The 72089-nt window shown below is 45.9% G+C and overlaps 3 long non-coding RNA genes across 3 annotated transcripts; 1 reads left to right on the top strand and 2 right to left on the bottom strand.

Moving 5' to 3' along the window:
* Window positions 1–13870: 13870 nt before the first annotated feature.
* On the bottom strand, window positions 13871–17621 carry LOC119954570. The gene is made up of 2 exons (XR_005458262.1): window positions 17491–17621; window positions 13871–15003 (listed from the first exon to the last, which is right to left on the bottom strand). It is a non-coding gene; the product is annotated as an uncharacterized LOC119954570 (long non-coding RNA).
* Window positions 17622–17674: 53 nt separating this feature from the next.
* On the top strand, window positions 17675–18378 carry LOC119954255. Its single transcript, XR_005458199.1, has 2 exons — window positions 17675–17765; window positions 18012–18378. It is a non-coding gene; the product is annotated as an uncharacterized LOC119954255 (long non-coding RNA).
* Window positions 18379–41813: 23435 nt separating this feature from the next.
* Window positions 41814–49676, bottom strand: LOC119954258. Its single transcript, XR_005458201.1, has 3 exons — window positions 49512–49676; window positions 47772–47888; window positions 41814–43902 (listed from the first exon to the last, which is right to left on the bottom strand). It is a non-coding gene; the product is annotated as an uncharacterized LOC119954258 (long non-coding RNA).
* Between the last annotated feature and the right edge of the window lie 22413 nt (window positions 49677–72089).

Raw genomic sequence — 72089 nt, 5'->3', positions numbered from 1 at the left:
CATTCCCACTCCTCTCTTTGTTTTGTGGTCTGTTCTGGTGCCCCCCCCCCCCCCTCACCCATCTTAACCTATTGGTTACAAACAAGTCTTGGAACATGTTGCTGAACAGCCTCAATGTGTTGCAGAAGTTTTCCTCTGATCCTCTAATAATGTATTTTATTTTCTCTAGTTTGAGAAATTCTGCCAGGTCAGACAGCCAGTCTGCAACTTTGCGTGTGCTGCTGACCGCCAGCCGAACAGGAGTCTCCGGCGGGCAATCAGGGAGGCAAAGCCTAGGGCGTTTGCCCCTCTCCTCATGAAGCTGACTGTTCTGATATCTCGAAGACCGCCACGAATGGGCACGTCTCCACCTCACCCCACAACCCTGGACATGGCCTCAAGGAAGGACATCCAGCACCTGACAAGTTTGGGGCAAGACAAGAACATGTGGGCGTGGTTGGTTGAATCCCTGCCACCATTCACATTTGTCCTCCACCTCCAGGAAGAACCTGCTCATTCATGGCCTGGTTAGGCTCTCCCTGTGCACTATCTTTAACTGTGCTATGTTTAACCCTGCACATGTGGAGAAGACGTTTGCCCTGTGCAGAGCTTCAATCCAAAGTCCTCCCCCATCTCCATGTCTAGCTCCTCCTCCCATTTCTCCATTGTCTCATCCAAGGGATAATTATACCTCCTCCAGTTGTCATCCATGCATGTCGCACATTTCCCGTCTCCTAGTTTCTGTCTGTCTGTCCCTTAGTGATTTTCCTGGTATCTGGAAAATGTCGTTGTCCCCTTGTGGAGGAAGTTTTTCATTTGGTTTTATCTTGGCTCCTTCCCTCTCGGGTGGGCATCCCTGTCAGGACAAAGTGATGTCGCATTTGGTTACGTTCTCAGCATGACTACTACCACTGAGCAACCCCGTGATCTCCAGCGCCCATTCCTCATAAGAGGTGAGGACTCAGACCTCTGACATCCCGCCCTCCCCATCTTCGCCCTTTCCCTCTTATTGTGGGGTATCTTCTCCTGCGGGGGAAAAGAGCGGGCACTGTGAGCCGCACGCTCGATGGTTCAGGGGGTCTTTAGCAGGTGTGGACACCACACCTAGATATGAAGGGGTGGATGCCAAGGAGTTCTGAAGACAAGCTTGAAGACCGGACATTGGGGAAGTGCGAGGTATCAGCAGTGTATTTCAGGGGAGGGGGGGAGAGGTTTGGGAAATTGACGGGTGGAAGGCGGGATTGATACCACGGGAGAGGTGGTAACTTATCCTTGCAGCTCATTGGAGGTCATTCGTCTTCTTCCGACATTGGATGACGGTCCTCCTGGTCATGCTGCCCACACTGATAGCAGCTGCCAGTGCCTCCTGGGCGGCATTGCTGACCCTGCTGCTGGTTCTCCGACCCCCTCAATGGAACAGGGTTTCTGCACTGCGTCGAGAAGCCTGGCCAATTTGGCATCCCTAGTGTGAGGAGCAGGTCTCCGCGCTGCCATCCTCATTTCTTGACTGGGAGTGAGTGGTGATGGAGCATTTAAAAGCTGCTCCCCCTTGTTAGCGGCGAGACGTTGAGGCATAAATCAGGCGAATCAGGCGACGAGGGAGTCAGGCATGGCGAGATTCACATTGGGTGTGGTGGTATGAATGGGAGCACTGGCATTGGTCCAGATCATTGGTTTCCCATTGGCTCTGGCTGGTCATGTGCCTCTCATCTGATTGGCTGGGACTAGTCATGTGGCTGCTCACCAATTGGTCGAGAGGCAAGTAGACCCCGCCTCCGAGGTGGGGTAGAAGTACCCAGAGTTCCCGGCGGTCGGCCTTTCTCTGTAGTTGACCACCGGGCTAACAACTAGCTGATTAAAGCCTAAGTTTGGACCTTCATCGTGCCTCGCGTCCAATTGATGGTACATCATTTGGGGAGGCTCATTTTTGGTCCTGAGTGCGAGTGAATGCAGGCCACAATCTCACCGATGTGACTCACACAAAACACTCTGCCAAAAGTTCCCAAAAAGACACTTTGAAATCTTTGAGTGAATCGTGCCACAGATCAGTGGAGTAGTCGGCAAGTGTTGGATTGGGGAAAGGAATAATTCCACAAAATAATTACTATCCTGGAAATCAGTTATGACCTGCTAAATCTCCCTGTTGGCTTTGGATTGCACCGAATCAAAATTTTTAGATGCTAGTGTCATGATAAATTTATTCATGAGAGTGCAGATCAACACAAGGCTACGACACAGGTCCCCAGCTAAAGTCACGTTTTGGGTTATTGCTATCATTGCTTCTTGGTAGCTGCAGGGCCTGATCTCAGGACATGGATTTTATATTGGAACATTGGTAAAGGAGCAGGTCAGTCAGGCTCCTTGTGCTCTGTTCCATTTTCTTTTCCATCATGGCTGATGTGAGCCACAGTTCTAATTATTCTCCATTGCTCCGTTGCACTTAGTAACTTTATCAACAAAAAAAGCGATCTCGGTTTTAGCTGTTTCAATTCATCCAGTGTCTACAGCCTTTTGAGGGGTAAAGTTCAAAATTTCTATGAGCATTTGCTTTAAAAAGGCTGCCTGGTAACCCTCCTAAATGATCCAGCTCTGATTTTCACGTTCTTGATTCTGTGTTTCTGTATGTCACCCCTTTCGAATCCCTTTTTACTGTCAAACACTTCAATCAGATCATGTCCCAAACTTCTAAACTAAAGAGAATACAAACTATATTCTTGTTCAGTATAGGGTTAGCATCACCCAATACTGATGTAACAACAGGCGGGATTTTCCACCATGTTTTGTGAGAGCAGAGGTGACCTGCCAATGGCAGGCGGTTGGATCTCCCGGTCCTGCTGCTGCCAATGGGGTTGCCTGTTGTTCGCACCCTTTGTCGCCAGGGAATCAGCGGCTGGGTCTCACCTTTGGTGGAATCGGAAATCCTCGCCATCGGTGGGATCAAACGATTGCATCGGTGGGAACGGCCGGAATATCCTGCCCGACGGTAAAATGTCCAAGAGACTGAGACCTGGTGGGAAGCAGAAGTCCAACCTTGTGCAGAGTGCTGAGATGTATATGGATATTTATGTATGTACATAGAACGCAGCATGGTTTTTATCCATAATATTTTGTGGTAGCATTCTCAGAGTGACCGGCAAACCTGAAAGAAACTCTGGGTGCAATTCAACCACTGCAGTGCGACTGCTGCTGATTGCAGCTGGGAGCCAGGTGCATTGTGGGCGAGGCACAAATCAGGCTTCATGTCGGGCACAAAACCTTGGGTGAGTCACCTGATCCGCAGGGCCAGGCACAATCTGGATGCTGGGTGTCATCCAGATAATCATATTTAAATAAGCCACTATGCTGCATTTTCCTGGCGCCTGCAAGTCACCGACCAGGCCTCATCCGGGCACCGATTAGTCGTGGTATCCATCTGTACAAGCGGAGACTAGGTATGATGGCCACTCCACGGCCTGGTAGGCCATTAGAGCCCCCTGGGTGGTTGGGAACAAGGCAGGTAAGTACCCTAGTATTCCCCATGGCACATGGGCACCCCAACAGTGCCAACTGGGCACTCAACTGGCACTGCCACTGCCCAGCAGGGGGTGGCATTGCCCTTGGCTTAAGGGTGTGGGGACCCCCAGGCTCACTTCGAGATTGGGGCACCCTTTCAAAATTGCGGCCTAATCTCTGAGGTTCCAGTCTCGCCGGGAGATTCAGCTCCCCACTGCTGAAAACATCTCTTAGTGTGGGCTAGAGTGGGGAGTGTCTCCCCAAAAAATGATTAAGTGTGGGTGAATTTAGGTCTGGATCTCACCCAGAAATCCGGTGGGAGACACCCCACCAAACCCACCCAAAATGTCACCTGGAAGTTTTTTGGATGAATTGTGCCTGCCATATGGACCCTGAACCTAAGGTGAAATTATTCTTAAAACTTGTCCTTCTAATTTAACTCTTCAGGGTCTGGTTTCATTTGTGTGAATCTGCTCTGTGGCTTGTCCAAGGCCGACATCCAACTCCTGAGGCTGTGAAGAAAAGTCACATTCGACTCAAAATGTTGACATTGTTTCTCTCACCACGGCTGCTTCCAGACCTGCTGAGTTCTTTTCCAGCTTCTTCTGTTTTTATGCAATTCCCGAGGTGTGATGTGAACAGTCTAATGCGTGAAATGCATTATTCCATTAGACCTTTTGATTATTTTATGTAACGATGCACTGGGTTTTAGTGACCTGTGTACATCTGCACCCAAAACCCGTTACCTTCAACAGCTCCTAGCCTCTCCCAATCAAGAAAGTATTCCTAAATTGTCTTTCTCCAGTGCAAATTGAATGATGCCACACTTTCCCATAAGTAATTGCATTTGCCAAAAGGTGGGATTCACCCCCCCTCCCCCCCCCCCCCCCCACCCTCCCCGGCCCCCCACTACCCCCCTTCCCCGTGTTGTGTTTCGAGGCAGCACCAGGCTGGATCTTCTGGTTCCGCCATTGGGATTTTCCATTGTTTGCATCCGCGGCCATTGGGGAACCCATGCCGGGAGGCCTCCATCAGCCAGACCCGAAGATCCCACCCATTGTTTTGCTCATTAATTTAGAAGGACACCTTATAACATCCTGCTCTCATCTACAGAAATGGTTATGACTCCCAGGGTACTAAACAGCTCCTTATGTAGCTTGATATCATCTCCTGCTTGATAATGCTTATGAGAAGCAGCTGGGCCGTTTTATCACGTTAAAGACAATATAGCATTTGGAGTCGTTGTTGCAATCTGCAAAGTTGGATATGCAACTTTCCATTCCTTCAGTTCCGTTTGTGCCTTGATGAATGCCTTTTGAAGATCTAGTGACCTCTTCAAAAGTTTCAACTTGATTTATCTGACTTGACCTACCTTTCACAAATCCACATTGACTCTTGTGTATCAGCTCATAATTGTTCAAGTGCTCACCGCTCAGTCACTCTCTCGCTGATGATAAATTCCGGGAGCTTCCTCACAACTGATGTTAAACTGACTGATGTGCTGTTGCCCTCACTTTATCCCTTTGTTCTTAAATAATGGAAGAACATTTGCAATTTTCCACTCTGTGGGCAAGTTCTTAAATCAAGAGAACTTTGGAAAATTATGACTAATTCATCTGTGATTTCTTCTCCTCTTGTGTACAGTTTTGATCTACTCCCAGAAGGGAAAATTAGCAAATCTTGGAAATTGACTGATTCTGGTTTGAACTGGTCTTGTATATACCTGTCCTGCTAGTGCTTGATGGGGACAGTGTGGAGGGAGTTTTATTCTGTATCTAGCCCCTTGCTGTACCTGTGCTGGGAGTGTTTGATGGGGACAGTGTTGGGGAAGCTTTACTCTGTATCTAACCCCGTGCTGTACCTGTGCTGGGAGTGTTTGATGGGGACAGTGTTGAGGAAGCTTTACTCTGTATCTAACCCCGTGCTGCACCTGTCCTGTTGATGTTGGATGGGGACAATGTAGGGAAGCTTTATTCTGTATCTAACCAGGGCCGGCTCAAGGCACCGGCAACTCGGGCTGTCGCCCGGGGCGCTATGTGCTCGGGGGCGCCAGAGACTCGGGTCCCGCGCATGCGCAGTTGGGCCGGTGCCAACCAGCGCATGCGCGGTGGCCGCCCGCCCCAGGGCGGCCCCCCGGCTCGGTCCACCCCCCCCCCTCAGTCCCCCCCGCCCCGCCCTCGGGTCTGCCCCCCGCCCCGCCCTCGGGTCCGCCCCCCCGCCCCGCCCTGGGGTCCGCCCCCCCTTCGGGTCCGCGGGGTTGGAGCCGGTGAGATCAGACAGTGTGTAACCCGGGGAGGATGGAGCCAGTGAGATCAGACAGTGTGTAACCCGGGGAGGATGGAGCCAGTGAGATCAGACAGTGTGTAACCCGGGGAGGATGGAGCCAGTGAGGTCAGATAATGTGTAACCCACATTAAATGTGCCGAAAGCATGCAGTAATAATAACATTTTGATGTGTACTGTGGATATTTCCTGGAGTCAGGCAGTTGCAGGCATGAAGTAAAAGAAAGTAACCTAATTTATCCTGTCAATATTTGTCTCCTTTTCACTGCTACGATGATCAGATCAGTGAATGATGGAGTGCGGAGGAATCACATGGTGGTTCGTAAACAGGAATGATAGACCGTAGAACAACAGGATTGTGAGAATGTGACGACATGGAGAATGCAACAGGGAACAATTAACTGCAATGGTTTTGTGCTAATTCAAACCACATTGGTTGTCTCTTGGATTTGTGCACGACCCAGTTCACTGAGGAAAGAAGTCCTGTTTATTCTCTCTTTCACATCTCTCTTCCCACCCCCCTCCCATCTGAAGGTATTTGCTCTTACCCTTGACTGCGTGCTTCTCCACCCTGTGCTTACTTTGCCTTGAGCCTTTTCAATTCCGTCCCATTATAAACTGTGTTCACCATTTGCAATTTAACCTTGAGATCTAGTGGGAGTGGAATTCCCGTGAATGGTGGGAGTTGACTATTTCCATTTGCAGTTATTTACTCTCAGTAATTTCCTTCATTGCCAGGGGAACAACCTGTGAGATCTTAGTCCAAGAGTTGGTTGTTATAATTATACGTGAAAGACAGTGAAACATTCAGTGTCAACTCCTGTCTATGTATTCTCTGGTCTGGGAGTGGGACCATCATCTGGAATCCTGGAATTTCCATACCTGTGAAACAGGGTTAGAACTAGATGGTTCAAAGAAGGGTAGTTTGCTGTTTTCCTCCCCCCACAATAGCAGATTATTTGGATGACCCCCCTCGGGTCCGCCACCCCCGCCCCTCCTCGGCCTCGCCCCCCCGCCCCTCCTCGGCCTCGCCCCCCCGCCCCTCCTCGGCCTCGCCCCCCCCGCCCCTCCTCGGCCTCGCCCCCCCGCCCCTCCTCGGCCTCGCCCCCCCCCGCCCCTCCTCGGCCTCGCCCCCCCCCCTCCCCCCCCCCCCCCCGCGCCCCCCCCGGCCCCGGCCCCGGCCCCCTCGGCCCCGCCCCCGCCCCGCCCCCCCCCGCCCCCCCCCCCCCCCCCCCCCGCCCCCCCGCTCGCCCCCCCCCCCCCCCTCGGCCCCAGCCCCGCCCCCCCCCTCGGCCCCGGCCCCCCCCCCCCCCCCCCCCCCCCCGGCCCCGCCCCCCCCCCCCGGCCCCGCCCCCCCCAAGGGCGCCGAAGTTCAGCTTGCCCGGGGCGCCAGCAACCCTAGAGCCGGCGCTGTATCTAACCCTGTGCTGTACCTGTCCAGGGAGTGTTGGATAGGGACAGTGTCGAGGGAACTTTACTCTGCATCTAACCCTGTGCTGTACCTGTCATGGGAGTGTTTGTTAGGTACAGTGTAAAAGGAGCTTTACTCTGTATCTAATCAAAAAACAAAGAACAAAGTGAGGCCTTACCAAGGTTCTATACAACTGTAGCATGACTTGCAGTTTTTATACTCGATGCCCCGTCAAATGAAGGCAAGCATTCCATATGCTTTCTTGACTACTTTGTCCACTTGTGTTGCCACCTTCAAAGATCTGTGAACCTGCACGCCCAGATCTCTCTGACTTTCTATATTCCTAAGAGTTTTACCATTTATGGTATATTTCCTCTCTGTGTTAGACCTACCAAAATGCTTTACCTCACATTTGTCCGGATTAAACTCCATTTTCCATTTCTCTGCCCAAGTCTCCAACCTATCTATGTCCTGCTGTATCTTCTAACAATCCTCAACACTGTCTGCCACTCCACCAACCTTCATGTCATCCGCGAATTTACTAATCAGTGGTGTCACCAGCGATCTTGTTAATCAGTGGTGTCATCCGCGAATTGCTAATCAGTGGTATCATCCGCGAACTTGCTAATCAGTGGTGTCATTCGCGATCTTACTAATCAGTGGTGTCACCCGCGAACTTGCTAATCAGTGGTGTCATCAGCGAACTTGTTAATCAGTGGTGTCATCCGCGATCTTATGAATCAGTGGTGTAATCCGCGAACTTACTAATCATGTGCTCTACCTGTACTGGGAGTGTTTGATCGGCACAGTGAAGAGAGAGCTTTACTCTGTATCTAACCCCATGCTGTACCAGTCCTGGGAGCGTTTGAAGAATGGGAAGGGTGATCAAAATCCTTACAGGGCTTGACAGGGGTAAATTCAGGAAGAATTGAGGGGCGGGGGAGATCTAGAACATGGGGAAAATGTCTCCGGATAAGGTAAAGATGAGTTAAGACTGAGATGAGGAGGACGTATTTCACTTGTAGGGTGGTGAATCATTGGAATTCTTTACCCTGGAGATCTGAGTGACTTAGTCATTGACTTAAATAATCCAGTCCTGCCTGTCACTGGAATCGGTGCAGCTGGATGGATAATTTGGCGGATCGGTAAAAGATCCGTTGACCCTAAAAAGAACAAAGAAAAGTACAGCACAGGAACAGGCCCTTCAGCCCTCCAAGCCTGCGCCGACCATGCTGCCCGTCTAAACTAAAATATTCGACACTTCCGGGGTCCGTATCTCGCTATTCCCAACCGATTCATGTATTTGTCAAGATGCCCCTTAAACGTCACTATTGTCCCTGCTTCCACCAACTCCTCCGGCAGCATGTTCTATGCACCCACTACCCTCTGTGTAAAAAACTAGCCTTGTACATCTCCTCTAAACCTTGCCTCTGTGGTAAACCACTATATTGTATTGTACTGTTGTATTGTTACATGCCTGCGTTTGCCCCTGCTGGCTCCGAACCACTGTAGTATATAATATGTGTATTGTGGTAAACTGCCACTGTATTATATGTAATGTGGTAAACCGCTGCCTGCTGGCTCCGCCTCCCCTCGGGCTCGGTATAAAGGTAGCTAGAGACCGCCGCTGCCTCAGTTCAGGATCCGAGGCTAGGAGGCTTTCTTTATAGTTTATTAAAGCCTCAGTTACGTTCACTACATGTTTTGTGTTCATTGATGTCACATCAACCCCTTGTACCTTAAACCTATGCCCCCTAGTAATTGACCCCTCTACCTTGGGAAAAAGTCTCTGACTATCCAACCTGTCTATGCCCCTCATAATTCTGTAGACTTCTATCAGGTCGCCCTTCAACCTCCGTCGTTCCTGTGAGAACAAACCAAATTTATTCAACCTCTCCTCATAGCTAATGCCCTCCATACCAGGCAACATCCTGGTAAATCTCTTCTGCACCCTCTCTAAAGCCTCCTCATCCTTCTGGTAGTGTGGCGGCCAGAATTCAAAACATGCTCCAAGTGTGGTCGAACTAAGGTTCTATACAGCTTCAACATGACTTGCCAATTCTTATACTCAATGCCCCAGCCAATGAAGGCAAGCATGCCGTATGCCTTCTTGATTACCTTCTCCACCTGTGTTGCCCCTTTCAGTGACCTGTGGACCTAGATCTCTCTGACTTGCAATACACTTGAGGGTTCTACCATTCACTGTATATTCCCTACTTGTTTTAGACCTTCCAAAATGCATTACCTCACATTTGTCTGGATTAAACTCCATCTGCCATCTCTCCGCCCAATCTCCAAATGATCTAAATCTTGCTGTATCCTCTGACAGTCCTCATCACTATCCACAATTCCACCAACCTTTCTGTCATCCGCAAACTTACTAATCAGACCAGTTACATTTTCCTCCAAATCATTTTTATATATTCTACGAACAGCAAAGGTCCCAGCACTGATCCCTGCGGAACACCACTAGTCACACCCTCCAATCAAAAAAGCACCCTTCTATTGCTACTCTCTGCCTTCTGTGACCTAGCCAGTTCTGCATCTATCTTGCCAGCTCACCTCTGATCCCATGTGACTTCACCTTTTGTTCCAGTCTGCCATGGTGGACCATGTCAAATACTTTACTGAGGGTCCATATAGACAACATCCATTGCCCTACCTGCATCAATCATTTTTCTTCAAAAAACTCTATCAAGTTAGTGAGACATGATCTCCCCTTCACAAAACTGTGCTGCCTCTCGCTAATATGTCCACTTGCTTCCAAATGGGAGTAGAATTCAAAGAATTCGCTCCAGTAATTCCCTACCACTGACATAAGGCTCACTGGCCTGTAGTTCCCTGGATTATCCTTGCTACCCTTCTTAAACAAAGGAATAACATTGGCTATTCTCCAGTCCTCCGGGGCATCACCTGAAGACAGTGAGGACCCAAAGACTTCTGTCAAGGTCTCAGCAATTTCCTCTCATGCCTCCTTCAGTATTCTGGGGTAGATCCCATCAGGCCCTGGGGACTTATCTACCTTAATATTTTTCAAGACGCTGAACACCTCGTTTTTTTGGATCTCAATGTGACCCAGGCTATCTACACACACTTCTACAGACTGAACATCCACCAATTCCTTCTCTTTGGTGAATACTGATGCAAAGTATTCATTTATTACCTTACCCATTTCCTCTGGCTCCACACATAGATTCCCTCCCCTGTCCTTAAGTGGGCCATCCTATTCCCTGGCTACCCTCTTGCTTTTTATGTATGTATAAAAAGCGTTGGGATTTTCCTTAAGCCTATTTGCCAATGACTTTCATGACCCTTTTAGCCCTCCTGACTCCTTGCTTAAGTTCCTTCCAACTTTCCTTATATTCCACACAGGCTTTGTCTGTTCCCAGCCTTCTACCCCTGAGAAATGCCTCCTTTTTCTTTTTGACGAGGCCTACAATATCTCTTGTTATCCAAGGTTCCCAAAATTTGCCGTATTTATCCTTCTTCCTCACAGGAATATGCCGGTCCTGAATTCCTTTCAACTGACATTTGAAAGCCTCCCACATGTCAAATGTTGATTTACCCTCAAACATCTGCCCCCAATCTAGGCTCTTCAGTTCCGCCTAATATTGGCTGGACTCATTCCCCAATACCAGGTCCAGTACAGCCCCTTCCCTAGTTGGACTATCTACATATTATTTTAAGAAGCCCTCCTAGATGCTCCTTACAAACTCTGCTCCATCCAAGCCCCTAGCACTAAGTGAGTCCCAATCAATTTTGGGGAAGTTAGTCTCCCATCACAACAACCCTGATAGTTTTACTCCTTCCCAAAATCAGTCTACCTATATGCTCCTCTATCTCCCATTGGCTGTTGGGTGGCCTGTAGTAAACCCCCAACATTGTGACTGCACCTTTCTTATTCCTGATCTCTACCCATATAGCCTCGCTGGCCTCTGAGGTGTCCTCCCGCTGTACAGCTGTGATATTCTCCCTAATTGGTAGTCCAACTCCTCCACCCCTTTTACATCACCCTCTATCCTGCCTGAAACATCTAGCTGCCAATAATATCCTTCCCTCAACCAGACCTCTGTAATGGCAACAACATCATAGTTCCAAGTACTAATCCAAACTCTAAGTTCTTCTGCCTTACCTGTTATACTTCTTGCACTAAAACATTTGCACCTTCAGGCCACCAGTCCTGCTGTTTTCAGGAACATCTCCCTGTCTGTTCTTCCTCAGAGCCATATTGGCCCTATTCCCCAGTTTTCCCTCAATTTTTTCACCTTCTGATCTACTGCTCCGGTACCCACCACCCTGCCATACTAGTTTAAACCCACCCATGTGCCAGCAGCAAACCTCGCGGCCAGGATATTTATACTCTCCAGTTTAGATGCAACCCGTCCTTCTTATACAAGTCACACCTGCCCCGGGAGAGCTCCCAGTGGTCCAGGTAATGGAAACCCTCCCTCCTGCACCAGCTGTTTAGCCTTGTGTTTAGCTGCTCTATCTTCCTATTTCTAGTAAGAAGTCTTACAACACCAGGTTAAAGTCCAACATGTTTGTTTCAAACACTAACTTTCGGAGCACTGCTCCTTCCTCAGGTGAATGATGTAAGACTTCTTACTGTGCTCACCCCAGTCCAACGCCGGCATCTCCACATCATTCCTATCTCTAGCCTCACTGGCACGTGGCACAGGGAGTAATCCCGAGATTACAACCCTCGAGGTCCTTTCTTTTAACTTTCTGCCTAGCTCCCTGAACCCCTGCTGCAGGACCTCCTGCCTATGTTGTAAGTAGCAATATGTACTGCGACCTCTGCCTGTTTGCCCTCCTCCTTCAGGATTCCCGCTACCCATTCTGAGACATCCTGGACCCTGGCAGCAGGGAGACAACATACCATCCTGTAGTATCTTTCACGTTCACAGAGGCGCCTATCTGTGCCCCTGACTATAGAGTCCCCTATGACTATTGCTCTTCTGCGCTTTGACCCTCCCTGCTGAACATCAGAGACAGCCGTGGTGCCACTGCTCTGGCTGTTGCTGTTTTGCCCTGATAGGCTATTCCCCCCCAACAGTATTCAAAGCGGTATATCTGTTCGAGAGGGGGACAACCACAGGGATTCCTGCACTGACTGCCTGCCCCTTGTGGTGGTCACCCATCTTTCTACCTGCACTTGGGTGTGACCACATCTCTATAACTCCTATCTGTGACGCTTTCCGCCACCTGCATGCTCCTAAGTGCATCCAATTGCTGCTCCAACCAAACCACGTGATCTGTGAGGAGCTGCCATTGGTTACATTTGCTGCAGATGTAATTGACAGGGATGCTGGAAATGTCACAGATCTGCCACATCTCCCAGTTGAAGCACTGCACCCCGCTGAGTGGCATTTAAGCACTAGTTAATTAATTTGAAATAAACACTTGAATTATTGTTAGATTGAGTTACAATTAACTACATGGCCCTGACGCTAGACTTTTACTGTAAAATTAAATGCTAAGTACCGATCTCTGCCCTCCGGTTTAGTTACTCCACTATCTAGTTAACCAATTAGATTTGTCTTGCAATATTATTTTTTTCGAATTTAACAGATTCCCAACCAGCCAACCAGGTCACAGTTTTACTGTGATATCACTTCAGTTCCTCCCCCCCCCCCCCCTCCCTCCCTCCCCCCCCACACACAATTTGAAAAGGTAATATAAATCACTTACCTTCCCGGGATGCTCTCTGGATCTCTCCCTGCAAATTAACAGTTTCAAGCCAGAAGAAAGTAAACAAAACGAAACGATAGGGAAAAAGCACCTCCTCCCACTCTGCACCGAATTACCTCACTGCACCAAGTTACCAAGTTCCAATCCCCACTCTGGCTGTCTCTCACTCAGGATGTCTCCTTCACCCTGCACAAGCTTACTGAGTGCACTTTATGTTTGCCTTTTATACAGAACTCAGCTAACCGAAGATGAGTCACCTTGGGCAGGAATTTCCGTTTCCCATGGGCGGCTGGAACTAGAAAATCCCACCAATAGAGGTCTATTGATGACAGAAATCTGTGGATTTCTGGACATAAAAGGTATCAAGGGATATGTGGACAGAGTAAGAAAATGGTATTGAGGTAAAAAAACAGCTTATTGAATGGCAAAGCAGACTTGATGGGCTGAATGGCATACTCATACCCCTATTTCACATATTTCCTTTAATAAACTACGTGGAAATCAATAGATCCTGAGAATTTGTTTATCCCGATACCTTATGCATTATATTTTTCTTACTTCTGTTAAATCTGTCACAATTCTCCTCGCTGACTTATTTTTAGGTTCGACTGCCACTGGTTCTTTGTCTTCTTTCTCTACTGTGATAATAGCTACAGAGGGTGGCACAGTGGTTAGCACTGCTGCCTCACAGTATCAGGGACCCGGATTCAATTCCAGCCTCTGGTGACTGTGTAGAGTTTGCACTTTCTCCCCGTCTCTGTAAGGGTTTCCTCTGTGTGCTCCGGTCTCCTCCAAAGGTTTGGTGGATTGGCCATGCCAAATCACCCTTTCGTGTCCAAAGGTTGCCTAAATTGCTCAAAGGTTAGAGCCTCAATGGGCTGAATAGCCTCATTAAGCACTGTAGGGATTCTACGGTTCCATGAACGTTCGCATAACCATGTCTGCAACTTCCTCATTTCCCACCAAAGCCTTGCCTGCATCCACCTTTAATGAATCCATATTCTCCTTCTCCACTCTCTCTTAATACATTTATTATTAAAAATGCATACAAGGAAAATTGCTCCATACAACACTACAAATTACGAGCCAAATAGAGAACTAATTTTAACGGTTGATGCACATGAAACATTTATAGGTCTACTTGGACTGTTGTCCTGACATACACAAAAATTTCTGTTGTTATTTTCATGGCTGGCTGGGTTGGGAAGTGGATACCTTCGAGCTAGTGTGATTGTGAAGGAGGATTCAGTGAAACCCTTAGAGAAAAGGGGAAAATCGTTATCTGCAAACTGACATAGCTTTGCTTCTAATGGGCCCAGAACAATCCACCTTTAATCATTTTGTACAAAGATAACTGGGGAGTTGAATCCCTCTAGGTAACTGTCACAAAGGAGTGCTCCAGAGAGACTGATGTTACGACAAGCATCTTATAGAATTTCCCCAGTGACTCAAATAATGGTGAAATGATGCTTCATTGCAAGTCATGTAATTGCTTTTTGCATATTCAATTGCTGTGTTCTAATTATTTTTAAATGAAAAATATTAAATTTTTAATGAGCTGTAGACTACTTTTCCTTCTACAATGGGAGAAATGTTATGAAGAAATACAGAATTATTCAGGTTGATGACAGCTGTTCGTGATTACACAGACGCAATTAGGTAAATAATCGGAGTTGATCCCAGTCCATGCAAAACCATGCCGTTCTGTACAAAAGGGCAAATCAACCTTGAGTATTTACTATATCAATTTGCTTTTTCAATTTTTGTACGATAACATAACTCTCCCAATTTCTTTCTTATTACTCTCCTTTTCACCCATTTATTTCATCCCCACCATTTTTCTCTTTCCATCTTACGTCTTGATTGATTTCACTTCCATCATTTCCTATCCAATCTTTTTTGCTCAATTCTTCCCGCATTCTCTCTTCCTTCTTTTTCGGCTGGTAGGGCAGGGTATCACTGAACCAATCACAATTTTCCGAGATGTTTCTTGCCTCCATGTACTATTTGAACTCTACATTGATTTATGTCTGTCATACAGTAGGCGTGGATCCTGATTGGCTGTATTCCTGTGTTTGTTTCTGGAAACTGGTGCCACATGCTCGTACTTGTTTCATCGGCACTCTGTTCTGTGGTTATATGCATCACTGTAAATACACAAGGGGTTAATGTAAATACACATAGACTAGCTAGACACTAGAGGGAGCACCAGAGACATGACACACAGACATTCAACCAATAAGTCAGTAAGATAGGACACGACCAATGGCCATTCACGATACACACAGAGGTGACACTACTACAGGAGGGCATTACATCAACCCATATATAAAGGACACAGCACACATGATCTTCCTCTTTCCAATGGAAACTCTCAGTGAGTACACAGGGTTGATTAAACACATCATACCCACCACCTGGATTGTAGCAGACTGGTTCGTCAGTCTGAGTAGCTATAGCAGGATTAACACAAGAGTCGAATCCAAGTAGGAGAATTGTTAAAAGTTTAAATAAACGTGTTAAAGCTATCTCCAAGTCTGAACCTTCCTTTGTCAGAGTGCACATCAAGGAAGCAGCTTATGCTACGTCAAGAGCATAAAAAAACATGTTCTTCATCTGGAAGCCTGCAAACATCCTCCAGACCTGGAGGTCAGATCATATGAAGAACCGCAAGGGTCAGATTTTTTTATCAAGGAGATGGGTATTGGAAGCTTGGAATTTTCCTGACTCCATGATCCTGCCCCATTTTTGTGTTGGGGAGGCAGACATGTGTGTGGAATGAGCCCACTGCCTTCCGAGACAAGTCTGAAGAGGCAATGGAGGCAGCTGGATGGCGAGGTCGATAGGTTCAAAGGCTCGCATCCATTTACTGGGACATTGACCTAGTTGTAATTCTGGTTGTTAGGCCCTCTATCCTCCACCCCTCTCACCCTTCCAAATAAACATACAGACAGTTGTTCAACCTGCATCTGTTGATACAGTTGCTAGATGGCCCAATTATGAATGCTTAACTGAACTTCAAGAATGACGAATGGACTCAGTCTGGCAGGGTCTGTTTACATAGTTGTAGAGGGGAGTGCTAGCTTTGTTTGATTTATATCTTTATCACCTTGTAATAACCTGAACTTTCTTTGAAGAGGTTTATCAATGCATGTGTATTTATTCAGATATAATTAAAAAGTGTAAAGTGGATTACCTGAATGGGACATTTCGTGCCTGTATTTTATTGACAGCTTTACGAAAAGGCAATGTGTTTCAAAGGGAATGGTTAATGCATAACTGTGTTTCCTAGTTCCTCACTCCAGACTTGGGTTCCTCATGGCCCGTGAGCCATATCTCCTGCAAAAGCTGGTCTGACTTATCAAAATTATGGGGGGGATCTGAAATATTCACCCACGCAATGGAGTAGCCAAAGGTGGGAGTGCTGCATGTGGTCTTTCTGTTGCGCCCTTATTGCACATTGGCAAAAATAGCCAGAACTGGGAATGTGGACACAATCTCAGAATCAAGTCCTGCCCAGCATAGACAGAGGCAGGAAGATTAGAGCGAGATCGGTAAAGTCACTGGACTAGAAATCCACAGGCCCAGGATAATGCATTGTGTATATGGATTCAAATCCCACTGCAGCACCTGGTGGAATGTATATTCAATGAGTAAATCGGGAATGTAAGGGTGACCTATCATCAATTGTCATAAAAACGCATCTGGCCACTTAGGGAGGGAAATTTGCTGTCCTTACATGGTCTAGCTTACTTATGATTCCAAACCCTCAGCGATGAAGTTGACTCTGCCCTTTAAAATGGCTCAGCAAGCCACTCAGTTCAAGGGGTATAAGAGATGGGCAAAAAATGTTGGCATAACCAATGACCCTCACATCACATGAACCAATAGAATATCCCGGCCAAAGTATAGACATTAGAAATTATGCTGAAAAGCCACAGCTATCTAATGTGCCTTTCTGGTCCCAGTTTAATTGCAGAGACAGATATCTAATCTAGAAATAAAAGTTTTGTAATAGTATTATCCTGACCATTTAATCAGGCAGGAGATACAAAAGCCTGAGAACACTCACAGATTCAAAAACAGCTCCTTCCTCGTTGTTACCAGACCCCTAAACGACCCTCTTATGGACTGACCTGATTAATGCTACACTCCTGTATGCTTTATCCAACACCGGTGTCTATGTATTTACATTGTGTACCTTGTGTTGCCCTATTACGTATTTTCTTTTCATGTACAAATGAACTGTTTGCACGCAGAAAAATACTTTTCACTGCACATTGCAACATGTGACAATAAACAACAAATCCAAATTCATGGATGGGATCGCGGGCTGGACAGAAAATTTGGCAAACCCATGACTTTCGGCAGGAATAAGGACCAGAAGATCCAGGCCTATGCTACAGATCCCAACAAAATGCATTGTGAAGTTGGGAATCAGTGTGTATCTGGGGAGAAGGGATGAATATTTTAGTTGTGGGAGTCATATGTTTTTGCATTGGACCGTGACCTAGGATCCCTCCTTTCTCTGTAAATAATACATGTCAAGGTTTCTTCTATTATTTGTACAGGTAATCTCCTGCTGTCCAAAAGCTGGGGGATTGCATCAAACCCTTGGATGAAATCTTACTGACCTATTTCTTCCATGTTTCAGCGGGAAGCCATGGCCCACCAATCCTGAGAGAGAAAGGTACACACTTAGCTGCGGCTCAAAACCCACGATGAACTTTCCAACTCTGGCAGCAGCCTCGGGCCTGCGGCGGGACACTCTGCGCAGGCGCCAACACGTTGCAATGTAGCCACGCCCCCCCTTATGACGGGGAAACTAACAGATCGCCCATTTGGGTCAGGGATTCAAACTGCAGGTTTGTATCGAGGACAAGTAATCGGTCTCACAATTGATTTAAGGGTATGTCGAAGTTCTATGTGACAGTTATTTTGTTTATTCTTTTAAACAGGTGATGCTGTTGTTATTGGTACTTTTAAAGTAATTTTCAGTTTTAGTTTTTACGATTGGAGATTATTGTTTAATATTTGTAAATGAACATAGGATTTGTTACTTGTTTTAAATCCGTGGAACTATTTAAATCTGCACCATATTATTATGTAACTTTGCAGGTGGCATGGTTAAAGATGTTTGTATGTTTTAATTTAGAATATGGCAACTGAAAATCTTGTTGGGAAGTTGGGAAGTCCGAACTTCTGGGACCACAAACAATGGACATTCTTGAAGCAGGACAAAATATAAAGAACACCATCTCCTCATAGTCCTACAGAAGGGATCACAAAATGCTTTTACAAGATGGTTCTGACCTGATTATAGTTTGAAAAGGTACCCCCCAGGGCTTTTTCTTTTAGCCGTCAATGTCCTCGTAACATCTCTTTATTTTTGATTTGTGTTTATCATTATTATATTTCTGCCTTGTTTACTTCAAATATCTTATTCATTTATAATTATCTCATAATTATATGTTGTGTTTTAATGTTTCAATAAAACATTTGTAGAAATTTGTAAAGTTTAATGGAAAACATTTATTAACAAAAATATTGGGTGTGATTTAGCAGCCTCGTCTTTCCTGACTTGGTGTCGGGACAAAGTCGTTGAAAACTCGAAAGAAGACTCTCGCTAGATTTGCGACGCTCGAGATTTAACAAAATCTCGCGAGATGTCACGTTCTGGATCTTGCCCTCACTGGGCCTGATCAGGATCTGCATATTTGAGTGAGCCATTAGACTCTTTAAATACACATTCGTGGGATTCTCCCGGCCCCCGGGGCCGAACCGGTTTCCTCACATGTGAACCAGTAAGAATGGCATCTGTGGGGGTCTCCCAGGCCGTTAGAGACCCCGAGGTGCTCGGGAACAGGGCAAGGTGGCATTCTGGCGCAACTGTTAGGCAACGACCCCCCGTTTGTGGGGACCAGTGCTAAATGGTACCTGGCTGCGGTCTCTTTGGCGAGACCAGTAGATGCTAGGTGACCGTTTGATCGCGCATTGACATACTTAAGTGGGCTTTTAAGCTCACTTAATTATGCGAGTCTAGGCCCTGCCTATCGTGGGTGTGATCCAGTTCTCGACATCTCGCGTGATCTGGTTAGATCTTGTGAGGCAGAGCGACCATCTGGAATCCCGAGAAAGGCATCTCCCGACACCTACTGGCCACATTCCGTCCTGATTCCAGCCGGTTGCAGCTGCTAAATCGCGCCCTACATCTTTCTTTTACTTCATGTACATTTTAAACGTATTTATAAATACAATTGTAAAGCATTTACTCATCAAAAAAGTGGTCTCCAATGTCTCCTGCCTTTGCTCAATGATTCTAGACAGGGAGAAAAAAGTGCAAATAAACAAGTATAAAAATGTACTTAGCATCAGGGCAAGGAGGCCAAGTTAGGGCTGTCCCATTAATATTCTTTCAGCCGGTTCAGCACAGATTTCCATGAAAACTCTTTTAAAAAATGGACCAGAATTTAAACGTGGTGCGCTTTCAGTGCGGATGTCCATGCATTGGGACTTCTGCATAGCCCCTCCTCAAAGGTGCGACGTAAGTTAACTCCAGAAGATTGTACACAAGATGCAGGACTGTGTCAAAATATCTCCCTTGGGGAAATATTGACAAATTCCTGCACCTTAATTAAAATGTTTGCAGGGCGGCGGGGTGGTGCAGTGGTTAGCACTCTTGCCTCATTGCGTCGAGGACCCAGGTCGCTGTCTACGTGCAGTTTGCACATTCTCCCCGTATCTGCGTGGGTTTCACCCCCACAACCCAAAGATGTGCAGGGTAGGAGCTAAATTGCTCCTTAATTGGAAAAAAATAATTGGGTGCTCTCAATTTAAAAAAAATATATTTGCATTAATTAACTGATAATATTTCACCACTGCTTTCCCTGTGATTATTCTCAAAGGTATCAAAGAGGGACGCAGATTAAATAAATCACGCAGCCCACTAAGTTAATCTTTTAGCCTGAGACCATTTTAATTTATTCTTTCTTAAAATATAGAGGATGAGAACAGCAAAGTACTGTTTTATTAAATCAATGTTCCCTTTACAGATGTGATCTGTTGCGAGATTAGAAACTTTAATATATGTTTAATCTGTGATTTGTGAGACAAGTGGCACCCTTTGGAAATGAGGAACAATATATGATATGAAAACTTCCTTTTAGTAATTTTTTTCAGCTTAAAAGATTTGTCAGCTGTCAGCATCTGATTCGTTCATTGATATGCAGAAATTTTCTTCAAGCCTTTCCACTCCAGCTTTGGTATTATGCAGAAATAACTTGCATTATGTAATGATAGTAAAGTAAATTCTCTCCAGAAGCATTACCATTTCTGGAACGTACCTTAGATCTCCATTATGTACTGCAGTAAATATCATCAAAAGTAAATTCCTTTGCATCATTACTAGGCACAGGGTAATTCAACCTGTGGCCACCTGAAATGGTGTCCAGCAAGGGATGCTGGGTAAAGTGGTCAAGGGTATCGACAAGCAGGCTGCAGGCAGATCAGATAAAATTACAGGAAAAGGCTTTGCAGACTTCAAACAGTTTTGCAGTTTTATGCAAATAACATAAGTAAAGGGCTATCTCCAGGCCATCAACAGGATCAATAGAACTGTCCTGTAAATCACAATTGTTTACCAGACACAGCGGCACTTAACTTCCTTATTTGGAAGGGCCTCCATGTTTCCAACACCTTCAAGTGCCCACCCCAAAATCAATGTGGCAGCTCATGATTGGACTTTATCGATCAGGCTGATCGAGCCCTGATCAAGTGATTGACTAATGACCCAGAGACCGCCCACCAAAAGAGCCACAAAATTCAAACAGCATAAGAGTTACTGCACGGATTCATTCTTTCTCTTGAGCAGCAGGAACTAACAACGGTGATGTGGTGATATGCATCACTGTAGATACACAAGGAGTTACTGTAAGCACACGTAGACTAGCTAGACACTAGAGGGAGCACCAGAGACATGACACACAGACACATCCAATAGGTCAGTAAGATAGAACATGACCAATGGGCATTCACGATACACACAGAGGTGACACTACCACAGGGGGGCATTACATCAACCCATATATAAAGGACACAGCACACATGATCTTCCTCTTTCCAGTGGAGACACTCAGTGAGTACAGACACAGGGTTGATTGAACATCACACCCACCACGTGGATTGTAGCAGACTGGTTCGTCAGTCTGAGTAGCTACAGAAGGATTAACAGTAGAGTCGAATCCAAGTAGGAGAATTGTTAACAGTTCAATAAACGTGTTAAAGCTATCTCCAAGTCTGAACCTTCCTTTGTCAGAGTGTACATCAAGGAAGCAGTTTATGCTACGTCAAGAGCATAACAAGACAGGTGACTTCCACCGGCCGATGAAGGAGACCATCCACGCTACCAACAGAAGGCGGGTTTGGTACGTTTCGGCGTGGCCAGTTCGGCGTAGCCGATTCGACGGAGGAATTTTTCGGCGGAAGGACGTTTCGGCGTCAAATTAGTTATAGTCGCAAAATGTTTGTGCAGCCCATTTCTTGTATCTTTTCCTTCCAGCCGCCTCAGATATCGTGTTTGTGCACCAAACCGGGTCTCTTAAAGAAAGGCACCAACATTAAACCAGTTCGCCAGTGATCTACACTGCTGTCTGACTTTACACAGCCGGTGTTACTGAAGATATCGTGTTTGTGCACCAAGCCGGGTCTCTTAAAGAAAGCCGGTGTTACTGAAAGTATTGAAGCAGCTGCCCAGTGATCTACACTGCTGTCTGACTTAACACATTGTGTAAAGTCACAATATCTTCAGTAACACCGGCTGTGTAAAGTCAGACCCGGTTTGGTGCACAAACACGATATCTGAGGTGGCTGGAAGGAAAAGATACAAGAAATGGGCTGCACAAACATTTTGCGACTATAACTAATTTGACGTCCCTCCGCTGAAAAACTCCTCCGCCGAATCGGCCACGCCGAAACGTCCCATTCCAATCGGCTACGCCGAACTGGCCCCGCCGAATCGGCCACGCCGAACTGGCCACGCCGAAACGTCCCATCCCCACACAAGGCAGACCAGAGCCTGAAGAGAACCAGGTTGATAACCAACTAACAGAGACTACAAGACCGGAACTACAGATAACAGGCTTGTGTCTGCCTAGTACATGTCAGTCACTGCCAAGTTAAGTTAAGATCTTGGAAATATCAGTGCATAGTGTAAACTATGATTGGGAGTGTGTGATTGAATAACCATTGTGTGTGCGTGAATTAATATTGTCCTATTTTATAAACTGAGTCTCATAGTCATTTGTCCACCATGTATGGATTAAGGCACACTTTGCTTTAGAAAGGGCAACAAACCTCATTTGAAATTGTTGCGGGGATCACAAATATGGCAGATGAGGGGCTGTGATTGGGTGTTATTTATGTGGACGTCTAGTCAGTATCTGTTGAGGCTGCACAACGAGAGGATCCGAGCAAAAGTGAGACCATGTGGAATTGTAGACAACTTTTCGACAAGGTTATGGAATTGGTAAGGAGGTAGAAGACAGAGGCAGAATGAGTATGTATGCCAACTGGCAGGAAGCGATTAGTGGTATGTGTTTCCTTGGGATATGTACTGACGTATCAGCTTTTCATGATATGCAGCAATGATATGAATAATGGAACAAAGTTGCGTAGCGTCAAGGTTTCATCCTATTTGTGGCACAGTAAGGGTGGGTGGGGGCTGTGGGCAGGGGATGGTAACATAAAGCTGCAAAGGGCATTGATAGATTAAGTGGGCAAATCTGTGGGAGAGTGAGGTCAGACTTGGAAAGTATAATGTCATGCAAGTTGGGCCTAAATGTGAAGAAGCTACAAAGTGTGAGGAGCAGGATAGTATAGAGTATAGAATAGAAGTATAGAACAGTACAGCACAGAACAGGCCCTTCGGCCCTCGATGTTGTGCCGAGCAATGATCACCCTACTTAAACCCACGTAACCCGTATACCCGTAACCCAACAATCCCCCCATTAACCTTACACTACGGGCAATTTAGCATGGCCAATCCACCTAACCCGCACATCTTTGGACTGTGGGAGGAAACCGGAGCACCCGGAGGAAACCCACGCACACACGGGGAGGACGTGCAGACTCCACACAGACAGTGACCCAGCCGGGAATCGAACCTGGGACCCTGGAGCTGTGAAGCATTGATGCTAACCACCATGCTACCGTGAGTCAGAGAATCATTGAGGTCTACAGCACAGAAAAGACCCTTCGGCCCATCGTGTCTGCATGTTCAAAAGCAATCATCTAAGTATTCAAATCCCATTTTCCAGGAAGCAAGTTCAGTGCCCTGCTTCACCACAAATTGCATTCAAACCGCAGACTTGCCGTCACAATTACTGCCTTGTCTCAACTTCATAATATTGCCTACCTTTGACCTATCCGCACTGCTGAAAGGCTTATCACCTTCAGATTTGACTACTTCAGTACTCCCGTTCCTGGTTTCCTGAGTGTTCTTCCCAAATGCTATCATTCGGACTCTGTCCTGAATTAAATCCCATTCCCTATTACCTCTGGACTTTGCCTCTTTATCTACCTATGTATTAATGTGAAAGTGAGCATACTTATCAAAAAAAGCTCTCAACAACTTTTTCTCCATGGCTTCCTCCCACAGTCCAGGTTGGGTGGATTGGCCATGCTAAATTGCCCTTCTGCATCCCAAGGTGTAGAGGTTAGGTGTGGTTACAGGGATAGGGCGGGGGAGGGGGTGGTAGGGTGCAGACTCAATGGGCTGAATGGTCTCCTTCTGCATAATAGGGATTGTATGATTTCACCTACCTATCAAACTTATTCAGCCTGTTTATTTTAGTATGTGCCTTTTGATACTCAAACTCTAGCCTCCTCAGGCTTCCCTCTTCCACTTTCAGCTGTGAGCTATTTCAGTCATTTACAACCCTGTGCTCTCAAACCTCTGCTTGCTGTCTATCCTTTCAAAGTCTCCTTCCTCTAAGACTGTCTGATTGATTAGTTTTCCATCATCACTCTAATCATTCTGCCTCTACTTCGCAGCTTCTGTTTATTTTCACCTCCATGTTGCGCATTGGGGTGTTTTATTGCATTGGAAGCATGACACAGGTGTGAGTTGCTTTTATTCTATACATGTGTCTGTGGATTTGTGTCATTTTGCTGAATCTAACACACCAAAGCTTGGTCAATCAAATTTTCAGTTATTGTCTTTTTGGGTCAGTAACAATTTTGTGATTATGAACGATATAGAAAATAAGTGGTTACCTGTTCCCATGGCAATGCTTCAGAATGCAGTCGAGTCTAATCTGCTTGTCTCATGAATCATTCACGATGGAGCCACTATTTCTATTCTGGCGCTGTCAATTGAACTGATATTGCATGTGAACAAAGGCCAATATCTGCGGTTGGTTGACATTGTAATACAGACAGCCTTGTGATACTCTGAAAGCCCCATGTTCTCAGTTTGCACCTATTAATTATCTTTTGATGACCTTGGGCATTGGAGGAAGGTTCCGGAATGGCATGCACAACAGTAAATCTGTGTATAGTTACATGCTGACAATTATTTTCTTAATTGGTTGGATCTGAAATATAATTTATTAATAAATATACGTAATTACAGTCAGGTGCTGATCTTTCCAAAGTTTTATTTTGACTGAGGTACAATTTTTGAAATAATTAACATTATAGAATCATAGAATCACTACAGTGCAGAAGGAGGCCATTTGGCCCATCGGGTCTGCACTGACCCTCCGAAAGAGCACCCTACCTCAGCCCATGCCCCTACCCCATCCCCAAAACCCAGTAACCCCACTTAACCTTTTGGACGCTAAGGACAATTTAGCATGGCAAATCCATGTAACCTGTACCTTTATGGACTGTGGGAGGATTGGCAGCACTGGGAGTAAACCCAGACAGACACGGGGAGAATGTGCAAACTCAACATAGACAGTCACCCAGGGCCAGATTTGAACTCGGATGACTGACTACTGTGCTGCCCTATTCAGTCTCTATTGATAAAAAAAAACCCTTTTATCATGTGCTTAAAGATTTTTTTTATTCATTAACGGGATGTGGGCATTGCTGACTAGGCCAGCATTTATTCCCCATCCACCGTTACCCTGGAGAAAGGCAAAAGTGCACAAAGGTTTGGATGTTTGTCTTATACAATACCTCAACACAGTTGGTGCCTACCTATTGTGGCTTGGCCATTTGGACAAAGTAGGAGCTCAAAATAACTTTCTATTAAAACAATATTACATCAAATGTGCATGCAAGGGATTGCTGTATTCATTGCAGCCAATGACTGGAGGTAGGGTCGGGGAGAGGAGATTGTTGTTGCAGAGAGAGGACTAGTTATAAAATGAAAGGGTTCAGTTTGTTGATTGTGGATTTTTGTACACCACTTCAACCTGAGGCAGTAAAGTGTCTTTAACTCATAGTAGGTTTTGCTAATGTAGCTTGGAGCCAATGAGAATCATTACTTGGTAGTGGCCCTATTCATTGGGAACAGATGGTGTTTCTCGGGAGCATCGCACAGGGGAAAAGTAGTTTGTTTAGTTAATAATTTTTTTGACCAATCCCCATGTACAGAAATCTGAGGGAGCTGTCCAGCCACAGTCTGCCCATCTCCTGTGGGTATATTCATGGCTGGATTGCCCTTGAGAGGGAGAACAAGGTGTCCGTCGGTACTCCTGAGGCCTTCTGCGACCGGTGGACACTATGGCAATTGAGCTGCATCACACACCAGGGACAACGTTTTCATTTGATCTGTATCCTTTGATGTTTTGATATTTTTGATACAGTGCTGCACCCGGGGCAGTTATCCCATCTCATTGGTTTATTTGATTGATTTTTGAGTTATTTAAAAGAGAATGCAGAGATCTGGGAGAAAGTCAAGGGGTGGGATTCTCCCTCCTGGGGGCGTCAACAGCCCCCGAAAGAGGGGAATTCTCTGAACTTTCGGGGGCTAGGTTGACGCTGGAGTTGTTGGCGCCGCTCCAGCCGATGCCGAAGGGCAGGTGTGATCTCGCGCATGTGCGGACTGGCTGGGGTATGTCCCCTGGGCAATATGGTGGAGCACTATGGGAGAAAGAAGCCCCCCCACGGAACAAGCCCGTCCGCAGATCGGTGGTCCCCGATCGCAGGCCAGCCTACTGTGTGGGTCCCCCTCGGGGTCGGATCCCCCCGTGCCCCCGGAGGACCGCCCCCACATATTTACCTGCCAGGACCTGCCATTCGTGAGATGAGTCATTCACGCCAGCAGGCCTGGCCAAAAATGGATGGCTGCTCGGTCCATCGGGGCCTGGTGAATCGCTGGGGGTCCCACGTCAACGGCCCTGACAGGTGGGGCGGGAATCTCCCTGCTGCCTGAAAAATGGCTCCGAAGAATAGGGTGGGATTCGCGTCTCCCCCCCCCCCGGGGATTCTCTGACCCGGTGGGGGGGTCGGAGAATTCCGGCCAATGTGTTTGTTGTGCAGCTGGACCATGGGGCCAAAGTGAGCAGTTGGTATAAACCAGCCCCAGTCAGTATATTGTGAGAGATGGCCAGGAGCTAGCGTCTCTTTATAATACAGATGACATAGCCCCGGAAAAGTTTGCTTCAAAATGTTAATGTAGACTGTTTTCAGGACCCACATGACATACTTCTTGTTTTTGTTGCTGCAAGGAGAGTTTCTAATACAGGGAAGTTTGAGACAGATGATGGCTTATGTGCTCAAAAACTGTAACCAAATCAGTTGGTTGTGAGATGAGAATGAAAATAGTGGACAAGTTTTGCTAAGACTTGACTTGGTAGACGGTAATCATTTACATAATGTAATCTGTAGAAGAATAGAGAGGAGACAAATAAGCAGCAGGACTCCAAGGTTAAATTGTAAATACCAAAACAATCTTTGCCATGCGAATTTGAAGAAAACACATGCAAGCAATAATGACTAAATGGGTACACTGAGCAAATTAGACAATGGCACGATGGGCAGGAACAGAAAATATTGCGGGAAAGCCGGAAATTTGTTTTATGGTGCGATGAAACCAGATCGCGATTGTGTGCTCCAGCTGGGAATGGCCACCGCGTTTCCCACAGCGGAATGTCGGGAAAGTTATTTCAATATTTTTGCATGTTGTTATAAGGTCTGCTTGTTGGAATCATCCCTACACTGAATTGTCCATGACGTGGAGATGTCGGCATTGGACTGGGGTGGGCACAGTAGGAAGTCTTCCAACACCAGGTTAAAGTACAACAGATTTGTTTTGAATCGCTAGCTTTCACTTCATCACCTGATGAAGGAGACGTCTTATAGAATTGTCCAGGCAAGTTGGCGTGCGATTAAAGTGACGTGTTTCACATCAGAATATAAAGGATGTGCTCATGGAGATCAGCCCTTCGCTCCTCAATTTGAGGTGAATTCACCTACCTTGCATTGTGCGGCACTCGTGGGAACCAGGGGCAAGCTTCACGAGCAGCACAACGGGTGGTTGTCACAGAACGTCTCTACTTACCGGACCAGGGGTACGGTGGTGATCGCTTCTCATGGACTGCAGGGTCTAGGACTGTACTGGGAAAGGGGGAAAACTGGCCTCACACAGGAGAAGGATCTACAGGCTAGGGCTGTACTGGGGAAGTAAGACCCTAAGCAGGAGAAGAGATAGAATGCTTGGTCTGTACTGGGGTTATTAGTAGGGAAAGGTCCACTTAGGCGCATGACTGGGGAAAAGATTTTGTAGGGGGTGGGGGATGTTGAACAGTTTAGGTGGCCTCAAAATGGGGGGATGAGTGAGATCCACAAGAGCCATAGCGAACATCCACTTTAAAATGTTCAGAGACTAATGAATGTACACGCACCTTGGATGCATAATGGGGTCAAGGAATAAAGGTGGTGGATGGGAAGAACTGTGAGGGAGGGAAACCTGAACATGAAACTCCTCTGGGATGATGGGAGGAATTTCCAGACTCATTTGGAGAGCGTCCAAGCTGGTCCTACAGTGAGAGTTCAGCACCACCATCTTCTAACCTGCAGTGAGGGAACAATGCTAAATTAAAATGAGCAAAATCTCTGCTCTTGAAGGCTCAGCGGACAGTTTGTAGGGTAGGCGCATGCACTGAGGACACTGATTACATTGTCAGAAAAATGAATTGTGTATTCCCAAATGAGAGTCACACCTGAGACGTGTTAGCAGCCTTTCAAATACAAATCAAGAAATCAGGAAAGTGAAACTTTAATTGCACCAATCAATCTTGTGGTTTTAACCCCCTGTTTACAGTGTGGAAATTCTGGACAGTTATAATGAAATCCACAGCAATTGGGCGAACGGCCAGGATCCAGAAGCCTGCTGGAAAGTTGGTACCCAACGGTTCACTGAAGAGATGAATCAGGCCCCCCTCACACAGTCTTATTTTCTGAAGAAATAGTTACCCTCACGTTTCTTCCCGACAATGTAGGATTAGAGCTCAGTGAATGAGGATCACAATGGCTGAGCTGAAAGCAGCAGATCCAAGTGCCTGGCCAAAGCAATGTCACAGCAGGTGGTCATGCTGAGGAGGGAGGTGGGGTGCGGTGTTGTGCACTCCACACTGGTCATTAATTCAGGGGAAGTACTCTCCTGCCTGAGAGCATAGCTTTGAACCTACATTCACTGACGAGTCATTGACAGAGAGGATCTTTACAGACTAATGCTGAAGCTTGTATGTTTCTCATTAATACTGCCGAGGGGAAACCATCAGGAAGATGGAACATAGATCCATCGCTGCCTGCATTATCGTTTACAGGCAGGATATAAGAAGGAGAAGATTGAGATGGAGGTATCTGGATTGCCAAAGGGAGGAGCTGTGTCCTCAAGACCAAGGGCCAGCAGGGTTTCCTCTGAACGCAGGGAATGATGCTCATTGAGATGCTGTGTGTCGATGCCTCACAAGACACCGGGTTCACAGAGCTCACATGTCTTAGCTGCAGTTAGTGGAGAACCTGTGTCCCAAAGGCTTCACATGTCCTAGGAGCTGGTGACTCTCATTTGCCACATTCTTCAGGGGCCACAGGGACTGGGAGGGCATCTATTTCCAATGGCCATGAAAGTAACAGCCACTCTGAATTATGTGCTAGTGATTCCCCTCAGGGAACCTCTGTGGTATATTTCAAACATCCATGCACAAATGTATTCACGAGGTCCGATAGCCTTTTTGCCAAATCCCATCATTTTGTCAACTTTGATAGAGATGAAGCAAGCAAGATCACCAGGTGACTGGGCTCTGCTGGGATTTCCGGTTTTCCACAGATGCAATCAACTATACTCAGAAAAAGAGCCATAAAAGCTCCTTAGCAACAGGCACTCCAGTACATAAGCCGGAAAGTAGCTTTATTGGAAATTATTTGAATCAAAGCTGATGAAAACCATAAGAGTGATGAACTTTAATCAACATTTTGGTCTGCTAATTTTTTCCTGCCTGGGAATATCAGGTAACATCTGAACATCAATCTGAATGGTCTGTGTACTTTGCACAAGAAAATATTTCACTGAGCTTAGATTCCTGCTGACTAAATGTTTTTTGAAGCAAACTTTTCCTCACTGGATCTTATCTATAAAATGTGTGACTGTATAAAATGGTTATGTTTTAAAAGGTCTCCTTTAATCTAAGGTAAAACAGAAAGTCCTAGAATGGGGATTGAACTCTGCCCAGACACAGGCCCATGTGATATGGCTCGCATGGGGACAGACGCCTATGTCAAAACTCAGAGAAGTTCAAGTAGCAATTTTCACACCTTGGCAGCTGGTCTTATTGAACTTAAACTCTCAGTCTGAGACAGATAGACGAACAAAGGAAGACTGAAAACAACGCTGCTGTGCTAATGAAGGGAAAGACCATTTTTGTGCGAACCACCGAGCAAAATACTGGTGAGAACTGTTTGAAGGGACAAGACTTATAGAGATTTCAGCACCCATGAGTTGCCAAAAGGTGCCTTGCTGCTGGAAGTCATTTCAATTATATAGGAGATTGAGGGAAGGGACTTTCAGAAGGAGACAGGAAGGCATGCCTTGGTGTGGCAGGGAGAAGAAAATCTGTTGAATAGACAGTGGGGGGGCATGGGACTCTATCCACAGGCTGTGAGTGTGGCGTAATGTATAAATGTAGTTCGGGGTTTTTGGATGTCTTAATTTGTTAATGGAGAAAGTACCTTTTCTGTATTTTAGTGCATCAATTGCATTCTCAGTAATGCATTGACAATGTTGATTTTAGTTTGTTACAATAAAAGTCTTCAAACTTTAAATCTTGCTACAAGATTCTTTCCTTTGGTTGCTGTGTAATTCATGTCAATTTTAACAAGTTGTTGGTCTCCACAGATTATAATGATTGTAATCTGTTTCAGAAATTAAATCATAGAAGACTGCTTACACTGCTGTTCTATTCCATACATTTGTGCAACTTAATTTGTTGTTCAATGATGTTAGAAAAAAAGAAAAGTTTGAACTCTAAATGTTTCTGATAACCTCATCAGCAAATGTTGAATATTATTTTGGTGTAATGCTTTTTTGCACTGGATACAACACAAAACATCTAGTGATTGTAGTTATTGTAGAAGAAGACTGATACTTTAGCACATTGTGACATTCTCCTTCGAAACACCAAGGTAGATCTAATTTTGCCGATGCCACCTTTGTTTTTGCAAGATATTTAAAATAAAATTTTGGGTTCCAAGCAGTACCCATGTTAGATAGAGCTAAACTGGACTGGATTACAGCTGGATCCCAGCAGCATTCACATTGCTGCCATAGGTTTGAAGAACAGCGTTTTTCTGAAACCTGTAGACTGAGGCCAATAGGTGGAGAATATTTAATCATTGAGATCCCAACAAACCTGACCTGAACATCTAATAATTGATTGACTGTTATAAGAACATAAGAACTAGGAGCAGGAGTAGGCCATCTGGCCCCTCGAGCCTGCTCCGCCATTCAATGAGATCATGGCTGATCTTTTGTGGACTCATCTTCTTTGAATCCGAGGTGGTAATGACAATGGGATGGGTGGAGTGTGTGTGTGGGGGTGGGGGAGGGGTCGTGGAGGAGATATGCTAGTTGTTTGAGTGAATTCCTCATTAAAATGACAATGATTGCCGTAAAATGCTTTTATTGGATTTGTCTGCGTTCTGTACTCCCATGAAATGGACACCACCAGTCTGTTTCTGACACCCACACATTCCTGTCAATTCAACGCAGAATCGCCGAGCAGAAACTAGTAGCCAAGTTCCGCAGGCGTGAGGACGGCCTCAACTGGGATCTCGTGTTCATGCCACATTCCATGTAACCCCCACCTTACTGCCCGGGTTTGCAGAATCCCACTAACTGTCCTGGCTCAAGGCGATTCACACCTTAATTACCTGTGATTATCACTCACTCCACTCACGCTGTTTATACTTGGAAAGGCTTGTTTACCTGTAAAGACACGCATCCCAACCATTCTCCACATTCCAATCTGTAATTATCTTGCAATTGTGTCTCTGCCTATATATGCTGTATTTGTGAACCTGCCTCCATTTTATCTGACGAAGGAGCAGTACTCCGAAATCTTGTGATTTCAAATAAACCTGTTGGACTTTAACTGGTCTTGTGAGACTGCTTACTGTGCCAATCCAAGTCCAGCACCGGCATCCCCACGTCATGGTCTTGTTGGACAAAGAACCTTCATCATTTGAGTTGAATACGTCAAATGGTTGCTTAGCCTCCAGAAAGGCACCTGGCAAGGGAGAAATTCCATGGGAAGTCCTAATCCACAGCCGCATCTCCAACGCCACCTCTTTCTCTATTGGAAAGTAGGATCCATTTCACATGCTGTGCCTGATTCAAAAATCATAACTTTATACAAAAACAAAGGTGACAGAGGAGATTGCAACAACTGTAGGTGTGGGTGAGACTATAAAGGACTTTGCTATGGTTGTGCTTAAAAGATTTCATCAACTTGCAGACTGAATATATTTAGAAGCACAGCATGGCAGTGGATATACAGCGGACATGAGTTTAATTATATGCCAGCTGCAAGAAAAGTCTAGGGAACAGGACATACCTCTTTACCTTACTTTTGCAAATCTCACTAAGCATTCAACAGTCTCAGCAGGGCATGACTCTCCAAGCTGTCCACTAAATATCCTCGGGCTCCATTCCTTTCATGACAACATGTACTGTACTGTGCAGATTGGCAGCTCCACTTCTTATAACTTTAGGGTAAAGAGTGAAGTATAAGACCATAAGACATAGGAGTGGAAGTAAGGCCATTCGGCCCATCGAGTCCACTCCGCCATTCAATCATGGCTGATGGGCATTTCAACTCCACCTACCAGCATTCTCCCCGTAGCCCTTAATTCCTCGCGACATCAAGAATTTATCTATCTCTGCCTTGAAGCCATTTAGCGTCCCGGCCTCCACTGCACTCCGCGGCAATGAATTCCACAGGCCCACCACTCTCTGGCTGAAGAAATGTCTCCGCATTTCTGTTCTGAATTTACCCCCTCTAATTCTAAGGCTGTGCCCACAGGTCCTCATCTCCTCGCCTAACGGAAACAGTTTGGTTGTGTTTAAGTCCCACTCTACTTGGTACTTCTCCATGTCCCTGACCTGCCTTCTTTGCAGTGTCTACCAAAATACAGGGTCAGAAGGCAAGCTCCACAACCTCACCCAACTGAAAGCAAAGGTAATATTACAGCATGTCTTGATCAAAGACTTCCTCCACATTGATGCTACCGCACTCGTCGCCCACACAGAAACGCAGCTCAATAGGTTCATAGGTGTCCTCAGCCATCTGTTATTTGTTCTCCTTGACTATAAGCATCAAGAGAGAGTGAGATATGTCACCACTCCTGATCACACAAAATAACATTGCGCTGGAAGTGGACAGCAAATTCTGATACCTTTGGTTCTCAGTGATGGACAGACTGCCCCCTTAATATACAAACAGGGAAACCAGCAGCCATCTTTGGCCGACCCACATGGTTCATGGATTAGCATCAAGCAGGCCCTTAGGGCCTAAGTGGTTTATGAGGCCTGTGTCCTCAGCATCTTGGCGTTTGGTGACGAAACATGGGTGACATACTGCTATCGAGTAAAGAAGCTCAACATGGGCGGCACGGTGGCACAGTGGGTAGCACTGCTGCCTTCCAGCTCCAGGGTCCCAGGATCAATTACGGCCTCGGGTTACCGTCTGTGTGGAGTTTGCTCTTTCTCCCCGTGTCTGCGTGGGCTTCCTCTGAGTGTTCGTGTTTCCTTCCACAGTGCAAAGATGTACAGGTTAGGTGAATTGGCCACGCTAAATTGCCCCTTAGTGTCCAAACAGTTTGGATGGGTTACTGGGTTACGGGATAGGGTGGAAGCCTGGGCTTAAGTAGGATGCTCTTTCCAAGGGCTGTTACAGATAATGGGCCAAATGGCCTCCTACTGCACTGTAAATTCTTTGAAAAAACTTGCATCTTTACTGTTTATGGCATATTCTGGACATATCTTGGAAGGATATCATGAATAAAGCAGTTCTCTCAAAGGCTAAGGTCCCAAGTATGTTGTCACTAATCATGCAGAAGAAACTCGCAGACTTGGCACGTTCACAGGATGCTAGACGGTTGCTTTGCTAAGGACTTTCTGCACAAAGTCATAACCAGATCCAAGCAACCAGTGGGACACCTAAAGTCTTTGTAACATTGGGTTTAAGCCCATGGACTGCACAAATATTTTTTTAAAAGTTTCCTTTATTCCACTGGCATCAGAGATGCTTAAACTTTCAAAGGAAAGCTTAAATTTGAGGAACAAATGATCTACAGGTAATATTCTTAGTTAATTCTCCAGATCTCTTCCCAATTCATGGCTTCAGGTCCTCATCACTGTTACTCACCAGTCTTGACGGTTACTTCAGCCCCTGGTGGCAGTCCTGCTCTCCTATCTCTCTCTGAAGTTTCTCATACTCAGGTGTACTGCCAGTCTGACTGACTATGTCTCCAAATCTCCTTCTTGGCTCTTTGGCCAATCGTAGGGGCCTCAAGCTACCCTAGGTTCCTGCCACTAACAAGCCTCGGACTTGACCTTGTCGCTTTCTCCCTCACCTCAGGGCATCTGGCTGTGCCCTTCAGCTTGCCAAAGACTCTGCTCCCCGAAGGGAGGGGGCTCACAGGGCTGACCAATTTTCCTGCTTGATTCTCTCCCCCACCATGGCCTACTATTTCAGGAGGACCGGCCACATTCTGCTTCAGCGCTGCTTGCAGGTGTGACATGAAGGCCTGAAACATTAACTATCAGAGCTTGGAGGCATTAGCTGATGGCAGAGGAAGTTGGAGACATCACCATTGGGTCATAGCTGGTCCTCAGGACGATCCGAGGCTACAGCAGTTTGGCAATAGGTGTCAACATCAAAAACAACAACCCACAATGACATCTGATAACCACTTATTTTCAGGGACTTGTGGCAGAAGCTGCCTGTCCCTATTGGCCTCTTAAAGTATTTAGCAAAAGTGCGCAATAAGAAGCTACCCCATCCCCTAGGAATTTCATCCACTCTATGTCCATTCCCTTACTCAAGTGGAAGGATGCCAATAATGAGATTTTGCAAACTTCAATTCTGTCATATTGTGTTGGACGGCACTCTGAAAAATTAGGTTACAGAGTTATGGATTTGTCCTAATCGAGGATCAGAGTGTCCTAAAGTGATGTGAGTGCATTAAAACAAAGCACAATTACAATTCAACACAAATCAAGTTCATTCATAGTGAACAGTACAATTCATTAATAGTGATTGATTCATTTAATTAACAATGAATGAATCTGTCATTAAGTCTTCATGTTCGGTCTGTTAACATTTCGGTCACTCAGTTCACACAGATAATGTAAGTATTGCAAATTCCAAATGAAAACTTTATTAAATAGGTCTGCATTTTTTGTCTTTGTTACTTATGGTTTCCCTTCATCACTGTCAAACCTAAAAAGTAAACTTTTCCCTCTGGATAAAAGTAAATTACTGCAGATGCTGGAATCTGAAACCAAAGAGAAATTGCTGGAAAATCTCAGCAGGTCTGGCAGCATCTGTAGGGAGAGAAAAGAGCTAACGTTTCAAGTACAGATGACCCTTTGTCAAACCTTTCCCTCTGTTTCCCAAACACTGCATGTTAATGGGGTTTATATTAGAATGTGTCATTGTGTCTTGAAAAATGTCATCTTGTTTCTTGGGCATGATACAATCTTAACAAAAATAATATTTCATTGTTTTTTTCATCATTTGTTTCAGGAGCTGAGGCTAGTTAAGCTATGGCAGAATTTTCCCACTTCACCTTCCTTCATTATCTTCTCAGCCGGAGTCATTTCCATGCCTTCAATATTTATTCCAGGATTGACGGGTAGACTCGGTGTAAATTCAAAGAAGCTCCAGCTAATGAGCTGTTCCATCTTCTAAACAAATTTTATTTTTGCAACATGCTAACAAGTTCTAGTGCAGAATCTGCATCTGTGGTTAACACTTTTTTGAGTTTTGCATCTAAACGCTCAAACCTCAACCAGTTAGGATGACGAAACCTCCAATGCTAAGCAAAGGTTAAACTGACAGGCATTGAAGGTTAAAATTATAATCTTAAATCATAATTTTAGTTCAGTTTGGAAACAGATGCCAATTGTCATAATATACACCAGTATATCATGGTGCAGACACATACTGATGGACATACACTGGGACCAATCAACATGCACAAACACCGCAGCCAATCACCAGTTAGAATACACACACTATAAGGGCAGAGGGCACCACGGTTCCCGCTCATTCTGGATGCTGCCTCTCAGTAGAACAAGAGCTCATCAAGTTTAGCACAGACTCACACCGCGTGCTGAGAGATTCAACTGGTTCGGACAGGCTTAGGTCTCTAGTTAAACTAGCATTGTTTAAACCCACAGTTCTCTTATGTCGATTAGTTTATAGTTAGTTAATAAAATAGAGTTGAACATTCCTCAGTGTTGGTGGTATATGTTAACCTCGCAAGTCTACATTATCCAACACTTCACCGATGATGGAAGGCATCTCTTACCTGGATGACCAGATTCATTTTTTTTTTTTTTTTTATAAATTTAGAGTACCCAATTATTTTTTCCAATTAAGGGGCAATTTAGAGTGGCCAATCTACCTATACTGCACATCTTTTGGGTTGTGGGGGTGAAACCCACACAGACACGGGGAGAATGTGCAAACTCCTCACGGACAGTGACCCAGGGCCGGGATTCGAACCCGGGTCCTCAGCGCCGTAGGCAGCAATGCTAACCACTGTGCCACCGTGCTGCCGATGACCAGATTCATGACTGTAGATGGTAAGACTAGAACCACTGAGAGAGAGGACATCTTTGGATATTTAAATCTAAGCCACTGCAATTGAAAGCTTTTCTTCAGTGCTGATGTGAAATAATCTGAATATTTGAAGCCAAATGGACCATCTACACATCTTGTTAAAATTAAATAGCCAAAACAGAAGCTTTTTGTAAAACATCATTTAATCAGCAACCCAATGACTCTGCCAGGAGCACCACTACCTTTCAACTCTGTGAATTAACAACGGTCATATAAGAACTGTCAAATAAAATAGTTTTAACATTATAGAAGGACCGATAAAAAATTGTGACACAGGGTAGCACGGTAGCTCAAGTGAATAGCACTGTGTCTTCACAACGCCAGGGTCCCAGGTTCGTTTCCCCGCTGGGTCACTGTCTGTGCGGAGTCTGCACTTTCTCCCCGTGTCTGTGTGGGTTTCCTAGGGATGCTCCGGTTTCCTCCCACAGTCCAAAGACGTGCAGGTTAGGTGAATTGGCCATGCTAAATCGCCCTTAGTATCCAAAAAGGTTTGGAGGGGTTATTGGGTTACAGGGATAGAGTGGAAGTGAGGGCTTAATGTGGGTCGGTGCAGACTCGATGGCCGAATGGCCTCCTTCTGCACTGTGTGTTCTATGTTCTACACCCTGACATTAATTGCGTGAATAAATGTATTAATTAATAAAATAAAATTGAGTCTGCCTGTGAACGCTGCCAATTGCACCTTATTGGTGCACGATAAACATGTGACAACCTAGGATCAGATAACAGGCTTTCTGTCAGCACAAAACTAGCCTGAATCAGCTTATTGGCTACTGTATGCAGCCTCCACATTAATGGACTCCTCTCTCCTCTCAGCTCTACGTCGATTATCTCACTCTCCTAGACTGAGGGTACTATTGTTTCTTCTACTATTTATCTCCCCTGCCTCTGTCCACTGGTTTCACTTCTCACAACTTTTCGACACCAATCTTTCCCTCTCTGGCCTCAATATTTAATTTCCCTAGGATATTCTTGATACAGGCCCCCACATTTTTGTGCAGCCAGGGTAAGTCCATTAAAATAGCCCTCACACCTCCATCATGATCTCTCTCTCACCCACCATGTGGGGTTACATCTCTTGTCATGCGCCGCCTCGCTCGCCACCATAATCCCCTCATTAGCTCACGTGTGTTGCTCTTTTGGCACCGGAGTAAGGTTGCCAATTAATAATGATGCTCTTTAGAATGATACCACCATAAGGCTTTCCCGGATATCGATCAAAGGACCACACAGCCAGTTAGTCAGTTTAAGTCCAAAGATGGTTTATTTACACACAAGGATTACTTTGACATGCAGCACAAAACACTGCAAGTTAAACTACACCTAACAACTACAATAACATACACTTAACTTCAGGGCAACCGGCTCTATGCAGATGGACAAGGCCTTTGTCCAGATCCTGCGTGGCTGGGTGGGCAAAGTGGCTCTGTTTCTGCTGGGCTCATCCGCCTGGTAGCGATCATTGGTCTTGAACTTGTTTGTCTGGTTATGCTTCACTTGGGTGGCATAGGCCGGATACAAGAGAGACCGAGCACATGGCTGTGTCTCTTCTTATCCCTCTGGGATTTCACACTCTTTGGGGCGGTCCTTAACTTGGACCCAATAATTCGACAGGCTTCGATCACTGCCTTGATTTTGGCCAATAAAGGGGCGGCTGTCTTGATGGCTGGGTGTGTCCTTAGTGGGCATTACTCTTGGCTGTTTGGGCTCCCTGAGTAAGGGAGTGGCACCAATTAGTCTGTATCTGTATCGGCTACCTGAGTACAGTCTTTTGTTCTGGAGAAATGGACCATTAGAATGCAAACGAGCGGGGATTTCAATCGCATCTAGCTATCTGGGTTGCAAATCTGAGTCCTGGGTTGGCCATAATTCCCATGGTCCTTTGCAGGTGGCCATCTGAGATGGCTACACGTCCCCCTCAAAGCCCACTCCCACTCACCTCCCACATATGCCACACTTCATCTCCATCTGACGCGACATGATGCCTGCCGAAACCCTACCCCGAAGGCCGGCCTCGCTCAGTGGGATAGACAGCTGGGTTTGTGATGCAGAACAAGGCTGCAGCATGGGTTCAATTCCCGTACCAGCTGAGGTTATTCATGAAGGCCCCTTTTCTCAATCTTGTCCCTTGCCTGAGATGTGGTGATCCTCAGGATAAATCACCACCAGTCATCTCTTCCCCTTAAAGATGAAAGCAGCCTATGGTCATCTGGGACTATGGTTACTTTCCCTTTATCTTTACCCATCTCATTGCAGGACAAACACAAGCACAGCAGGCGTTTGAGGGCACAGCTGGCAGGAGTGATGACAGAGCTCAAGACCCTAACTCCATTTGAGGAATGAGCCCTTGAGCTTGTCTCCCAGCCCTCTCAGAATCTGGGACATTCACTCAAAAAACAAATTAAAAAACTACAGTTAATCACTAAGGAGATGGTATTGAATAAACTGATGGGATTAAGTCTCGGGGACCTGATGGCCTGCAACCTATGCTATTAAGGGAGGTGGCAGTGGAGATAGTGACTGCATTGGTTATGATATTTCGGAATCCCTGGATTTTGGAAGGGTACCGGTGGATTGGAAACACGCTAATGTGTTGCCCCTATTCAAAAAGGGAGAGTGGCAAAAAGTAGGAAACTAGACTAGTTAGCTTGACTTTGTGGTAGGAAAGTTGCTGGAATCAACCATTAAGGAGGAGATGACTGAACATTTGGAAAGATAAAGCACAATCCACCATTGTCAGCATGGTTTTATTAAGGTAAGTCATGCTTGACAAACTTGCTTGAGTTCTTCAGCAAGGTAAATAATGGGGAACATGTGGATGTGGTATATCTAGACTTCCAGAAGGTGTTTGATAAGGTGCCGCATAAAATACTGATTCAGAAGGTCAGATCGCAGGGAATTGGGGGTAGAGCACTAGATTGGATTGAGGATTGGCTGACTGATAAAAAGCAGAAGATTGGGATAAATGAGCCCTTCTCTGGCTGGTGAACTGTAACACGCAGGAGTCAGTTCTCAGACCTCAACTGTTTACAATTTATATAAATGATCTGCAAACAGGAACAGAGTGCAACATAGCAAAATTTGCAGATGATACTAAAATAGGTGGGAAAGCAGACAGTGAAGAGGAGATAAAGATTTTACAGTCAGATATAGATAGGCTAGGAGATTGGGCCAAAGCTTTTTAGATGGAATTTAATGTAGATAGGAGCGAGGTTATCCATTTTGGCTCCAAAAAAAATGATATTAAAATGGAAAGCAGATTTAAGATGCGTCTGGGCAAAGGGATCTGGTTGTCTTTGTTCATGAATCACAGAAAGTCGGTATGCAGGTACAGCATATATTTTAAAAGGCAAATGGGGGCAGCACGGTGGCTCAGTGGGTTAGCCCTGCTGCCTGTTCGATCCCGGCTCTGGGTCACAGTCCGTGTGCAGTTTGCACATTCTCCCCGTGTTTGCGTTGGTTTCGCCCCCACAACTCAAAAATGTGCAGGCTAGGTGGATTCGCCACACTAAATTGCACCTAAATTGGAAAAAAATAATTGGGGTACTCTAAATTTAAAAAAAAAAGCAAATGGAATGTAAGTGTTTATTGTAAAAGAACTGGAGTACTAAAGTGGAGAGGTGTTGGTGCAATTGTATAGGGTGTTAGTGAGACAACATCAGGAGTATTGTGTCCAGTTTTGGTTTTCTTATTTGTTGAAGGATGTGGCGGCATTGGTGGCAATTCATAGGGAGTCCACCGGATTATTTCCAGCGATGAAAAGATGGATGTATGAGGAGAGATTTAACAGTTTGTGCTGACACTCGCTGGAGGTTAGAAGGGTGAGAGGGAATCTAATTGAGTGTATAAAATAGGTAAATGTGATTGATAAAGTAAATGTAGACCAAATGTTCCCCCTTGTGGGGCAATCTAGAACGAGAGGTCACGGATATAGGTTGAGAGGCAGTAGATTTAGAACTGAGATGAGGAAAAACTACGTCTCGCGGAGGGTGGTGAATTTATGAAAATAGCTGCCCCATAGTGCGGTGTAATCTGAATCATTAAATGGTTTCAAGAAGGAGCTAGATATATTTCTGATTTTAAAAAAAGCAGGTTAAAGGATATGGACAATAGATGGGAAGGTGGATTTTAGACGAGGAAAAGATCAGGTATGATCTGGTTGAATGGCGGAGCAGGCTCGAAGGGCTGAATTGCCTACTTCTGATCCTAATTCCTACGTTCCTATATTCCCATATGCATCCCCTGTGTGAGCACCTTTCCATTGAGCATCATTCTCTCCACTATCACACAATAGCTATTTCTCCACAGTTGCTCCTCTCAATTCCACCTGAAGGAAATGCTTCAACCCTGAGAGCCTCAGCGGTCCATGTGTGAGGAGTGGGGGCAGTTGAGTGCATTCAATGGACATCCATTCTAACCTCCCTATCATCCCTTGAATGGGGTGACTGATGATGACCTCACCATCACACCTTGCATTGGGGCCACATCTGTGTACTTCCCTGTATGTCGCTGTGAGTATGAGCTTTAGAGTCCAATATTTGGAGCTACGCTTCCAAATGGTTAAAAATTGGATGGAAATCAGTGGCATGTATACACAAGAAGCACAGTGTTGACTAAAATGGCACAATTGACTCATCAAGGAACGGTCGGGGACCTGATTGGGCTACTGGCTTCCTTTTGTGGCACGTAAGGCACAACTAATGCATGTGAAGACTGAAATTAGCATGTCAACGTCAACCTTCCTTCCCCCAGCTCTCAAGGGCTGCAGATTAATGGAACCTTCCAACTTGAACATCCAGCCACCATTCACTAATCCCATAAATTGGCCTCCATCACCATTGGCCTTGACCTTCAAGATATCCTATGCTCTCTGGCTTCATAGTGTGGCCCGGGTGTGGGGGTTCGTTCTCACTGCAGTCATCCTCTTGGCTGTGTGAGGGTCCCCAGGCCTCATGAGACTGGGAAACACCCCTTGTCAGGGGCCCCCACTCTGCCCATGCAGCCTGGCATTTAATGGTGCCCTACCTAAGATTCTCACAGTCATCCCCTGTACTGACCCTATGGATTCACCCACCAACTTTCCAGCTGCCACTCTGGGCGGGCAATCCCTCAGCGGTTCTATCGCCACCAGCCCAGCAAGGAGGACATGGGAAGCGCTGCCTGCATACCTGCCACCAGCCCCCATTAAGCCATGAGTTTTCCAGGCATGAAAGTGCATAAAGGCCTGTGAGTGAGCCACCCTCCCCCTGAGATGCTGATACTGAACTGGCGAGAATCGGTTGACGCAGGCTCAAAATCCGACCCAGGGGGTGACTACCCCTCTATCTGGATATATTAGATTAAAGAAAAATCTTAATAACTGGGGATAGGGCAATAAAGATAATTTACTTTCAGAAACTGTAGGCATATTGAATGCATGTCTTTTCCTTTTGATCACTGATAAGGATCTCAAGCGCACTTAATTTTGGCATCCTCAGCACAGTTCCCAATGGGCCAGTGCCCACAGCAAGAACACTCCACAACTCAACACTAATTGAACAATCTGGACCACAGAAACCTCAAACTGGGTTGCAGGATGGGATACTGAAAACTTCATTCTGTTGAAAGCATAGGAGCTTTTCTGTGCTTGGAGCAGAAACACATTGAGAAAAAATAATCAACTTGGTGTAAATGCAGTACAAAATTCCTGTTCCGTTTAATGCATGTTATTCTATTGCACAAGTGCCTGACGTGGAGTACACTTTCCTTCAAAGTCAAGTAGTGCCAGATGAAAACAATATTGACCATTTTAAAGTACAAGATGGTTTGAATTGCCTCATGCATTTTGCCTCAGAGATAGGAGCAGGAGATGTCAGCTACAGCAATGGATGCAGGTATTATTATAGGACATAGCCGACATTAAAATTGAGTGCCTGGGTAAGGAGCTAAACGAAAGGCATCTGGAAGCCAGATCAAATGCTCAAGCTGCATCAGACGGACACCTTCCCTCAGAAATTGTCGGCAATGCACTTAAAGATTTATAGGGTCAGTTGCACTTTAGCAGTTTTGTCCTGTGCACATTAACGTGAACCCTTGTAGGTGAAAGGAGACACGCATTCTGTGTTGGAAGGAATCTCAAGTCTCCTCTGGATTGTGTATGGAATATTAATACTGTACAATACTCTGCATTCCACCAGATTGTGCAGATGCCCTGAGGATTAGATGATTATGTAACTCTTGAAGTATATCTTCAACGGAACAAAGGTGCTTCCTGCTGGTGACATGATTTAATTTTTATTTTTGTGGGGGCAGGTAACAATTGTGGATGTAGAAATGGAATGGGTCTTTCAATCCATAAATGCTAATGGTTGCTAAACATCGGCTGAGATTTGTGTCTGCTTACGTCTTGTGAAGGAAACATTCTAATTAAATAAAGGGGTCATTTCATAATCTTAGGTGAGAAACCAGCAGAAATGATTGTTTTAGTATCCCCTTTAGCTCAATGTCCATTTAAGGTGCTCGTCAAGAGTGGTTAGGCTTGATGCACTGCCAGTAATCATGCTGCAGGCAGATTCAGTTGTGATTTTCAATAGGGCACCGGATATGCAAGTGAACAGATAATATCAGTCGGGTTATGGAGAAAGGACAGGGACATGGGACTTGCTGCATTGTTCTCGCAGATTGCCAGCATTTAACATGACATTCCGAATAGCCTCTTCCTATGTTGCAGCCTTTTAGCAAATAACATGTTATTCAAATGCTGTTTCCTCTGAGATCCATGATAAAAAAACAGCATTCGTATATCATTCTTGCTGCTTGAGTCTTACAGGCCAGCAATCAGTTGAATTGACCAACGTGGTGTTAACCTGACTATATCAATTACTCACAGTAGTCTCGCTGATGCTTTGCACATCTCCAGCAAGGGATAATAAATAAAATAGCAATTGAGCATCGGTACCAGCTTGATTGAGACATGACATCAACAGGATGGGCTTCAATGATTCAAATAACCTTTTGTCATCCTTAATTTCTCTTATGTTGCTAAGAAGACTGTAAAGACATCTGAGTCAATCTATAAATCTTATGCGATCCTGACATTATGGGTGGGACAGTGTCAAAAATCTAGTTTGTGTGCTGCAAGTGTGCCATCCCTTTTCTTTGCTGCATCAACGTACAAAGTCTCTCAGCAGTCCTAGAGCAGGATATTAGCTTTGAACTTGCTTTCATTCTTTAATATTACGCATGCTACATTATAATAGAGTAGAAAGGCTTATATATTGCTGCAGGGCATTGCTGAAAACAGAATAAGGTCAGTAACAGCTGAGGCACACTTAAACTTGGCTTATGAACAAATTCCTAGCTCTGGAGCGAAGTCAGGCAGTGATAACTCAGCACTGAGCAAACCAATACCACTGCAGCTGGTCCTGGTTTTCCAGATAGAAAATTGTGTTGCATTAAAGCATAAAATGTAGTGCGTTGTTGCAGCAACCCAGAGGGAGCTCTTAACTGTATATTGCTCAGAGTGAAACTTGTCCACCATTGTGTGAGGAAAGAACAGTAATTCATAAACCAATGAATTTTTAGAGAGATGATTGTCTTCCCTATTTTTCTGTACAGTTTCAGTGTCTGTGCTCATGTTTCAATGGAATCGCTGTCTTCAATTCTTTCTTCTTACATTTTCTTTTCTTACACTTTTGAATGTGTCAGCAGCTTTGAAAAACAACAATCAATAACAATAATCACTTATTGTCACAAGTAGGCTTCAATGAAGTTACTGTGAAAAGCCCCTAGTCGCCACATTCCGGCGCCTGTTCGGGGAGGCTGGTACGGGAATTGAACCCGCGCTGCTGCCCTGTTCTGCATTACAAGCCAGCTATTTAGCACATTGTGCTAAACCAAGTGCTTTTTTTGGATGAATTAAGATCGAGGTTTAAAAACATTTTATTTCCCACGCAGGCCAATTGAAATTTAGAACAGAAACAATGAGTGTGGTTATTATCTAAGATAACCCCTGATGCATGCTCAGAGGTCAAACCAAGTGACAACTTGCCCAAATGCATATTAGCCTTAAGGCATTTAATTTCTTCATGTGGCTCAAGGCACTTTGGGTTTGTCTGGTGCGCGAGAACAGAATGGGTGGTATCAGATTGGCTGCTTTTTGTAGGCAACGGCCAATGATAATTCTATGAATTGCAATGCACCTGAATATCAGACATTAACAAAATTAATTCAGTATCCCTTTTCCACAATATTGTCCAAGGTAAATTTTCAACCCATTACGTTTATGCAAAGTTCCTTTATTTTAATGCAATTACTAACCTGTTATGATTAAGCAAAATAGATTTTGCACAAACCCATTGCGCAGTGAACTACAAAAGATAATTAGACCTTGAAGGTTGATTGTAAGATAAATGAGATGGAAAATGTTGCGATCCACTTCATTGGCAAGACTTTTAAAGGTGCCTGACTTACAGTACTTTGCTCACAGTTTCCCATTTATGGTCACCAATAGATTGTTATTACAGGTTATTGCCCCTGCAATTTTATGAATAAGAAGCCTATTGTGTGCAATGTTCAAAGGCAGCGTAGGGCGTAGCAAGGTTCTTCCAAACTGTCTGTTATCTAAGTAAGCCAAGGCAAAAGTTAACAGAGGAGTGCTGTGCCGTGCTAGTGGTCAGTGATCACTAAGTTTATATATTATTAACTTAGTGACCTTTTGAGCATCTGTTCCTGGCTATGGCCAGGATTTACACCCCCTCCCACCCAGAGGGATATTACGGTCCCACCAAATTAAACAGCAATTTAAATTGCACACTGCATCTGGGGTTGGGGAGGGGACACATTGTGGTGGGGCCATACAATCCTGGTCTATGTAAATTTTAGCACTACAGGTACAGAAGATTAGACTGAGATGTGTGAACACAACAGTGCTACAATCTCAAAAACAGAACTGAATAAAGGATGGTAACATAGTTTAGATGGACAACAACCCCAAGCACTAATATACTTAACTTTGGCAAGCAGATGTAAAAACAGGAAGCACTGTGAAAGAAATGGAAAGTTCTCATGTGTTTGTTATCTTGAGAGAATCAACGTCGATTACAGTTTTGAATATTTTATTCAATGTGACCTTGTTAGGAACAGGCCAGTGAATTCAAAGTCAAACCTACATCACTGAAACACTAAATACCATATCGATAATTTAACTGAATCTCTGACTTAACTCCATATCCTTAAAAAAATTATTTTGTATTCATACTGCCAATTTTATTTAACTCCTGCATGAAGACAGACCAAAAGTAGTCAGATTGATATATGCTATGAACTGGTAAAATTATCCTTGCTGGCATTAGAAAGGCTGAATCTTCCCCTACTTTTTTGCAGAGAAGTCGGAAATAATATGTGCTATTAGGAAAACAATCTAGTAATATTGTGAGCTTATTCAATATGTGCTGATATAATGCTTTCACATGATTAATTGTTCATTATTACTTCTTAGAGGATTAGATGGTTCTGAGTAGGAAATGGGCATGAAGTTAAAGAAGGTGGCAGAAGCTGCAGGGTGAGAGGGTTTGAACAGGTGGCTGGACGTGGAGACACGGGTGGCATTGTGCTGTCTTGACACTGCTGTCGTGAGTAATCACAATTTGACTGAAGAAAGTGAAACGCATGAATGAAGCCACACCTGTTGAAAGGTATGGTCCTTGGGCTTAAGTAAGGGAAAGTGAACTTCAAATGCTGGGACACTCCGGTCAGAGGACAAAGAATAATTTAGCGGCTCAACAGCAGCCATTGCTGTGATTGGCAAACAGCAGTTTAGCTCAGTTGATTAGACAGCTGGTTGGTGGAGTAGAGCGAGGTCAGCAGTGTGGGTTCAATTCCCGTATCAACTGAGGTTATTATATGAAGGCCTGGGCTTCAGAAATAACCTTGCTCCTCACCTTATGTGTGATGATCCTCAGGTTAAATGATCACCAGTCAGCTTTCCACCTCAAAAGGGAAAGCAGCCTACGGTCATCTGGGATTATGGTGGCTTTACCTTTATTGTGCAGAATCACAAGAGTGAGGTTTGGGAGCTTGAGAGAATTAGTGAGCAAGTTTGAGACTGTTCCTTCCACCTGTAGATGTTGAAGACGGTGGATTTGAGCCAAGATAAAGTCACATGGTGACAAAGAGGTGGCTAGAAGATACCTTGTGAGCAACCAAGTCCTCACATTTGGATCAGCTATGAAATATGGTGAGCCTGGGGACTTAATGATGTGGAATTTCTGCGATAGGTATATGTAGGAGGAGGAGATGATGTTTGCTCAATGAATTTAGGTGTAGGCTCAGTACTGACGTTAAGTAGCTGAGTGTGGAGGAGACTTTGAAAATGCAGAGAGAACAGCTTGGTGTGAATTTTGAGATTAGGAGGATGTTACACATCAAGCACATTGAGTGAAGAATTCCAATGAGTAGAATGTGTTTGTCGAAGAAATTATAAGTCAGCACTTCGAGTTTACGCCAAAGGTCCTTTAATTAAACATGAAGTTTGTGGTTGGAGAGACCACAGTCATTCCATATGTCCCCGCTTTACAGAGGTAAAGACAGACAATTTATATGATACAGTAAGCAATAGCTAGGACAGAAAGCATTCTTTAGGTTAGCAAGAGACAGAAAAATGAGCAGGCCGGAGTTAGATATTAATAACAGGCATTGGGTTCCTTGCCTAAGAAAAATGATTATTGTATGCTGTCAGCAAAACAATGTGCAGCTGTACGCTTGTTTACATTGTATGACCTTCTGACTATTTCATACAGAACCTCTTGACTGAAATAAGGCTAAATATCCATCATGCTTTGCCAAGTGCCTATTTCCATGAAATATAGTCAAGCAGCTGGTTAAAATGAATACAGGGTATTAAGGCAACTAATCCGCCAACTAAAGTCCCTTCTACAGTGTCCGAAGAATAAATGTGGAACTTTATGCCAAGGGCTATCACCAGACACACAAGGAGATGCAGTGAGGTAGCGCAGGAGTCCCCTGCATGCATCCCTCTCTCGTCTGTAACCGGTATTCAGTCCTGAACACTGATGAGGGCAATGCTTCCTCTGGAACATCCAAGGCCAAGTCTAAGACATCATCTGTGGCTCAGGGAATGGGGAGGAAGATCAGAAATGCAAACCTGATTGGAAATTCAGTACTTGGGGAACAGACCGGGATTTGTCAGGCCACAAACATGATTCGCGGATGATAGTTGCCCTTCTGGTATAATAACAATAATCTTTATTAGTGTCGCAAGTAGGCTTACATTAACACTGCAATGAAGTTACTGTGAAAATCCCCTGGTAGCCACATTCCGACTCCTGTGCAGGTACACAGAGGGAGAAGTCAGAATGTTCAATTCACCTAACAAGCATATTTTTGGGACTTGTGGGAGAAGACTGGAGCACCCGGAGGAAACCCACACAGACACGGGGAGAACGTGCAGACTCCACACAGAATTCGAACATCTAAAAGATGATTTAATTGAAGATAGGATTGTCTTAGACAAGAGAACCTGCAGTGAGGGCACACCTACTGTGTGAGGTGGAACTTACTTTCAAGAAGGCGATTTGACATTTCCACGACTCCGGAAGAGAATCAACGCAGACAGCATGAGATAGTTGATTTTCCTGGAGTGAAAGCCATAACGAATGATCCGCTGGTCTGTGTATCTGGGGAAACAATGGAAGAAGCTATTGCTGATCACAATCAGAATCTAATGCCACTGCTGGAGAGAGCTCACTGGCTGAACCTTAAGCTGAGCAACAATAAATTGAAATAGAAGATGCTTGAAGCCAAGTACATAGGCCGTGTACTGACAGCAAAAGGTCTTCACGCAGATCCTGACAAGGTGAGAGCTGTAACAGCGATGCAGCGGTCGATGTGTGTAAAAGCAGTGAAACAATTTGTTGGATTTGTGGACTATTTAGAAAAACGTTTGTCTAATTTGTCTTCAGAGTGTGAATCATTACACAAGCTCGCTGCTAAGGATGTGCAGTGGTATTGGGGATCAAAACAAGAAGCAGTGTTCGTTAAAATCAAACAGCTAGTGATGACACTGCCAGTGCTGAAGTACTGTGAGGGCAATGCTGAGCTGAAGTCGCCATGCAGTGTGATGCCAGACAAACAGGCCTTGGAGGAACCCGATTGCAGCAATTACAACCAGTTGCATTTGCATCCTGGACGTTAACAGAAACTGACTACGCTATACTCAGATCCAGAAAATGTGGCCATTGGGCTGTAGCTTTCTCTACAGCCAGCGACTGAAGTCACCGGTGAGCTGCACATGTGCACCATGACGAACTGGAAGTGCGGGCAAAGGGCTTGTGCGCTAGAGCAGCTGAATAAAAAATCCAGCCACAGCTCTAACTTGGGCCACTTACCAGGTTTTAAATGGGTTTTTACACTGCTTTGGTGTAAATCTGCAGAGGCAGGAGACATCTGGAAACATTTTTTTGGTAGGTTAATGTTTTATATTCTTAGTGTTTAGCGTTTGTAAATATGTTTAAAATGTAAATAAAGTGAAAGGAAGATATATTTTTTTAACTTTGGTTTTTCATGAGGCTGTTAATTCCATTACAAGGGTACTTTACAAAGGTGTCACGATGGCGCACTGGTTAGCAATGCTGCCTCAAGGCACCAAGGACACGGCTTTGATCCTGGCCCCGAGTCACTATCTGTGTGGAGTTTGCATATTCTCCCTGTGTCTGCATGAGTCTCACCCCCACAACCCAAAGGTGTGCAGGGTAGGTGGATTGACCCTTAATTGGGAGAAAAAAAAATTATAAAATGGTCGGCACAGTGGTTAACACTGCTGCCTCCCAACGCCACGGTCCTAGGTTCTGATCTTAAGTCATTGTCTGTAGGAGTTTGCACATTCTCCTCTTGAATGTGTGTGTTTCATCTGGGTGCTCCAGTTCCTCCCACAGTCCAAAAAAAGTGCAGGCTGGGTCGTTTGGCCATGATAAATTGCCCCTAAGTGTCTAAAGGTTATATGGGAATACAGAGATAGGGTGGGGGATTGGGCCTCGGTGGGGTGCTCTTTCAGAGAGGCGGTGCAGACTGGATGGGCCAAATGGCACTGTAACGATTCTATGATTCTATGATTTACTGTATAAATTGAGTTTGAAATCACAGACAGTGAAATAAACATTTATTTTTTAACCTTGGTGTATCATGAGTATGTTAATTCCATGAAAGGAACTATAATGGATAGAATGCAGTGATCACTCGCGAATGAGTATGATTGACCACCTAAGATACTCCATGTTACTGACCACGGTTTCTGCGGGTACTTGTGTGGTTGATGAGCCCCATCCTAGAGCTGCATCTTCAATCATTCACTTGTCAGGAATTTCCAAAAGGTGGGATTGGTCCTTGGACGCTAAGTCGCGGGTATTCCTTTCTCAGGCTCCTTCTCCGAGCCGCCTCTTGCTGTCGGGTGTCCTTGAAGAACTTGTTTTCCTACATATTTTAGTAGCATCAGTAAATTTTGTATAATATGCTTGGCCATTGATATAGATTAAAAACAGTTGAGGCTTCAGCACAGGTCCTTGTGGCGATCAATTTGCCGACCTGAAAGTGACCCATTTTTCCCAACTTTCTGTTTCCTGTTGGTTTGCTAATGCTCTATCCAAGCTAATATGTTATCCCTAAGACCGTGGGCTCTTATTTTGTCCAGGAACCTTTGGGGTGTGAATCCCTGGAATTCCTTGCCCAGTGAAGCAGTTGAGGCTCCTTCGTTAAATGTTTTTAAGATAAATTTACAAGATAATACATGGCTTAGAAAGGATGGACGCAAAGAAACTGTTTCCGTTAGGCGAGGAGTCGAGGACCCGTGGGCACAGCCTTAGAATTAGAGGGGGTAAATTCAAAACAGAAATGCGGAGACATTTCTTCAGCCAGAGAGTGGTGGGCCTGTGGAATTCATTGCCGCAGAGTGCAGTGGAGGCCGGGACGCTAAATGGCTTCAAGGCAGAGATAGATAAATTCTTGATGTCGCGAGGAATTAAGGGCTATGGGGAGAATGCTGGGAGGTGGAGTTGAAATGCCCATCAGCCATGATTGAATGGCGGAGTGGACTCGATGGGCCGAATGGCCTTACTTCCACTCCTATGTCTTATGGTCTTAAATATAGATAGTGTTTTGAAGAATAAAGGGATTAAGGGTTATGGTGTTCGGGCCAGGAAGTGGAGCTGAGTCCACAATAGATCAGCCATGATCTCATTGACTGGCGGTGCAGGCTCGAGGGGCCAGATGGCCTACCCTGCTCCTAGTTCTTATGTTCTTATATCGTTTATCAAGTACCTTTTAGAAATACAAACATACGACATCTTCTGGTTCCCCTTTATCGACCGTGCTTGTTACATTCTCAAAGAACTCTAATAAATTTGTCAAACTCGATTAGCCTTCCATAAAACCTTGCTGACTCTACTTGATTGTATTATGACTCATTAAAAATATAGCTGTCGAACCTGCCAATCAGGCTGACTGTAGTCAGGAACCTGGAAGCAAAATATTTAAAGGGACCCTGCAGTTAAAAACTGCTGGAAATTCTGGGAACCCTGTTCTTCCTGTTTCCTTACCTCATAATAATATCCCGACACACCCTTCCCCCATTCCCCACCCCCTCCATAAAACCCCCTCACCCTCCGCTGCCACCCTGACCCAGTATATAATTAACTCCAAGTTAAAATCCAGGCTGTTATTTAAGAGAGGTTTTCAAAATCCTGATGGGTTTGATGAAAACCCACTTCCACTGGCAGATGTATAACTGCGGGCCAAAAGAGCCAATGGAGAAATGAGGAAAATATTTTTACACTGTAAATTATAATATGGAAAGCAATGTCTGAAAGGGGGGGTGGAAGCAGATTTACTGCTAATCTTTAAAAAGGAATTGGATACATACTTGAAGGAGAGAAATATGTAGGGCTTTAGGGAAAGAGCTAAGGATTAATTCGGAAAGCTCGTTCAAAGGGCCAGCACAGATGAATGTTTCAATTATGTGGGCTGTTAGCCTTTATGGGCAGAATATTCCAATTCTGCCAATGGCAGAAATTATGGCACACTGAATTTGGGCATGAATGAAAAACTAACTTTCCCACCGGTGGAAACACAATTTGGAATTTTGTTCTCCTGACTTTCAAGTCGGATAAAAGGTGGGTCGCGTTTCCTGCTGAGAAATGACGGGAACCACGGGCTGGATTCTCCGAGCCGAAATCGCGATCGACGCAGGGGCGGAGATTGGGCGTTTACACCTAAATCCGGTCCGATGATGCCATCACACCAAATCACGCGTGCGCGGTCAACGCGGCCAATGATAGGGGGCCATTGATAGAGGCCCCCGCAACGATTCTCCCAGGAAAACTGGCCGAATTCCCGACGACGTGGTTCTAACCATGTTTTGCCTGTCGTGAACTCCCGGTGGGGGGATGGTGGGGGGGGGGGGGGGGGGGGGGGGGGGGGGGGGGGGGGGTTCCTTCACCGGGAGGTGGGGCAGGATCTCACTGGCCAGGCAAGCAATCGGGCGGCACCGATCCGCGGGCGTACGCGATTTTGGCGGGACCTACTTCGTTGAATGGCTCAGAGCACCAGAGTTCATCACACGTGGATCAGGGAGTGGAGTGTGGCCTGCACGATGTGGCAGCAGGCCAGCCTGACCGAGCCTGAGCTGGGCAGCAGGAGGTGGGCAGCTGAGATCGGAAAGTTGATCGAGCATTTCTTCAAACACCAGTACCGAGCCAAGGAGACCAACAACAAGGGAATCGGACCAGCTCCTCTTCTTCCTGACTGGCATCGGATACAAAAAAAAACAGGCTGCAGCACAGAGACAGGAATTACCTCCAGAGAGGCATGGAAGCCGATAAGATTTGATGTTTGATAATACTTTTTCAGGGTGACATATGGTGGCACAAGGATCCGGGGTCACTCTCTGTGCGGGGTTTGCATATTCTCCCCATGTCTGCATGGGTCTCACCCCCATAACCCAAAGATGTGCAGTGTAGCTAGATTGGTCACGCTAAATTGCCCCTTAATTGGAAAATGTTTTTAAAAAGTAATACTTTTTCCAAAATCTCACTATCATGAAGTAACCGGCAGTACAAACTATATGTTGGAGAAATTATTATAACATTAGTCACAACAAATACTTACGCCATCCGCAAACGACAAGCATCAGTTCGACAGGAATAGAATCACTATCTTGATGAACGATTCTCCAATGCCCAAAGATCATCTGCCTGAGATTTAAGGCTGACCAGTGTATTGGCCAACTGTCAGTGTCACATATGATGTTCTGTCGCGGATGTAGTGAGATTGTGTGCGAATTAATCCAACTAAATATCCAGATGGGAGATCACTGGAGAGGTAAACATTTAACCCTTGAATGAACGTGGGGCATTGAATCACATTGACAATCAATTGAATCTGTGAGACTTGGAGATTGATTCCTGCAATATATATTTACAGAAGTCAACAGTCAAAAGGAGTGGACACCTGTACCACCAGCATGCCTTCAAACATTCTTCATTTTTCATACTCTATTGTTATGTCGAGGTGCAGCCCTGACATCCACAGCAGGGATGGAGTCAGCCTGTTTACTGCTACACGCTGTTGTCTGAAATGACTTCGGTGGATGTCCTCCGGAAGCCCAAGGCTTGAGGGCACCAGCCTGATAAGGGCCTCCTGCCCCAGTGCAGGTACGCCATCCTCAACCTGACCTGCTGGAGTTCATTGGGTCACAGGAAGAGGGGAGGGGAGGCACCAGGGAATCCTTGGTGCCTGGCTCGCACTCCTCCTCCCTTTGAGTGACAGAGGGTCCCTCCCTGACTCCTTGTTGGGAAGGGGCACCTGGAGTGGTCAAAGTGCCCTGTCCCCCTCTTGCCTCACTATTGCTGCAGTGTACTCATGGCTAGACCAATGAACTGCAGGTCCCAGTGCAAATCCAGCAGAAACATACGTCCCCAAGGTAGCTACCACCCTTCCAATGGAAACTTCAATTCACTTGCATGCCAGGGCCAGGCAGCATGTGGACGGACACCTCCATCCTTCGGTCTAGTCTGGTGATGGCCTCTGACTACTATGCCTGATGTTCCCAGATGCCTTTGCATCTGCAACATTTATTTTAGGGTTAGTTCAGTGAAATGTCATTGGACTCGGTCACAGCAGGGTTTAGTCTCCAACAGTTCCCTGAGTGTCAGAGACCTCAGCTGCCACTGTCTCCGATCCCCAGTGTGGCCTCGCTGAGCCATGGTGCAGATGGTTTGCTCCCTCTCAGGGCAAATACTTCCCTGTCCAATATAACACCGAGTCTGCAGGGGGGTACGTTTAAATATGGTCCCCTGCCACGAGAATCAGCAAGCTCCACACTGAGGCATAATTAATGAGCTTAAAAGCGGGCGATAGCGTGTGTCCAGCTGTCCTCCCGTCCAGCGGGCATCACGCTGACTTTCTCGCCTGCCACCGTACTTAACCCCCAGAATGGAAAATTACTCCAGATGATGTTAAGAACCCTCGTGTTTAGAAACCCTTCATTTATTGTCATCTCAGTCTCAACAGACAATCTCTTTTCCTGGCTAGCAAATCAATTCAAAACAACTGCAGACACTTCAACCTTTATAAGGGGGAGGAGAATGGAAATTCTGTGCTGATCAGAGTTTGAGATTGACATAGACATAGAATATAGAATTCCTGCAGTGCTGAAGGAGGCCTTTCAGCCCATTTAGTCCGCACCGACCCTCTGAAAGAGCACCCTACCTTGGCCCACTCCGTACCCTATCCCTGTAACCCCACCTGCTAAGGGAGAATTGATCATATTCAATCCACCTATCCTGCACATCTTTGCACTCTGGGAGGATCCGGAGCACTCGGAGGAAACCCAGGCAGAGACAGAGAGAAAGTGAAAACGATACACAAACAGCAACCAAAGGCCAGAATGGGACCCGGTCCCTGGCGCTGTGAGGCTGAAGTGCTAACCACTGTGCCAGATGACTTTCTTCGTCCAGGTTGCTGATTTTAATGTGAAACATTCAAATAGCATAGTCAGCTACAGTTCAGAGTTCTGTTCACACTGCTCCAAAACTGTGCCTTGCTCTGCATTTCAAAAGGGTGCCCTTTTAGTTCTTGACAATTAAGTCTAGGGGGAGGCACTGATATTGTCACTGGACTCCAAATCCATATGTGACTCCAGATCCACATCAATGCCCTCAGGAATGGGCACAGCCAGCAACGCCCATATCCCATGAATGAGTATTGAAGCAAAAGTTAAACTCTCTGAGTGATCTTGGAGTTGAGTGTTAATTAGTGTTAGAGTTGCCAATTAATGTTAGAGTTGCCAATTAATGTTAGAGTTGCCAATTAATGTTAGAGTTGCCAATTAATGTTAGAGTTGCCAATTAGTGTTGTGCTGTGCTGTGCAGGGAACTGAAATTTCCCCAAATCATATCATTTTATCTTGTTTGAAACCTGAGACTGAAAGATGAAAGGAAAGTTTAATGCGTTCCCTCCCTTAAGTTAGAAGGCTCTAGTTTACTGCCTGCCAAATTGACTCCACCATCTCTTGGTAGCGTCACATAACTAAGCCAATTTTTTTCCTCAAGAATTGGCATTGAACCTAGGACCAGCATCGTACAGCTACTTACCTGGTAAACGTACTAAACCACTCAGGAAAACCTGCTGATTTGTGTTCCACAATCAATTTTCTTCCTTCCTCCTTGAAAGGTACTAACTTCTTGAGAGGACATCAATTCATAGTCACTCAGACATCCTCTGGAAGCTGAACAGTACCATTAATGTGTGAGACATCAGTACAATATCCAACAATAAGAAGTGTGGCTGTCGAATGCTTTCCTCATCTATTATCTATGCTATTAAACTTGGATGGAATCTGAAGGCTGCCATTCAGTCCCTTGTGCCTCTTTGTAAGAGGTATCCAATTAGTTCCCAACCTGTGCTCTTTTCCACTCGCCGTTCAATTTTCTTCCTTTCAAATACTAATCCAATTCTCTTCTGAATAACTGCCTCCAGCAACCTTTCATGCATTTCAGACCATAATAACACACTGCTTAAATAAACTTCTCCTGATCTCACCTTTCCTTCTTTTGCTGATTATCTTGGATCAGTGCCCTTTCATTACTATGCCTCCTGTTGGAGGATTTTGAATTCTTACAACTGGATTTGCTGGATAGCAAACAGGAGTGAAGACCTTGCCCGACTTTCCCCTTCCTTAATCTGGAGCCGGAGAATAGAATAGAATAGAACTGTAGAATTCCTAAAGTCAGGAGGAGGCCATTTGGCCCATCGAGTCTGCGCTGACCCTCTGAAGGAAACGCTAACCCACCCCCTCCCTTTCCCTGAAACCCCACCTAACTTGCACATCGTTGTACACCAAAGGGCAATTTAGCATGGCCAATCCACCTAACCTGCACACCAGAACACCAGAGGAAACCCACGCAAACAAGGGGAGAGCATGCAAACTCCGCACAGACAGTCATCCAAGGCCGGAAATTGAACCCAGGTCCCTGGAACTGTGAGGCAGCAGTGCTAACCACTATGCCACCGAACCAATGATGCCAAAGTTTCTCTAACATTGTCTCAACTGACCCTTCACAAATCAGAAGTGAAAATTGCAACATTGCTCATCTGTAGTTCTGGAAAAACTGACCCGAGATGCAATAAACTTTGTCTGACATTTTACCAATAACTTGCTTAATAATTATCAATGATACTAAGTGTCATTGTGCCGATGGAACTGCACAGAAACGTCAGGACGAAAGTGAGCAGAACGTCAGGTGAAATCATTTCAACAAGGCTATGACAGTTTGAGCAAAGATTGTTCTTAACCCTACATTAAAGACTTTATTTAATTCCTCCACAATCCTAACAGCTCTCACTATGACTGAGTCACATTCAAAATGTTCAATGAAATGTACCATATCTGCAGCATTCTGTACGGCGAGATAGATATATGCTGACCTCTGATACTGCGGAAGATATACATCGTTGTGATAAAGCATCCCAGATCGCATTATAATCCTGATTCTAAGTGTTCTAAACTGTTCAGAAAGACCACTAGACTATAAAGGCCACCTGAGGGTATATCCAAGCATTGTCATTATAGTCATTTATTGGAGTCACAGAGCACTTTTGCCACAATATTGTCAGCACATTTCTAAAATACAAGGCACAGGTGGTCTTTAAACCAACAGATTTTGGAGGTAACCATTAATGTGCTGCATCAAAAATGCTTATTTTGCATGCTGTGATAGTCTACATTATCTCCTTTGACTGTGCCCTGCAGACACCAGGAAGCAACGTGCATTGATGGAGCTATACTAACCATTAGCTAAAATATCAACATCAATTGCATTTTGTTGAATACAGTTTGTGCGCGTTATTTGATTATTTGCTAGCTTGATAAAACCAATTAAACATCTGTTTCTGAATAAAGGAACATCCTGCCCGATGTGAATATAAAAGGAGAGGGAACATTGCGTGACTTTTCCGCACATTTGCCACTGTGCGAAATGCAAAACAAGGTGTTGACGCTTTATTTTTTCTTCTTCAATTAAAGGTAAACAGCACAGCTCATACTTTGTTTATTTCTCCAGTTGCAAACCAGACATAGCAATTGTTGACATAAGAACATTTCTCAGTCGTATGACGGCCTATCACCAGGCGTGGCGAACCACAAACAGAAATGCTGCTGCATTCAGATTGAGGGCCCTGCTGCTATCAGAGGAGGAACCCTGGGTGCTTTATTAGCTTGTTGCTGAGGAAACTGCAATATTTATCAGAGAAAATCTGCAAATTATGCAGAAATGGAAAGGAAGATTTTTCACTGTCGATGGGAAAAATTAAAGAACGGACCTTGATATTTTATTAAAAAGAACCCAATGTTGTTATCGCCATGGAGATGCATCTCCCATGACTTCACTGAACGATGGCTGGCACATGGGAGGATCATACCACATCCCTTCTGCGTTCCGTCTTTATATTTATCATTTATTCATGCAATGCATACAATCAATTTTCATTTGCAAGCATAGTGGAACCGTTTGTTCGAGCTTCTCGATGGAGTCAGCTACTTTGGGAATATTAAGTGGCATTTCATCCTACACATTGACCTTGTTCGGGAACGATGCTCCTAAATTTAGAATAGAATTTTTTGTGTCAAGTCTACTTACCTCCGGGATAGTCTGGGAGCACCCCAAATGGAGAAGTGCAAATACATTGGAGGCTGCAACGCTCGTTGATCCTAATGGGACTGAATGTGGAGCTGTCCGGGATCCCACAAAACAATAGGTAAACTTGGATCATCCAGTATGTTGCGCTGCTATGTATTATTCTTGATTTTCTTTTTTAATGCTTCATTAAGACTTAACTCACTGAAAAGAGGAATTTTGAAGGGAAATGACAATCCCATAAGTAGAAAGGGACGTTGTGTGAGATTATGTCTGTAATATGCCAAAGCAGACAATTGAGAAGAGGTGGATTTTTAACATCTTTCAAACGCTCGCACCTGATGTGAATATAATAATAATCTTTATTATTTTCACAAGTAGGCTTACATTAACACTGCAATGAAGTTACTGTGAAACTCCCCTAGTCGCCACACTCAGGCGTCTGTTCGTGAATACTGAGGGGGAATTCAGAATGTCCAATTCACCTAACAAGCACGTCTTTCCGGATTTGTGGGTGGTAACCGGAGTACCCGGAGGAAACCCACGCAGACACGGGGGGGGGGGGGGGGGGGGGGGGGAACGTACAGACTCCGCACAGACAGTGACTCAATCGGGAATCGAAATTGAGACCTTGGCGCTGTGAAGCAAAATATGGAGGGTAGTGAAAAATGTGTCCACTTCATACAATGAACAAACTTACCATAACGCATGCCAGACATGAAGGCTCTTGATACCGTGTTTGATGAAAGATTTGACCGTTTCACCCAAAATTCCTACAATTAGCCTTATGCTGTCTGCAGCATAATTTTTCACAATTCTGACAAGTGCCTGCAGAGGATTCATTCAAGTCCCCTCTCACAGAGCTAATAAGAAGGAAGGAAGGTGTCCATTCGTTTTGAGCAGTAGCTTAAACTCTCCATGGCTACTTAATTCACACAGCACAGCTGTCATTATGTTGGTGCTAAAACAGGGCCACAGTCAAAATAGAAAAATGGTCAGTGTAATATGTGAGATTCTTATAGATGTCCAGAATCTGCAGCGTTTTATTTTTATGTCAGATATTTAATTTGGCTGATAACAGTCGCAATATTATGCAGTTTTGAAAAATATATACGTTTGCCCGGAATTTCATGGGGTACTGCAAGTGGTATCGTGGCGACGCTGGATGGCTCCTGAGCTCTGAACTCCATTTCCATGGCCTGACCCTCTCAGAACTGGAAAGGCTCGGTCAACGTTTGCTGTGCTGCCCGACCTGAAGGCTGGACGAAAACTGTGGGCGTCCGCAAGTAAGAAGAATGTAAAGCTGAGAGGAAGTTCCAAATCGATTACTCCGACCATTACCTTGGATGGGGCATAAAAGTCAATCCGCAAGTGTGGAGAAAGTGGAGAGCAATTGTACATTTTGCCTGTTATATCAATCCGGGCTGGGCAAAAGTGCCCAGCTTGTTGTCACTGTCTTGCTGGTTTTGTGACTGGGGAGACATCAATCTTCCCTCGAACTGCAGAATCACAATTTCATTCTTTCCAACGTTTCTGCGGCTGCTAAAATCACAGATCGCTGACAGGAAAAAAAGACTTGGTAATATGTGTACGTGTGAATTCGAGGGAGCCAGCAACGGTGACTGGCAGACAGCCAGGGCTCTGCTGATGAATAATTGATTAAAGAGGCTTTTGCGCGCGCTACTGTTGATAAATCCTTCTTTGTTAGACTGAGCTCATCATTTTTCGGACAGATATACCCTATTAAAGCAGATCGCTAAGGAAAACACGGCACATTTGAAAATCTTTTGCTCAGTTTTGCATCATCCCCCACATTTCACTTCCCATTTGAATCACACAGGCTATTCCCCTCATTTCACAGAAAGCCACAAATTATTTCTTGACACAATAAGAGGTACATTAGGCAACAAGCAGCCGTTATGAGGGATCACAAACCCGCATGCTGGAATGGAGTGCCAGTAAAATCCTGATTTTAGTAACACCTAATATTTTCCTGCAGCATTTTTTTCATTGGGTCACACTGTTATCCTTACTACGTATTAGTCTGCACCAGGCAAGCCAAAAGTCTAAGAATTGAGAGTGCCTGTACTGAGAAAATGCATTTCAGGAAAAATTTCTGGACATTGCCTTATACCGGAATTACGACTCGCAGCACTGCACAAACTATGGACTAGTTTGAATGGCAGTGATTATGTTATCAAGGCAAACAGAGCAGCCGTTTTACCCCCCGTAAAATGTTACAGTTAATCTTTAGGTGTAGTGTTCATCACTAATGTCACAATTCTGACATGCGAGCAGTGTTGAGGATGTGGGAAGAGGATGAGCAAAGTTGAGGGTGAGGGACGGAGTGAGCAGTGTTGAGGGTGTGGGAGGGGGTGAGCAATGTTGAGGGTGAGGGAGCGGGTGTGCAGTGTTGAGGGTGAGGTAGGGGCTGAGCAGTGTTGATGGTGTGGGAGGGGGTGAGCAGGGTTGAGAGTGTGGCAGGGAGTGAGCAATGTTGGGGTGGGAGGGGGTGAGCAGTGTTGAGGGTGTGGGAGGGGGTGAGCAGTGTTGAGAGGGTGGGAGGGGGAGAGCTGTGTTGAGGGTGAGGGAGGGGGTGAGCAGTGTTGAGGGTGTGGGAGGGGTGAGCAGTGTTGAAGATGTTGGAGGGGGTGAGCTGTGTCGTGGGTCTGGGGAGGTTGAGCATTGTTGAGGGTGTTGGAGGGGGTGAGCAGTGTTGAGGGGTGGGAGGGTGTGAGTTGTCTTGAGGGTGAGGGAATGGGTGAGCAGTGTTGAGTGTGTGGGAGGGGGTGAGCAATGTTGAAGGTGAGGGAGGGGGTGAGCAGTGTTGAGGGTGTGGGAAGGGTGAGCAGTGGTGAGGGTGTGGGAGGGGGTGAGCAGTGTTGAGGGTCATGGAGGGGGTGAGCAGTGTTGTGGGTGTGGGAGGGGGTGAGCAGAGTTGAGGGGGTGAGCAGTGTTGAGGGTGTGGGAGTGGGCTGCACGGTAGCACAAGTGATTAGCATTGTGGCTTCACACCGCCAGGGTCCCAGGTTCGATTACCTGCTGCGTCACTGTGCGGAGTCTACACGTTCTCCTCGTGTCTGCGTGGGTTTCCTCCGGGTGCTCCGGTTTCCTCCCACAGTCCTAAGACGTGCAGGTTAGGTGGATTGGCCATGATAAATTGCCGTTAGTGCCCAAAAAAATGGTTAGGAGGGGTTATGGGGATAGGGTGGAAGTGGGGGATTAAGTGGGTCGGTGAAGACTCGATGGGCTGAATGGCCTCCTTCTGTACTATGTTCTATGTTCTATGTGAGCAGTGTTGAGGGTGTGGGAGGGGGTGAGCAGTGTTGAGGGTGTGGGAGGGAGTGAGCAGTGTTGAGGGTGTGGGAGGGGGTGAGCAGGGTTGAGGGTGTGGGAGGGGGTGAGCAGTGTTGAGGGTGAGGGAGGGGATGAGCAGTGCTGAGGGGGCGAGCAGTGTTGAGGTGGGAGGGGATGAGCAGGGCTGAGGGGGCGAGCAGTGTTGTGGGTGAAGGAGGGGGTGAGCAGTGTTGATCATGTGGGATTGGGAGAACAGGGTTGAGGGTGTGGGAGGGGGCAGCTCGGTAGCACAAGTGATTAGCACTGTGGCTTCACACCGCCAGGGTCCCAGGTTCGATTCCCCGCTGGGTCACTTTCTGTGCGGAGTCTGTACGTTCTCCTCGTGTCTGTGTGGGTTTCCTCCGGGTGCTCCTATTTCCTCCCACAGTCCTAAGATGTGCAGGTTAGGTGGATTGGCCATGATAAATTGCCGTTAGTGCCCCAAAAAATGGTTAGGAGGGGTTATGGGCATAGGGTGGAAGTGGGGGCTTAAGTGGGTCGGTGCCGACTCGTTGGGCTGAATGGCCTCCTTCTGTACTGTATGTTCTATGTGAGCAGTGTTGAGGGTGTGGGAGAGGGTGAGCAGTGTTGAGAGGGTGGGAGGGGGGGAGCTGTGTTGGGGGTGAGGGAGGGGGTGAGCAGTGTTGAAGATGTTGGAGGGGGTGAGCAGTGTTGAGAGGGTGGGAGGGGGGGAGCTGTGTTGGGGGTGAGGGAGGGGGTGAGCAGTGTTGAGGGTGTGGGAGGGGGGGAGCTGTGTTGGGGGTGAGGGAGGGGGTGAGCAGTGTTGAGGGTGTGGGAGGGGGTGAGCTGTGTCGAGGGTCTGGGGAGGTTGAGCAGTGTTGAGGCTGTGGGAGGGGTGAGCAGTGTTGAGGTTGTGGGAGGGGGTGAGCAGTGTTGAGGGGTGGGAGGGTGTGAGTTGTGTTGAGGGATGGGAGGTGGTGAGCTGTGTTGGGGGTGTGTGAGGGGGTGAGCAGTGTTGGGGGTGTGTGAGGGGGTGAGCAGTGTTGAGGGATGGGAGGTGGTGAGCAGTGTTGGGGGTGTGTGAGGGGGTGAGCAGTGTTGAGGGTGTGGGAGGGGGTGAGCAATGTTGAAGGTGAGGGAGGGGGTGAGCAGTGTTGAGGGATGGGAGGGGGTGAGCTGTGTTGGGGGTGTGAGGGGGTGAGCAGTGTTGAGGGTGAGGGAGGGGTGTGCAGTGGTGAGGGTGTGTGAGAGGGTGAGCAGTGTTGAGGGGTGGGAAGGGGCGAGCAGTGTTGAGGGTGATGGAGGGGGTGAGCTGTGTTGGGGGTGTTGGAGGGGGTGAGCTGTGTTGGGGGTGTTGGAGGGGGTGAGCTGTGTTGGGGGTGTTGGAGGGGGTGAGCAGTGTTGATGGTGTTGGAGGGGGTGAGCAGTGTTGATGGTGTGGGAGGGGGTGAGCAGTGTTGAGAGTGAGGGAGGGGGTGTTAGTGCTGAGGGAGAATGAGAGGGATGGGCATTGTGGCTTATTTCAGTAAAATCGCTTCAGCAGCGCCGGTCCCAGTTTCCGGGTAAAGGGCCATTCTCCGCCCCTGCGCGAACGCGTTTTCGGTGCGGAAGCTCGGAGAATCCAGTCCACCATTTTCCACTCTTCTGCAATTCTTCACCCCTCTGTGGTGGTGTTCTCCTGGGTGCAAAATAGTGCAAGTATTGACAACCGTGGCCCCATGGCTGCAGAGGTGGAGAAGGATGCTAAAAACCTGTGACAGACCCTTGAAAATTATCAGGCTTGCTGGTGGAGTTGTGTGGGGGGAGCAAGCAGGGAGCTATTTTCCGCCAAGTCTGTGGACTTATCTCCCTCGGGTTCGGGGTGTCCTGGCTCAGACTGCCATTGCTGCAATCCATCTTTTAAACGCACCCATTTGCTGCTCCTTGCAGGCCCTTGGCGGTTCGCTCTGCTGGTCATCTGGAGCCCAGGACTCTAGATTCCCTCGTATCTCAGCTGTTTCATCAAGGGAATGGGTGTGGCCAAGCTGGAGTACCACCAGCTGTTTGCACTCCTCAGATGAGCTGCCCCACTGCAGAGGTAGCAGAGAAAGCAGGCCCCTACCGGGACCTTGGATTCATGTCACATTACATTCACCCCCCCACCATCTGGCCTGGTCTTGCAAAATCCTGCCAACTGTCGTGTCTTAAGACAATTCCAATCTCTTTCACCTTTGATTATCCCTCTCTCCAGTTGCTCTGTCTGGACCTGTAGACTTAATTACCTGCAAAGACATGCATTCAAAGTATATTTAGTGACTCCTTATCCCGTGGTTCATTGTCTCTGACCCTTACTCAAACCTCTATTTCCTTGATTCTTAAGAGGGACCACGACCTGACTGAGTGTGGTTCATATCGACCCATTTTGCTTTCAAAGGCGGATGTTAAGCCACTCGCTCTGGTTGGCCTTCCAAGTGTCATTTCTGACGACCAAACAGGCTCTGTAAAAGGCCGTCAATTATCAGCTGATATACGTCACCGCTTAAATGTTATACTCTCCCCCTCCCCTGCACCCGAACCAGAGGTGATAGTATCTCTCGATGCAGATAAAGCATTTGACAGGGTAAAATGGGACGATTTGTTTGAGATTCTTGGAACATTTGAATTTGGCCATAAATTTGTCTCTTCGATCTGCTTGTTATCTAATTTCCCATGGCCAGCGTTCACAGGAACACTTTATATTCAGACTACTTCTCCTTGAATAGGGGCACTAGACAAGGCTGCCCACTCTCTCTGCTTTTATTGGCCCAGGCAACATAGGCTCTCTCTATAGCTTTGAGGGCACTGATCGAGATGGGGTGGAACTTCATACTCTTTGTGCAGATCACCTACTTTTATATATTATGAACCCAACTCCCTCCATCGATGGCATAATGAAGACATTTAATACCTTTGGCTCCTTCTCTGGCTATACATTAAATCTAGGAAAGAGTGAATGTTTTTAGGTAACCCCTCCTCCGAATGACGAGCCCATTTCAGCATGTTACCCTTCCGCCTCCCTTGCACATGTTCTCGTTACTTGGGGGTCAGGGTGGCTCACACTTGGGCCTCATTTCACTAATTGAATTATTCAACCCTGAGGCTCGCTCTTGCACTACATCTAATCTCCTTGCCATAGTTACGATACATTGCCCTTCTCTCCCTCTACAATCTCCTCAAACACAGTGGTGGTCCCCTCTTTCAGAATCTGGAAACAGTTCTGACAATATTTGAAACCCCTTTCCTTGGCTTCACTGACCCCCTATCTGTAACAATAATGTTTTCTTACCTTCTGGGCTGAATTCAACAATTAACTTGTGGAAATTGAAGGAACTTGAACCCTTTGGTGACCTGTTCTGGGAGAGAGGTTTGCCAGCTTCAGAGAATTAGCAGACACATTTCAGCGACCCAACTCTAGTCTTTTTCGCTACTCTCAAGTTTATCTTGTACGTCTTTCCCTTCCTTTCCTCCGACTCCACTTTCCGCCTTGCTGAAGAAGATTCTATCCTCAGTGCACTCGGGCAGGGCGTCTATCACAGACCTATATGGCCACATTCTCTCATTTGATCCCTCCCCACTTAGCTCGCGTGCATGTCCCACAATGATAATGAGCTGAGGACAGGCTAAATAGGCTGAAGGTTGGACTCCTGCCCCTCAGTGACCATAACGCCCCAACCGAGAGAATTGTCTGCCTATCTGATCGGCCAGCAGCTTTAGCAATTCCAGCAGCACTAGGGCCAAGAAGTGGGTGCTGCTGAGACTGCCAGGAGGCCCCAGGAAGAAGATTATAGCTATCAGACACACATAAATCCCAGGCTTTTTCCACACACATGAGTATGGCCTCAACCAGGGCCTTGGATTCATGTCGCATTACATTCAGCCCCCACCATCTGGCCTGGGCTTGCGAAATCCTACCAACTGTTCTGGCATGAGACAATTCACACCTCTTTCACCTGGGATAACCGCGCTCCCTGGATCTGTAAAGACTTAATTACCTGCAAATGCTCGCATTCAAAGCATCGTCTTGCATCTTTGACTTTGCCTATATATATGTATCTGGAACCTACCTCTTCATTCACCTGAGGAAAGAGCAGTGCTCCGAAAGCTAGTGATTTGAAACAAACCTGTTGGACTTTAACCTGGTGTTGTAAGACTTCTTACCTGGCTTTTTAGTGCAGGGAGAGATCACATAATTGTTATGGCGCAGGAGGCCATGGGGCCCATTCTCTCTGCACTAGCTCTCCGAATGAGCGACTTACCTAGTACCATTTTCCTGGCTTCTCCCTATAGCCCTGCATATTTTTCCTTTCCAGATAACAGCATAGATCCCTGTTGAATGCTTTACCGGAGATCAACAGGGTATGGAAGGTTCCAGAAAGGGCATAAGGTGGGGTGGAGGCCATGTTTTGGGGGGAAGGTGGGAAAAACAATGTGTGAGGTGACATCTTGGAGGACAGGTGTCCCTCTTCCTTCCCACATTTTTTAAGAAGCCGTTATAAATCGGGCAGCACGGTGGCACAGTGGTTAGCATTGCTGCCTACGGCGCTGAGGACCTGGGTTCGAATCCCGGCCCTGGGTCACTGTCTGTGAGGAGTTTGCACATTCTCCCCGTGTCTGCGTGGGTTTCACTCCCACAACCCAAAAGATGTGCAGGATAGGTGGATTGGCCATGCTAAATTGCCCCTTAATTGGAAAAAATAATTGGGTACTCTAAATTTAAAAAAAAAAAAAAAAAAAAAGAAGCCGTTATAAAAAAAGGCCTTTGTGTTCTGGACTGCCTGCCACCGCCCAGTGTTTTTCGCCAGTGGAGACAGATTGATTAATTACAAATTAACAGGGCATTAATAGGTCTCAATAATTCTGAGGTCAGGTTGCCCAGTGGGCACCTTACTCCCAGTATTATGGAGAACAGATTGGGAATAGGCGAGAAGAGATGGGCTGTGTACCCGACTTGTTTTATACCCCCATCCCCACCAAAAATACTCCCAGTGGGGCGAGGGGGCGTAAAGTCCACCCTCTGAATATTTGTCTCTCTTTACAATACATGCAATTCAATTCTGACAATATTACCATAATAATGCAACTAGATTACCAGGTCATTGAGCAGACATACTTAGCTATACACGCAGGTGTTGACTTTTGTTCTGGGAGAAGTAACTAGCATAATTAGCACATTATGCCTAGCAGTTAATGCGCTGACTTCAAATGCATTTGTACCGTCGGCCTAATAATCACTTGGTGAATGGAATTTTGGGCATGAATGTAATCTCTGACTGGAGTCTGCTTTATTGTGGATGGAAAGTTTCATATTATTGCAGGCCTGAACTGTGCAGTGGTTTACAGTGGCATTGGATTGATTTGTTCTCCGCAAATAAATAAGAGGAAGCAACGAGAACATGGGCCAGGAACCTCCAATCCTGCGGCTAAGTTCTTTCCCCGGCGTGGAAAGTGGCGCGGGCCACACCGGCGTCAACGGGCCACACCTGGCAGCTATCTACCCCTTCCCAGGGGGTTAGTATGGTGCCAGAGTGGCCTCCGCATCTCCGGTGCCAGAAAGTATGCGCACCACGGCCAGTGCGATTTCGCACCTGCGCGTGGGTTCCCGTCTCCGTGCTGCGCCCCGGGCATCATGGCGGAGCCCTACAGTGGCCCGGCACGGAGGAACATAGGTTCCCACGGAACCAGCCCGCCCGCCGATCACTAGGTTCAGATTGCGGGCCAGGCCACCGTGGAGGACCCCCCCCCCCCCCCCCCCCCCGGGGTCGGATCCCCCCCCCCACCAGAACGCCCCCCGCAGACAGACCTCCGAGGTACCGCCAGATGGGACCATACGTAACCCACTCCGGCGGGACTCGGCCAAACCCGGCGTGCACTCGGCCCGTCGAGGGCCGGAGAATCGGCGGGGGGCAGATTGGCACGGCGGTGATCCCGTGGGCGCCCAAAAACATGCACCGGAGAATCGGCGAGGTGGTGTCAGGGCAGCATGGCGCAATTCTCGCGCCATCCCTGGATTCTCCGACCCGGCGTGGGGTCGGAGAATCCCAGCCATGATGTCTATTACCCGTCATATTTGGCACCTATTTTAACTGTCGGATATGTCAGTGGAAATGAAGAATTTTTGCAGGATAATGATTGGATTCCCCCTTTGGTTGTAATACATACGGGATTAAAATCAGGGATATACTGCGACTTGTATATATGCATAGTGATCAGCGTTGCAAAATATTTACTTCAAATGAATTTGTACAAAATATACATTGTTGTCTGGCTGATATTCAGCTTTCAGGATGAGGCATCTGAATATATAGTTCAGGAGAGTTTTCATTTGTGTATTTTACTTGCTGCCATTATGATTGGATGGGGCCCCATCTAATCATTTTTCAAAGTACTTGACACAAATCTATGAGCCAAATTAAGCGGTTCAATTTAAACATCCTGTGTAATTGAGAGCTTGTGAATGGCTGTATATCAAATGTAGTCAAGAAAAAAAAAACATATTTTAATGGCCGTTGTTCCTTTGTTCCAAAATACCTTTAAAGATATTTGCGAGGTGTACGCAAGGCTGGCATTCTCCAAGTCACAGGCAGCCAGTGGAGATTGGTTAATCAGAAATCCCATGGTACCAGATTCACCATGTTGAAAAATGAGCATGAAATGTGTTTCAGGGATCAATTTTCTGTGAAAGGTTGGAGCTGAAGAAGCTTCTTCTCAATGTCGACATTTTGAGAACAACAAAGTGTGGAACTATATTGAATAAAAGGTGTATCTGAATATGTTCCATTTACTGTGCATTCACTTCTTTATTTTTAACTACATTTGTTGGTTTGTTTACACAATGGTTTGATGAAATGTATGAGGTGATCTTCCACAAATGTTTTTGGTGCTAAGGCGTCTCTGATGTGGCCATGTTGAGATCTCTGATGTTGTTTTGTTTTGCTTGATTTTCCTCAGAACAAGTACTGGCACTGGTTCCTAATTATGCGCTAGGTTTATTTGCAAAGTTCCTGTTTTTTTTCCTTTCGGGCATGGAACCAACTGTGGGACCACTTATTCCACCAGTGCAATTTAAATCAGGAAAATTCGATCAAGTCTTCTGCAGCCCAAAAAGAATTGGCTTTTGCTGTACACTGCGGCAGAAATACTCCTCCTCATTCCCTGCACACACCCGCATTCCCCGCCCCTATCACTGCTGACGCTTGCAATGTAAACTATCTAATGCCAGAAGTCTGGAAAAACGATTTGACTGAGTGGGATTCCAGGTCTGACCATTTAGTTGCCAGGATTTCACCAGATTTGCAAGGAAAGGATGGGTAATGAAAGGATGACACATTGACGTTGTGCCACTGTGATATTTAATTAAAGTTTCTGCCTATAAAAAACAAGGGCAGGAGTAGGCCACTTGGCCTCTCGCACCTGCTCTGCCATTCGATAAAATAATGGCTGATTTGATAGTTCAAGCATTAATTCCACTTTCCTGCCTGCTCTCCAATGCCCAACCGACCATATCCTTGACTCAATTGTACTGTTGGTCAAAAGCTGCCTGACTCAGGCTTGAAAATGGGCAGCACGGTAGCACAGTGCTTAGCTCTGTTGCTTCATAGCGCCAGGGTCCCAGGTTCAATTCCCAGCTTGGGTCACTGTCTGTGCGGAGTCTGCACGTTCTCTCCGTGTCTGCATGGGTTTCCTCCGGGTGCTCTGGATTGCTCCAACAAGTCCCGAAAGACGTGCTGTTAGGTAATTTGGACATTCTGAATTCTCCCTCTGTGTGCCCGAACCGGCACTGGAGTGTGGCGACTGGGAGATCTTCACAGTAATTTAATTGCAGTGTTAATGTAAACCTACTTGTGACAATAATAAAGATTACTATTATTATTATTATTATATATTCACTGACCCAGCCTCCACCGCTCTCTCATCAAAGGTAATTTTGGCTCATAACTCTCCATTCTAATGTACCTGAGTGCTTAATTTCTTATGGAACAGCCAAGCAGAAGATGGTACCTGCTAATTCTGTATTCCTGGTGTAATAACATTGCTGACATCCAACTATCTGCAGTTCTTCCTTATTTTATTTCTGGCTTTAAACTTTCCTATTGCATTGTCACTTCACCCTCAAACTTGATCCACAGATTATCTCTTAACTCACTGAACCAGAGTATTTGTTGGTTAGGTCCAAATGTCCAAAAATAGAAGATGGGAGATAGATCAATAAAAGTAATGCACTTTCTGAGAAACTTGAACGATGCCTCTGAAATGCCAGCATGTCAATAGCAGCCAATAACCATTTTGAGATTGACAATAAAAATGAAAATAGCAGCCATTTGCTACTTTCAGTCATCAATTGTTCTACTGCAAAGTTGAAGCAGATAATTGAGCTATTTCTATTTAAGCCAAAGCCGTGCTTTATGAATGGATCATAATTTCCAAAAAGAAATATACTCAGACTGCAAAATGCTCCAAATTACATTACACTGAAAGGCAATGCTTGGTACAAAGCACAGTGAGACAATGGACTGGATTCTCCCTTCTTCCAGCTGGAGCACCGTTCGCTGGTGGTGGGACTCTCTACTCTTGCTGCTTGTCAATGGGAAAGCCACTGCTGGCGAGAACAGAGGGCGGGACTCTCTGACCCCGGGTTGGGGTGCGATTCACGCAACGCTGCTCCCATGCCGGTCCGCTGATTCTCCGGTGACCAGAGAATCGGCATGGGTCAGGGGCCGCTCTACATGCCCCCCGCCCCCACCCGGCGATTTTCCACGCGTGATGGGCCGAGTGGCCTCCGCGATAGGACGAGTCCTGCCGGCGCCGTTCACATGTGGTCCTACCCGGCGAGACCTCCGGGGGGTGGCCTGGTGTGGGGGGGGGATCCGGCCCCGGGGGGCCTCCACCATGGCCTGGCCCGCGATCAGGACCTACCGATCGGCGGACCGGCTTCTCCTGATGTTTCTCATCACCGGGCCCCTGTAGCTCTCCACCATGTTGTGTTGGGCTGGCATGGAGAAGGCAATTAGCGCGCATGCGTGAGTTTGCGGCAGTCGTAATGCGCATGCGCGAATTTGTGCTGGCCGTTGCGCGCATGCACAGACTCTCGACACCGGTATCGCCAGCTGGAGCTGTGTGAGTCACTCCAGTGCCGTGCTGGCCCCCTGTAGGGCACAGGATCCCTGATCCTGGGGGCCTGTTGACGCCGTCGTAAAATGTAACGGTGTTTACGATGGCGTCAACACTTCGCCTCAGGATCAGAGAATCCCACCCAGAGAATGCCAATGACCAGAGAATTCCGGCTGGAATAAACTAATATCAGGATTGCATCGATTACTAGTCGATCTCTTGCAGCATTGCACAGTAGGTTTATTAATACAGAAAATCTCTACAGGAATAGGTATATTTCTTGGAAGTGTCCACTCCTTCATCTGATTCTTAAATCACTCAATATGACTGTTGCAGCATTTATTAGTTTCAATGGTGCGCACTGGTCAATTTTTTAGTAAATTTAATGTTTTTTAATGTGATGAAAATCTGAATGTCAATTCAAGAACCTTTCTGAACCAGCGGAATCTCGCAATTTTAACATGGTGAGGGGAGGGGGGGTTCGAGTTGTGAGTCGAACCTGATCTTAGTGGGGTGGGGAGTGTCTAATTTGTGAGTAGAACCTGATCCTTGTGAACCAAATCATGAACCAGCACAAAAGATGAACAGAAGTGGTTTGGGACGTAATTCATTTATTTGCAAAATTCCCCAGTCTTTTGCATTGGTTCAGCAGATTCCATCTGAATTCTGCGAATGTAATTAAATAAAGCAAATGGAAAATCAACTCCTGAGCATCATTGTAGGCAGTGGAGGAGAATCGTATTAGGCCAGGCAGACATAATGCAGCCCGGGTCCCCAGAGAATTATCCCGGATCCCGGATATCCTGGATTACGAAGCCACTGCAAACCATCATCACAGCAACCCCCCTCCCCATAAATAATATATTCTGTCATGTCCTCGTTTACTTGTTGGGAATTCTCTTAAGTCCCCGCCCAGCACGTTTGCTGGCGGGTATAGTGGGTGCATATGGCAGGAGGTCCAGAAATCTGTTTCATGTTAATTTACAGTGGGATCTTATCCCACCAGAGGAATGCATGAATGTCATTTGGTTGTTCACATCTTTGGACCCTGGAATAACACAGCAGTTGGTCAGGTGGACCTGACAGATTCAGAGTCCTGGAAGGGATCCATCTTCCAGCCTCACAATATTCCTGGCGATCCCTTATTGTTCTCAGGAGGTCCATCGCCCGGTCTCAGAGTGCTTCCAGAGATCCATCTTCATTTACAGAAGATCCATCTTCTTTCTTCAATAGTGGGGCAGTGATGTCAGGCACCTTTTAAATATCGCACCAGGATGGGATGGTGGTCGATGTGCCATCGAGACCTGTCCCGCCACTAGGTCTGGCGCTAAACACCCACGTGCATAATTAATGAGGTTGGGGCCAGAAGATTTGCCATGTTTGCCCACAAGCTGCCACAGCGGGAAGCACTCGGCGTTCCCATCTGCGCCATGGCACTTGGTCTCAAAATGGAGAATTCCACACACCCCCCCTCTCTCCTGAATGACCCTGTTATGACAAGTGTACACAGGCAGTTTCCACAATAAATGTGGATAGCGCGATTTATAATGGAAAAAGCTGACAAGAAATGAACATAGATATGAGAATTTGAATGTATTAATCAATGCCTTCGAATTTCCAATTTCAGGCAGCAAACCTTTGTGTTCAGATGGTAGGTTAATGTTTGTAAGGCGAGACCCTACCATCAGGGGGCCGTTTCTTGCTTCCATTTTGATTATTTTGTCAATAGAGATACCAACTGGTGTTTTTGTATCACTGTTAAGTTGTTACAGCCTCTTTTCAGAACAGTCTGATGAATATTAATTTCATTGTACAGCACGGAGTTTGTCAAACAGATATGCCAGGTGGAGAAACAGAGAGGATATGAGGGTCTAATAACCAAGGGTGCAAAGGAGTCTCATGGCTTTTCCTTGTCCTTGACATATAAAAATAAGCTCTTTAAATTTGTCCATATTCAAGGATCATTGCCATCATCAATCTTCAACGAAGAATGATTCTGGTGTTGGTTTTTGGTCGCAGGGTATATATGATACATAGTAAAGACTTAAGTCTGAAGTCAGCTGGAGCATTCTATTGTACTAAGACAAAGATATGGGTCAATATCTCAGCTCATGGCAATTGAAGCTATTAGGATATGGAGTACTTACCTGCAATTACCGATCCAGTGTGAATGCATAATTTATCTGCACCTCAATTTAGTGCTGGTGGTAAATTTTGTTCTTCACTGGAGCTTTGCATGTAATTGTGTGATTTAAACAGCTTAGCAGGAGA

The sequence above is a fragment of the Scyliorhinus canicula genome, chromosome 19 (genome assembly GCF_902713615.1).
Source record: "Scyliorhinus canicula chromosome 19, sScyCan1.1, whole genome shotgun sequence".
Lineage (NCBI taxonomy): Eukaryota > Metazoa > Chordata > Chondrichthyes > Carcharhiniformes > Scyliorhinidae > Scyliorhinus > Scyliorhinus canicula.
Note: the sequence above shows the minus strand (reverse complement) of the source record. Positions and strands in the feature narration are given on the sequence as shown.